Below are 61,599 nucleotides of genomic sequence, written 5' to 3'. Positions count from 1 at the left end.
AAATAAATTTTATTTTAGCCTACCAATGTAACTATCATACTTAACAAACGAGGTCCAAATTATTGGAACACAACAAGGTATCGATTGGAAAAAATAAAAAAATTACTCACAAAAATTTGATTTCCACTTGTCACATGTATCGACATGTATTGAATGGCATTTCTGATTTAAAAAAGTACCTTTGTATGCTTGGCGTGTCAAGCATTGAGGAGTGTATAAGCAAAAAAATGATTCGTATCGATAAGATATCCTAAATTAGTGCGTGTAATTGATTACATGATTCATGAAAGATGCTAACTACAATCACCTTAGATAAATAGGCATTCTAATATAAAAATTTAAGAGAGAAAGAGAAGTTCCTTAAGATTGAAAAAGTTATTAATAAAATTATAATAAAAATGTATTTAAAATTATAATGAGAGAGGTAAGCGAATTTAAGAACCAAGTTATGGCATCAACAACCCTTGAAAACTTTAACCAAAATAGCATTAGCAAATTAGGACCTTGACCTATTTTTGTGTATTTCATGTGCAAGCGCACATGCAACCCACTAGTCTTCTACTAACATACAAATCTAATTTAAGCATCAGAATTTGTTTGTCAGGTGCTAAGTTGATTCCCCCAAAAAAAAATGTCTAATGTGCCTGAGATGGAATTATGCCATTGTAGTTCACGCCAGCCCACGCTTTTACTAGCGACGTGTCCTTCTTCTTTGCCCTCTCGCACTTTATGCTTACGTGCTTATCCTAACTGGTTTTGTACACACGTGCCGTTGTTTTACTAACAGCTTTTTAGCCACGTGTGAACGTAGCGGATCCTTTTCCCTCATCCGTTTTTTTTTTCCACAAGTTTAGTTCGCCGCGGATTTGGAAGTTTTAAATTTGTTTTTTTTTTTTAATATAAAGCGCGAGGAATTGCTGGTTTAACGTATAAAAGAGATTAGGTACTTCATGTAGTATCGAACTTTAATGGTACGTCGTCAAGTACGAGCCTGACTGTCCTATCAGTGGCCCCATCGGTTAAAATTAAAAGACGTCAACTAGCGAAGTGGGGGACCACAGCACTACGAGTGGTTGACGTAAAACAAAAAATTATTTCATGATTAAATCTTTTGACTAAATAAGTGATTCCATAAGTGCAAAGTACCATATTAAACCTACATTTAAAAAAAAGAAAAGAAAATACACAAATTATATGCATCACAGTTATATAAATATATTTTCCTTGAGATCTACATCAAAAGTGTTGAATAAGATAAGAAGCTTGCGTGATGGAATTAAGACCACTAGTCTTAAGTAGGACTAAATATGGGAAAGACTAATGTAAGCATGAAATTGATGGAGAAATGATCAAAAGATAAGGATAAAATGAGATCAAGTAAAAAATAAAAAATTCGTGATAATTCGAAACCCCCATCACAAAATCATAGATCATTTGCCTTAAGATATATAAAAAATATATTTTATGATTTTATGTATTTCAATGCAAATGATCTAAGATTTTGTAATGGGGGGTGCAGTAGGGCGTTAGAAAATCATTATTCAAAAAATATGATAGTAGCGAAAATGAATGTGAAAGAGAAATCTTTTTACAAGATGAGAGATTTAAATTTTTATAAAGGGATAATTTTTCCTTGCATTCTAACGTGATTCTAGTTGAAAAATTGCATGTAAATTTGACTTATGCATTAGAGATTCATAAGTAGGTACTATACCATTGTTCAGAAATGAAGAATTGGATTGATCGTGATGATTGGTTTCGTACCTAGCAAAGCTAGACCTACACAACTACCTGACAAATAAATTGTGTCCTGAATGTAGTTGCTCAAAGATTACTATTGGAGATGTCCCATGATGTGGTCCCGAAATGTACTAAATACTACCGCATGATTCTGAAGAGATTTAGGTAAAAAAGATGTGAGAGTAATCGTCGATATTAGTAAACACCCCATTTAAGCATAAAGGAAACAATGTCACAATCATAAGTCAATGCACATCTGATACACTAAGTTAACATGGACTTCAAGGTGTAATCTACAATTATCCCAATAGAGCTCATAAGATGATTGCTTGTATTATTAATCTTGAGGTGCTTGAAGGAATTTTACCCTCCAACCTGACATGACCAATCATGCTAATTTTTATCGTGCAAGTTCATTCTGCTACATCAATGAATGTGATCTTGCTTTTTCATTTTATAATTTAAATCTCATAGTCTACTTTAACTCATTAGATTAGATTCAATTAACATTAATTGTTGAATTTAAGCAATTTGCGTTCCTTTGTTATCAAGGATTTAAACTCGGACAAGTTCTAATAAGTCTAGACCTTTTAGGGAATTAATTTATGTATCTAACATTTGGTATCAGAGCTGATCTTACATCTTAGGTTCAAACCACAAAAAATATTACAAAAGATGGGTATGAAAAAAATCTTGAGATAATTCCTAAGAAGGTACCTATTTAAGGTGATAGTTGCCATAAACATCGATTAAAGAGAACATAGTGATTTTCCACGTGTCTAAAAAATTTACAAAAGATAAAATGTAATGCATATTTAAATAATGAAAAATATTTTTTTATTGATAAACCTATTTTTAATGGTAACTTCTTAACGATGAGATTTGAACCTAGGCTCTTCTATTTACATCTAAAGACTTTATTAACTAAGTTAGCTCATATTTGGACTTGTCTAAGAAGTTAGAAGGGCTTTAAATTTGACCTTTTTGGGTACTCAAATCTGACGATCATAAATCATCAATCTGGTCCATCAAACTGTTTTATGCCAACTATGTGATTAAATCTGCGGGGTAGCTCAAAACACCTTCTTTCATTTACTGCACATCTTTATCCAAATCTTTATTTGAATGTATTTATCGAGATCGCTAAAAGCAACTACTCCAAATTTACCGGCTCCTCAGGTAAATTAGAGTCCTTTTACCTACCCCTAATTTCGAGCTCCATTTTCTCCAGCACCACCAACTTTATAAATCACTGACTTACGCGCTCTGCGAGTGTGCAAGTGAAAGAGAAAGAGAAAGCGAGAGAGATGGAGAGCCATGCCTCGTCGTTCTCAAGCTTCCGCGCCTACGGTCGAGCGCTTATTCAGACCCCAAAAAGATTCTCTCATAGGGCCGGTTCGATCTCAACAACGTTTGAGGAGATGAGTCGGGTTCGAACCCGGTCTGGACCGGACATGCAGAAAAGATTGAGATGGTTCGATTTAATTTGTTTTGGAGTTGGAGGAATGGTTGGAGCCGGTGTTTTCGTCACCACAGGTCGAGCCAGTAGACTCTATGCGGGTCCCGCTATTGTGCTATCGTACGCCATTGCGGGACTCTGCGCAATACTCTCTGCTTTCTGTTATACCGAATTCGCCGTTGACATGCCTGTCGCTGGTGGCGCTTTTAGTTACTTAAGAATTACCTTTGGTGCGCATTTTAGCATTCTCTTCAGACCTCCTTTTTTATTCCTGGTTTTCTGAAATTGGGATTTTGAGTTTTGTTGTTGTCTTTTTATGTAATTTTACTTCCAGGCGAATTTGCTGCTTTTTTAACTGGTGCGAATCTCGTGATGGAGTACGTGTTTTCTAATGCTGCGGTTGCGAGGAGTTTTACTGCGTATTTGGGTACGGCTCTTGGTGCTTCTGCAGCTGAGAAATGGAGGATAACCGTTTCGGGATTACCGAAAGGGTTCAATCAGATTGATTTCGTCGCTGTAGTTGTCGTTTTGGCCATCTCTCTTTGTATTTGTTACAGGTAAACTAAGCTAAATTGCTCTTTGCTCATCCCTAAAGTTCAACATTTTCTGTTCTGTTTTCATGGGTATCTCCTAAATCTGTTTTTTTCTTGGGTTTTCATATATTAAAGAAAAAAAAAAACAATTTTTTTTTTCTCTGTTTCTCAATTATCTTTGTTTTATCTGCTTTATTTTTTCCAGCACGAAAGAGAGCTCGGTTTTGAACATGGTCTTGACTTCAATTCACATACTCTTCATAGCTTTTATCATTGTGGTTGGATTTTGGAGAGGAGATTGGAAAAATTTCACAGAGCCTTCAAATCCAAAGAATGCGGATGGGTTCTTCCCATACGGTGTTTCAGGGGTTTTTTATGGATCAGCGATGGTTTATATGAGTTATATTGGATACGACGCGGTGTCGACCTTGGCAGAAGAAGTGAAAAACCCGACCAAAGACATCCCGATTGGTGTTTCTGGTTCAGTTGTGTTGGTCACGATTCTTTATTGTTTAATGGCCGCTTCAATGTCCAAACTCGTACCTTACGATGCGGTAAGAAAACCCTAATTTTTTTTAGAAAAATTTCTTTTCGTCGTTTTTCTAATTTGTTCGCCATTAATGGGTTTTTGAGCTTCCGTTTATTTGTCTTTGGCTTCGAGTTCTTGAAAATCGCCACATTGTAACCCAACTCCCACGAGTACAGAATCAGTTTACAGTGAAAGGACTATATTGTCCTTAATTTCGGGGTTTAATTCTTTCTTTTTGTTTTTTTGTTGGTTTATTAAATAATCGCAGATAGATACGGAAGCGCCCTTCTCATCCGCATTTCGAGGAGGATCAGACGGTTGGGGATGGGTATCGAACGTGATCGGTGCTGGAGCTGGCTTTGGGATTCTAACATCGTTGTTGGTGTCGATGATTGGTCAGGCTCGTTACGTTTGCGTAATCGGACGGTCTGGAGTCATCCCTGCTTGGTTCGCTAAGGTCCACCCTAAGACCTGTACACCTGTCAACGCCTCAGCTTTCCTTGGTAAGTTACAAACACTTTTTTGTCCTTTTTTTTTTTTTTTTGTTGCTAATATGCGCATATGATGGATTTATTCAGATTGGAGTTTGGCAGTTAAGCAGTTGGGGTATGGGCCCCACTGCGAACTGTTTTGGTTTTGGGTTTCACCAGTTGCTGTCAACCTGAGGTCATAGTCCTCCTTAGGGTATTCGTAACATCAATTTCATGTTCTTCATTGAATTATGCACGTAGAGTTATACATTTGAAATTAAATTACCATTTTTTTAAAAAAAATTTGGGAAAGTAAGAATAAGTTTAAAACAAAAAATTACAAATTTTTTTTTCATGATTTTGTAATTTTAAAATTGGGCGTTTTACGGTCTAGTATTTTGGAAAAAAACACAAAATCAGAAGTGGTTTTCAAATATTTTTTAAAAAGGTTATGTTTCTGATTTTGTAATTTTTTACTAAAACGAGTATATATTGTACTTTCACATTTGCTATTTACTTAATTACCCTTCTTGTAAACCAACATTTTCCTTTAAAGCAGCCTAAAGCTCAAGGGTGTTAAGGTAAAATTATCCGAGCATGACTGTACATCAGATAACCATTTTCGTACAATAAAATAATTATGAAATTGGTATATGGTTGTTTTCATAAATGTTAAAAACATAGTTGGGTAAGTAATTTTGGCAAAATACATGGTGGTTGTAATTATTTTCTCTTTATGTTTTGATAAAAGTATTTCCCTCAAAATGAAATTGTTTACTGTTTGGCATTTGGAGCACATGTGACACGACGAAGCAGTTGATTAAATAGGACGCACTAGAATAAAGTGTATATGAGACAAAGGTAGTGTTAAAAGCATCCCACCTGTATCAATCTTCCTCACAAAAAATCAGCTCATTCCAAGACTTTTAACCCATATAAGACCAAAAAAAAATTGTCTATGGTGCAAGGTGCCCTTGGTAATAATTGAGGTGCCTTTAACACTACCCATGAAACAATACTAGTTCATATAAAATTAGAAAAGGACGACTTTGGAAAAAAAAAATAGTGGATTTAGATGGTTTGGGCCTTTTTCAGTGAAGTCGGTTTACAGTCTTAACTAGGTGAAATATACAAGTTGAAGGTTCAAAACGAGCGAGATTGGAAAGCCCAAAAGAATTGTGAACGAGGATAAAAAAAACACACCTTTTCAATTTCAGAAAATGCGGTGGCTCTGGATAGAATTGAATGAAAGAACATGATTCGTTTAAATGACTCTGACTCCAAATCCTAGGGATAAGGCTTTCGTAATGATTGATACAAGTATACATGTGTGATTACATAACATAATATCATGTTTTGGATTAAAAACAAGGTTATTTAAAGAAAGTTATTATATGATGCCTATTTGATTCTTGTTGAAGCTCATAAATTTCTTGGTGTCCTGTATTTTCCTATTTCAGGAATTTTTACAGCAGCAATAGCGCTCTTCACCGATCTCAATGTCCTTCTCAACTTGGTATCTATCGGTACACTCTTCGTATTCTACATGGTAGCCAATGCAGTCATATACAGACGCTATGTCTGCATCGGGACAACGAACCCATGGCCTACATTATCGTTCCTCCTCTCATTTTCCCTTACTGCCATCTTTTTCACTCTTCTCTGGCAATTTGCACCAGCAGGCAAACCAAAAGTGTTCATGCTCGGTGTCTGTACTATGATCGCGGTCGCTATCCTACAAATATTCCATTTCTTTGTACCACAGGTTCGGAAGCCCGAATTCTGGGGGGTCCCCATGATGCCATGGATACCTTCGACATCCATCTTTCTCAATGTTTTCTTGTTGGGTTCTCTCGATGGGCCATCATACATCAGGTTTGGTTTTTTCTCGGCTCTTGCAGTGCTTGTTTATGTCCTATACAGCGTGCATGCCAGTTTTGATGCAGAAGGGAATGGATATTTGACCCAAAAAGATGGGGATATTCAGAAAAATCCCAGAAAATTTAATGATGATGATGACGATGCTAGCCTTGAAGTGTAAAAGTAGTAGTGTTTTTTGTTTAACTTTTTTTGTTTTTTCCCTTCTTTTTTGGTTGGGTTGATGGATCATTAGGAGGGGAGGAGGGAGAGACTGCTGAGTGAGGAAGAGAAGGTTTAATATATGTAAGATATAGATAGATGGTTTTGGGTTTTATGTAATTTTAGTGTGTCCCCTTGTCATATGTTGGGTAAGTTGATCCATCAAATTTTGAGTCTAATGTGACTTTAAAATATTTCATAGAAATCAAAGAAAGAAAGAAGAAAATTCTCTTTTCCTGTCTATAAAATTGCAATCCTCCTCTACCGAATTTGGCCACTCTTGAACTCCAAATCTTCTTCTATAATTCTCTTTAAAGAAGAAATCATGGTTCGGAGAGACGAAGGTTTCATCCACCGAGCATTCTCTTTGATAGAAGTTGAGGTTTAGAAATTGAAATGGTTAAGATAATGAATATAAAAAAAAAAAAATGTTCTCTAATCATAAAAACTTCCAAGTTTTGAAAGATCCCTAATGGATTCCACACAAATGGGTGAAGCTCTGATTGTTAGGGTGGGTCTGGATATCAGAGTACCTGACCCATAGACTTTCATCGGCCTCAAGGGACATAAAGATCAAAAAAAAAAATCAGAGACAGATGCAGGACCACACATTATCTTCCCTTTTAATGGAACCCTAAAAAAATATGGGGTCTAGGAATTATTATATCCTTCCTTTTTTCGGTCCCCATACTTTCCCCTTATCTTAATAGCATCCTTTTTGTCTTCGCTAGGAAACACCCTGTTTTAGCTGCAAAGGATTTCTCACTTAAGATTGGTTGCTCAATTTTATCCTATCGACTCGATACATTATGTGATTCTGAATTTCTGATACTTATTGGATTGGGCTGTTATTGGATCGAATCCAATTCAGAGACAAATGGATTGGATCAAATCCAATTTTATGTTCAAAGTATATTTAAATATATAACATCCCATTCTTATTGAAACCCAAATCCTCGATCCAAACCCAAAGTTATTTAATCAGAGCAGATTAGAATTTGGGTTTGATCCAATCAGTTGATAGCTATATATCATCACATGGTTTACAACTTGTGTGATCTCACCGTTCATCAACACTCCTTGCAAACCAATTGAAGATATTTAATATTCATTTATTTAACTCATTTAAAATTGACTTATAGATCGCCCAATTGATTCAAGTTTTAAAGTTATAAAACAAGACCCTTGTCCTAATCTTCATCAAATATAATTTGGCATATCAACCACATAAAATTCAAAAGTTAATGATTCAATTGGTCGTTCTAACTTTTTTTTTCTTTTAATCATTTGATTTTGATTGGACTTGGGTGGTTCCAGCACTTCCCTTTTAAAAGAAAATCTATTGAATGGATGCTTTTGATGGGGTTAGATGGGACCATTGGGCTCCAATTATATCTCTGCATTGTGCTTAAATATGGTCATCTTTTTTTCTGTCCATACATTTGATGGGATCTTGAGATGGTGAATATGTCACCTCAACACTATAATTAGTAGGAAAATCTGTTTTTCAAAGATTATAATATTTCATAAACTTTATAAAAATTTCTAATCAAGATTTTATAAATTACAACACACTTGCAAAACATGATTTTATATCCCATTGTACATATGTTACATTCAAAGTTCCAAATTATTGATAATAAAGTTGAAAATAAAGTAAATTTATATGAAAAGTCATTCGAATATAGTTCTAAATACAATTGAACACCGTAATCAGATTAATGTTGCTGATAACTAATCATTCAACTAAGGTATGAATGATAATCATATCATATCATCGAATCCATATCCCAAGGATTTGGAGCCGGTTGAAGGAATTAATCCTGACTCTCCATGTAATGTCATTATTTTAAAAAGATAACAGGGGAGGCCCATTATCCCTTAAAATTGTCATTATTTAAGCTTATTAACCTTTCCGGCCCATTACGTAGATAGTGTTTACACACACAAGCACAAAAATACAATAAAGTGGGCCCCCATACTACTCTTACCCTCAACTAATATTTTGTTTTGGAACCATGCACTCTTACCCTACCCCCCCACTTGATACTAAAGGTTATATTTCAGTTCTCTTTAGCGTTTCCGTAATCTCTCAGATTCTTAGCTAAAGTTGGGATAAGAGACAGAAAGGAAGAAATGTCCAAAACCCATGATATCCTTACCTCATCAACTATTGAACAAAGCTTGGCTTCTTCTCCTTTTTTTTTTTTTTCAACTATTGAACAAAGCTTGGCTTCTTCTCCTTTTTTTTTTTTTTTCTTTCTTTCTTTTGGGGAGTGTTTAAATGTTAATTACATAGCTATTCAGAAGTCAATGTGGAGTGTAACCACTGGGGGATAAGATTGGAATAATCTAAGTGATGGGTGGAGTTGGGACCCACCAAGCTTCATTTTTATGGGTCTTACTCACTAAAATCTTGTCCTAAAAAAGAAGAGCCCATCTGATTGGACCATCATTGTAGATTCTTCATTATCCATTGTCGATCGCCTTTGCTTTTTTTAAATAATGTGATTTTAATGGTGCTACGATACTTCATGTTGTCACGCTGCATTTTAATTTTTTTTAACAAAAGATATAGCTTTAAACATAATTGAATGATGTAATATGATTTGTTGTGCTAGTTATGACGCTTGATAAGGACTCAACACCCATTTGAGTGTAGGTTTATTGTCATCAGTTGACGACCCTTAGACGAGAGTCTCGCTAAAAGGAGGTCTTACTAACTCTATCGGGGGGGGGGGGGCACACTAACCAATCAAAGGTAGGAGGAAGGACACTTAGCAAGGTGGTTGGTTAGTTCTGAACATTCGGGCACGGCTATAAAAAGGGGACAACAAATGTACTGTGTAAAATCTCCTCTGATCCAAGTCAATTCTTTATGAAACTGAAAACTATCTATAATTTGTATGCATCACATTAAAAAATTTAAACGAACTTTAATATTCATGCCATGCATTAGGAGGCGTTAAGGATTTTCTCCCCTACTCCTAAATTTTGAGATAAGATTTTAGTGACGATGATCCCACCCTTGCATGGGCATGAGACAGCCCAACATGTTAACTTAAAAATGAGCTGGGCTAAGCGACATACCCTGGCCCATACCAACCTTCTCTGAACAAATAGCACAAAATCTTGTTTGATTTGGACAAGTCCAAGTCAAACTGGCCTCCATCAAGCTTTAAAACCACACCACCAATAGGGAAATTGGTCAAAATATATTTTCATTGATTAAATTAATTAGGTTTGTATGATATTATTGCTTATATTTCATCAAGATACTCAATGTTTCCTATATTATGCTCGCATTTTAGGCCCATGTATGTTGAGCATCAGTTATGTACATTCACACGCACATTGATATTCCTCGATGTGCGTGTGAATCAAGGCAGGTCCGAGTACGATTACTATCTTACAATACTGCAAACTTTAAAAAAAAAAAATAAATGAATAAAAGAAGAAATAACCGTTATGCCTTATGACATAATAGGACCATAATCAGGCCCAATATTGGCCTATTTCATCTCTTGGGAAGGATACTACGGGCTAATTTTGGCCCCTCAATAACATAATAGGACCTGAAGGGGCCCAATCTTGGGCATTGGAATGAATCCCAAACCCATGCTACCATAGGCTGATTCTCTGCCCATGGGCTGTATTCTGGTTAACATTCCTCAGTCCAGTACACTAGGCATCGATTTCTTTTGTTAGGATTTTTATAACGCTAATGATTTTCTGACTCAAAAATTTTTCACTCAGTTGTACTTGGCTGATGTGGCAAAGATACAAAACCATTGATCATTTTCTTGTGTATCTTGAAGAAAAAGATCTATGGTTTTGTGCCCTTGCCATGTCAGTTGAGTATAAACTGAGTGAAAATTTTCAAATCAGAAAATCACGGCTCTTTTTATGAGTGACGTTTGGTGCACAAGGAAGTTCTCTTTTCTGCCGAAAGAGAGGGGGGCGGGGGGGTGGAGTACTTGAACGACCTTGGTAGAGGAACTTTTTTCTAAATAGTCCCTAAATTTGGGGTGTTCTCTTAATAGTTAATTTAGGGTATGTTTGATTGCACGTGGAAAATAGGGTGGAAAATGACATTTTTCAAGTGTTTAATTGCACATGGAAATGAAAATTCATTTTCCACCCCAATCAAACAGTCTACCAAAACATGGATTTTACTTTCCCACCCATATGGGTGGAAAAGTGAAATCCATTCATATTTTTCATCCCCAATTCTTCCCCACTCATATCTTCTTCTTCCCTATCACCACCACCACCACCACGTTCTCCCCCCCCCCCATCTTCCTCATCATCTTCTTCCTTACTTACCTCCGCCACCGCCATCGTCGCCACCATCACCACCACGTTCTCCCTTCTTCTTCCTCACTTACCTCTACCGTCGTTGTCGCCACCACCGTCTCCGTCACCTCGGCCGCTACCGTCTCCGTCGCCGCCATCCTCGCCAACGCCACTGTCACCGCCGCCACATCCTCCCCTCTCACTCTTCCTCCTCATCTTCTTCTTCCACTCCCCCTCCTTCTCCTCTTTTTTTTTTTCTCATTTTTTCCCATGATTTTATCCAAGTAAAATTAAACAATTGAATTTGATTTTCCAATCCTACCTATTTTCCACAACTATTTTTCCATGGATTTCAAATTCCATGGAAAGTCACTTTCCATGCAATCAAACATACCGTTAGTAAAATTTTCTTTTCTTACTGTCCTGGAGATTTGGAACTCATCTCACGTGTATAATGTCTTTGAAATATCCAAACTACCATTTTCTCATCTTCTTCACTTGGTTATGTTTTCTAGTAGCGATTGTGATCATTTTCGATGATCTTTGATCATGAATGGTGAATGAAAAATGATATTCTCTTAATTTTGGACATTTAGACATATTTTTATTTATTCATTTCGATGATTTATTTTTTTTTTTTAAGTGAAGAACGAAGTTGAGACTCTAATTTTTTTAATGATTACGTTATAATTTTTTATTTGCAACTATGCATTTTGGGTATTCCGAGGAGAGTTACCTATTATCAAACTCAAAAAAAAAAAAAAAAAAAAGTGATGAGGCAACATTCACTAATTAAATGTTGAACTAGACAATAAAAAGTGATGAGCTCGACACTAAGCAATTAAATATTGAATTAGACAATAAAAATTAGTGAACTTGGCACTAATGTTATGTTTGGATTGACACAAATGGAGTTAAAACTCACAATTTTTTTCTCTTCTCTCCCCACTTAACAATCCAAAGAAGAGAAATGGAGAGAAACTCATTTATTTTCTCTTCTCTTCTCTCCATTTCTCTCAATCCAAAAACAACTTAAGTAGTGAGTTCGATAACAAAAGTGTTGAACTCGACATTGTAACGTGAACTAGATTTTTTCATTTTTTTTTTTTTTTACTTCGATACTTGGTAGATCTCCTCAAAATTCCCAAAATACATACATCATAGTTGCAAATCAAAAGTTCTATTGTAATCATTAAAAAAAAATTAATAGAATCTCAATTTCATTATTCATTTTTTTGATGATATATAAAAAAAAAAAAGTCTAAATGTTTAAAATTAAGAGAATGTCATTCTCCATTTGTCATTTATGGTCAAAGATCATCGAAATCATCATTGGAAAACCTAACTAAATGAAGAAGATGAGAAAATGGTACTTTAGGTATTTCAAATACATTATAAACGTGAGATGAGGTTGATGGACTATTATGAAAAGAAAAAATTACTAAATGGACTATTAAGAGATTGTCCAAACCGTCCCTCTACCTGAGTCCTTTAAGTAATTTTCTTCTTTTTTTTTTCTAACAAAAAAAAAATTCAAGATATCTTTTTCCATTTTTTTTTCTATAATCTCATTTTCATGTTCTTTATCTAAAACCTTAATTATTCTTCATCAATGAGTCATTTTTTTTCCTTTTATCTAGTGGTTTTATCTATTTTTATCGTTGTATTGTGTACTTAGAGTTTGGATTTTGAAGAATTGGAAAATCAAATTCCCCCCTCCTCCCCCCCCCCCCCCCCCCAAAAAAAAAAAAATAAAATAAAATAAAATAAAACAAGATTTTTAGGTGTGTTTTTCTTAATCTTTTAAGAGTCATGATAATTTGACGCCCACCTTTGTGACATACGCCCCATCATGGAATTGTAGATCATTTGCATCACGATACACAAGAAACAGATTCCTAGTTCTACATATCCTGAGCCAAATGATTTACGATTTATGTTAGGGGGCGTATGTTAGGGGCATCAAAAAATCATTATTCATCTTTTAATTTTTTTTTCTTCATCCAGTATGTTGGGACTTAGGAGTTCTCTTTATGTTCATTATTTTTTATATTTCTAAATTTTATATATTTAAATTTATTTAATAAATACAAATCGTCTTGAACCCGGTCCGATGAATTGAGCAAAATTTCGGTTTGATTAACATGGGGTAAAAAAAAAAACCCCTTTTGATTTGTCAAATTTTCCCTGGACATAGCAATTACTCTTGTTTGTAGCACTGCCCTTTGGGTTTTATCCCTTTTCCCACGTATTTCCCTCCATTTCCTCTCGAAAACCCTAAACCCTCCCTCCTCTCTCTCAATGCGTTCGCAACCTCCCAAGGTGAATAGGTATGCGATAAACCCTAATCTCCAGTTTATTAAGTATGAGTTTGATGATCTATGTTTAAGTGCTCTTGAATTTCTTCTATTTGAGAATTTCTTTAGGTTCACTGATTCTTCTACTTGAAAACAATCGTAGTTAAATCTGATCTCGATTTCATTCTCAAATATTAAATGAAACTTATTAGATTCCTTAGGTTTGCACTGAGATCTTAATCGAATGGACCTATTTACAGGATTGCTGAAATTCAAGACTAACAAAACATCATAATTTGGCCTGTGTATATTATATCCAACTCTCTCTCTCTCTTTTACTGTGAAATGGGGAATGTCGAGTTGTATTTTTATTTTTATGATTTGGTTTTTTGGGGTCTTCCGTACATGTTCAAGAAATCAATGTTGTAGTAGTGTCGGTTAACTGTTTGATTTTGAGAAACCCAAAGGGCGAGCTTACTAAATGTGATTCTTGTTTCATAGGTTTGTGTCTAGGAGATTTGCAAAGCAGAATGAAAGTGAAGGTAGTCTGGAGGAAAGTGTGTGATTATGTCCGCTATGATCTGAAGGAAATTGCATTTCCTTCATCTTTGCCTGATCCCCCTCACATACAAAAGCGAAGAAAATTGACTTGGAAAGAACGCTTTTATGTAAGTATTCTATTTTTATTTTAGAAAAAAAGTCCTTGTGGGAATCTAAACACTTATTATATTCCAAAGCATGTGTGTTGCTGATCCTGATAGCATCTTCGATCTGCCAGAGTACCAATAGTCATACCTCTATGATGATTCAACCATTCGATTGGTAGCTTGATTTCAAATGTTAGTTCTAGATGTGGTTCAAAACTTTGTTTCATTTAACACTGTTCCAGCCAATACATTCCAGAATTTGAGCATTTAAAATGAATTGAGGTGAAACTAGAAGAATTGACTCTAATTTTTTTTTTCCAATTTTTGCCTAGAGTCTTGAAGGAATCCCTCAAAAAGACGAAAAAATAACGCAATCCAATATGTTTATACAAATTAAAAAGCCAAAAAAAAAAAAAAAAGAAGAAGAAAAGAAAGAAAGAAGGGAAAATAACACATCAGCAATTGTCCTTAGAATATGTGATTAGTCCAGAGAAAACCTTCACTCAAAAATAAAGAAAAGAAATAGGAAAGATGAAGAGAGAAATTGATGATAAAAGCTTACCCTTTGCTAAAAGGAATATGTTGGAGAGATGTTGGGGCCACTTGATTCATGCTAGATCCGTCAAGTTAAAAGGGAAAGGTAAGTTTCTTACACTCTCCTGTCGTTATATATAAAAAAAGTAATTTGATTCTATCTTTAGATAGCTGGGTGGCTAAACAACTTAATGCAAAATATTGCACCCCTTTAATTGATTAATAGATCTATTAAACCAGCATAGGTAGGCCCAATTCAGCCCAGACCATGTCCAGGCTTACCCAATGTCACTAGGCCGACCAAGTCATGCCAAGCCATACTCCAAGTTCTGCCTAGACCTGTAGACCAATTATATTATTCCCAAGTTTTGTCCTTGATGGAAACATTATCTTGAGAAGAAATTCAGAAGGCCCCATGCAATGAATGTGTGAATTTTCCCCGATTTACATTTGCATTTCATGTATGCTGGTATTTGTTAGATTATTGAAACATTTAACATACTTTAGTGCAATATTAGTGTATGTTCAACATAGCTATATTTATTGTCACTATTAACATGAAAAAGTGTGGTATAATTAACATAAATTGTTGTAAAATTCCTTTTATAACCTAAAACATGTTGTTTAACAATATTTATTACTAAATATAGTGATTTTGATGAATGTTTCAAAAGTTTCAAATTTTTTGTAATGTCTTAGGGAATATTTCGATCTTTTCCTTATATGAAACATTCCCTTGGAAACAAAAAATTTGAATCGTGGTTGTAGATGTGCATAACAATTTAAAAAAGAAAAAACTAGGATCATCCAATTGATGCAACTTTGAGGCAATGCTCCATTCAAGAGGCAACCAATTTGTTGGGTAGTTTGGATTGGTGAAAAGCCAAAATCTTTGACAGCTAGTAGCTAGATAGACTATGCGATTCAATAAATAATGTTGTTGGGCGGTTTGGATTGGTGAAATACCTAAATCTTTGACAGCTAGTAGCAAGATAGACCATGCCATTCAATAAATAAAATTAGACTCTTGCATGATGCTTCTCTTTTATCTGATTTACATATATCTATTTGGTTATTCAAATGGCATTTACAAAATGATTTGTGCATCAAGTGATCAACCTTTTGTGTAGGATGTGCTCTACAAAAACAGTTTTCTGCATAACTTGGTGTTTGTATTAGAATATAATTATTTTTATTTGTTCTGCAGGTGTTGAAGAAGGCATCTAGGCTTTATGCAGCAAGCTGGGTACGGGATATTGGTCCCGATCTTCGACCAAATGACTACAAAGTAGACCAAGAGAATGGAGATAAACCTCATGGAGTAAATACAACAGCCAAAGAAAAAGAACCCTCCACGTTGGAGGATCTAGGTGAGTAGCTTTTCAATTATTTTATTTTTGCTGTTATATATGATTCCATGCTAGTAAACAATATGCACAACCTTTTATTTTGATGAGCTAAACAATTTTTCCAAACTTATGGATGGGTCTTTTAGATTTTTGGATGAGCACTATAATTGCCTTGTCTAATGGTCTGTCTTGTAAAGAAATTACTCATCTCTTGTATATTTTGATCTGGATGTCTTTGTCGAGAAATTATTTGAGACAGTTGGATCTATTCACAAATGCGTTCTATGCCAATTACCAATGTATGACTATTGTAAAACTTGGACCTTTGATATGGTTTGGTCATGTAATGAAGATTGATGATAGTGCCAATTTGAAGGAACGAGCAAGTTGAAGATTATAAAATATCGATATGAATACCAAACAAGATGTGGATTGAGATAGTGTCATCAGATTTGAAAACTCTTGAATTAACATAAAGCATGACTTTAGATACACCTAAATGATGAAAAAAGATTCATTAAGCTGACTCTATAGTTTTGGGATAAGACTTTGATGATAATGATCGACGATTTATTACATTAGTTGGCATAACTGTCAACAATTGTTCCTAGGGATAGCTTCTTCTGTCCACTCAACACCCTCCACAATTGCTTGAAGGTGCATGTGTGACATGAGAGAGGGCCTATGTGAAAATCCAAGGAAAAGGCAAGGTAGTATTATCGAAAAAAATGGAAGTTCATTTCATTCCTGTTAGAACAATCTAATGTGCTTTTGGGAGGTTATGACTTGGTTTTCAGTTTGTTTTGTTAAAATTGCTTTGTAAATAAAGATATATTTTTTCTTTTTGTTTTATCTAATTTTTTATTTTGAGTCGATCTTTTATTGGTTATATACATTTGATGTTGTGATTAAATAAACAGCGGTGGCTGCTAGAGGGGGAATGGAGACTCTAAGGCCTGCTTTGCAGCGGGTGTACATGACAAGAGCATCTGCCTACAGGGATGCTCTTAAGAGCTTCATACAAGGGTATCAAGAAGGCATACAACAAGTCATGAAAGAGAAGGAAGATCCTAAATCTCAACAACCGGAAAGTACTCCAAAAAAATTGAGTTGATTTTCTCTCGACAAAAGGAATTTTAGTTGCTTCAGGAAAGAGACTAAAGAAATGGAAAACGCTGTCGTGATAACTTTAGTTGTTAAGTTTTATGGTTCTCTATGAGCAATTTGTAATTAATATAACCAGTATGCTGCATTTGTTATCAATTTATGACTTTCTTGTGAATCAAAATATGAAAACTTCAATCTGGAAATTTAGGAAAGTGTGTAGTTATTTTGACTTCCAATACAGAGACATATCAGCTCTTATTGCTGCTGAATCTGAGACATTGTACTCAGGAAATCCGGTTTGGGTTCTTAAAGTACCAGATTTGCAGGATCTCTTGCAAAGATGTGCCAGGAACAAGGCAGACAGAGACGGAGAGAGTTGCCATGGGCTTTTGATTCGAGCTGGTTTACTACCAGATACTCTGATGTCAAACATCATTATAAACATGTACTCCAAATGTGGGTTGGTTGACTCCGCACGGCGAGTTTTTGATACAATGCCTGAACGAAGTATAGTTTCATGGAATACCATGATTGGTGCACTTACTCAGCATGGAGAGGAAGAAGGAGCCCTGAAGCTTTTTACACAGATGCAAAGAGAAGGAACTCCTCCAAGTGAGTTCACCCTTTCAAGTATTCTGTGTGCTTGTGCTGCAAAATCAGCAGTGTGTGAGAGCAAACAGTTACATGCATTTACTCTTAAGACTGCGATGGATTCCAATGTATTTGTAGGAACTGCATTGCTTGATGTCTATGCAAAGTGCAATTTGATTAAAGATGCTTGCTGGGTGTTTGATAGCATGCCTGAAAGAAGTCCTGTAACATGGAGTTCAATGGTGGCAGGCTATGTGCAGAACAACCTTCACGAGGAGGCTCTGATATTGTTTCATAGAGCCCACCAGATGGGTTTAGAACAGACCCAATTTACGCTTTCAGTGGCTCTGAGTGCTTGTGCCAGTCTGGCAGCTCTAATTGAAGGGCAACAGGTTCATGCAGTGTTAGTAAGAACTGGTTTTTGTTTGAATATTTTTGTGGCTGCTTCTCTCATAGATATGTATGCAAAGTGCGGAAGCATTGAGGAAGCCTACTTTGTGTTTTCAGGTGTGGAAGAGAAGAATGTCGTCTTATGGAATGCATTGATGTCAGGGTTCTCTAGACATGCTCGCTCTATGGAAGCCATGATTTTATTTGAGAAGATGCAGCAGATGGGTTTGTATCCTAATGAAATAACTTATGTTTCCGTGTTATCTGCGTGTAGTCACATGGGTTTGGTTGAGACAGGACAACACTATTTTGATCTGATGGTCCAAGATCACAATGTGTGCCCCAATGTCCAACACTATTCATGCATGGTTGATCTTCTTGGTCGGGCTGGAATGATAGGTGAAGCTCACAACTTGATTTTGAGAATGCCATTTGATGCCACTGCTTCAATGTGGGGATCACTATTGGGATCTTGCAGGATACATGGGAATCTTGAGTTAGCCGAGATTGCTGCAAAACATCTGTTTGAGATTGAACCTGAAAATGCAGGAAATCACGTCTTGCTTTCAAACATATATGCAGCAAATCGAAGGTGGGAAGAAGTTGCAAGGTCAAGGAAGCTTCTCAAGGACAGTGGGGCAAAGAAGGAGATGGGGAAGAGTTGGATTGAAGTTAAGGGAAGGGTTTACACATTCATAGTTGGCCAGGGAAATCATCCAAGAATGGCCGACGTTTATGCAAAATTGGATGATTTGGCAGAGGAGATGAAGAAGCTGAATTACAAGGCTGAGACTGAGCATGATCTACATGATTTGGAGGATGATCGAAAGGAGGTACTCTTGAGGCACCATAGTGAGAAGCTTGCACTTGCTTTTGGGCTCGTAAACTCACCTCCTGGCGCACCTCTCAGAATCAAGAAAAATCTCAGAATCTGTGGGGATTGCCACTCCTTTATCAAGCAGGTATCGAGGATTGTAGGGAGGGAAATCATTGTGAGGGATACTAACCGGTTTCACCATTTTAGGGATGGGTTATGTTCCTGTGGAGACTTTTGGTGATATATTGAATACTCCAGTTTGTGGTTCTTCCTGTTCTCATGCGCTTTTCTTGGTGGAAATCTTGGTCATACGGATTCAAGTTTCGTTATCAACACTGACAACCTGTATCTTTACCAAATAAGTGGTGGGGCCTTGGCCATGAGACATTGAGATTCATTCTCTGTATCTGATAATTGGAATGTTTGGCAAATAGGAGATGGGGCCTTGGCTTCACATGGAAGGTTGGCTTTTGGGTGGTTTGAGAGAGTACTTGTGATTACATTTACAAAACCCGTGGTAATGTAAGGTTCTTTTTCTCTGTTTTGCTAATAGGGCTTGTCTTCAATTACTGCTAATGCTCATTTCACCATCTGTTACTCTTTGTTTTCCACCATAGGAGATGGTTGACCCGAAGCCCAAAAAGCATACTAGTGAAGAGGAAAAGCGTAGTGGGGGATAAGATCTCACAACGAGTTGCCTAATTCGTACTGTACCAATGCACGGTTGGATCATCCTTACAGGACATACCCAATATTATACAAGCAGAGTGGCTTAAGTACGCGATTGGCGATTGGCCACTAACGTAGACCAATAATAGCAGCAGATGCAACATATCTAAGGATCCACCAAAGTGAACACTCAGAGAACCACTAAACATTGGATCCATTACTGCTAAGGTCAATGGGTATCTCTCAGCCTCTTAATCTTTCTACACATGTGATTGCATTATATGATGCATGACTATCAGGCCCACCACACCAATCTCACGTCAATTCATTTGCAACTTGTAAAGGAATGCACAACTTTCTGTATTGGTTAAAGCTTTTCAGTTCTTTGTGTTCATCAAATTGAGTGTTTAACAATCATTTTATTTTATAATTTGAAAGCTCGTTGTGGGAATTAGAAACAATAATCTGAAATCTAGGATGTCACAGGTCAGATTCATGACAATTACACCAGTATATCTAAGCTGCAAACCAAATCAATTAGATGTGTTAGATCAGGCATGGGTATCAACTGTGAGGGCCGCCTGATGAATCACCACTCACAGGTTTGGAGCTGATAGGTAATTTGGATATTCATCGCTCTACAATCCATCCAGGTTTCAATAAAGAAGACTTGGTTTTAGACCAAGCGGAACAAATCGTGATATTATCTGCTATTGTTTTCTTGTTTAGCTCTACAACCTGATTCAATATGATAAGCCAATCCAACCCTTTTATATTTCTATATTTAACCACATGACTAATCTTTGACCTAGGAATCTGAATTGCCTATTGGAGTTTGAGATTAATAATGTCAGCTGTATCGAATATTGACATGTATCATGCTATGCATATTTAAGTTTGCCCAGCAAGTTATTTCTGATTTGTTTTTTTTTTTTTTTTTAAATTTATTTATTGTTATAAACTCTAAATCTTAATAAAGCAATTATTTTCATAGATGTGGTCAAGTAAATGCTCAAGTCATAGTTTCTTGGATCTCAAAAGTCAAATTTTCTTCAAATCTGAAAAGAAAAAAAATAAAAGAGAAACCTCTTACATCTGACACAATACATTATACTCTCGTCTCTCCTTCTACCAACTCTTCAGAGCATCCAAGTGATTTGGTACATAAAAAAAAAAAATATGATGATGATGGCTGTCATCCATCCAGTCATCCCCACTAACAATCTTTGTTATTATGAGGAGAAATCTTCCGGGAGAATCACTACAGTAACTAGAGATTCTTTGATCCACATCATGCAACATCTCAAGAGTGTATGCTGATGTCATCCTTTCTTTGTGCCCCCACACATTTTACAACTTTTTTTTTTTTTTCAACTTTTCACTTACCCCACATCCCCAACTTTTTTTTTTTTTCCCCATCTCTCTTCCTTTGGACTCTCGCCACTCTTGACTGCTTGCAAGATTGGGAGTTCCCTTAAAATCAGGGATTTTTTTTTTTTTTTTTCGAGTGCTCTATTTATGTCAATCACCAACGTCACATCGACAGATCTCCTGGGCTGTTTATCATTTGGTTGTCATCTCGCGAGAAATTGAAGCTCTGTAACAAAAATATTTGAAAAAATCATCAATATATTATTCTTATGGAGGAAATAATACAAGCAGCAAAGCATTCATAAATATCTACACCCCCATTGATCAGAACCGTCCATCAAATAATCTGACTATTCTGATCAGATGGAGATTAATAATTGCACCAACCACAACCACATGATCCATATTTGTTTTATCTCCAAAGTTAGGCACCGTTATCAGACAGTTATGATCATTGGTTGGTGCAACTTTTAGTCAAAATGGCCCATCTATTACCCCAAACAAATTTGGCAGCTCGCAAGTCACCATATTAATTTGTCATAATGTGGGTCCAGAAGGCAGTTGACGTTGAAATTCATCTGGCACATTTGGATAGCCAGGACAGGTGTCCACCATATGAACTAAATGTGAGTGATTTAATAATGTAGCTTGGAGTCACCCTATCAGGTTTTTATTTTGGGGTGTAAATGTGTAATAGAAAAACTGGGCAACCAGTAATTAATGGTTTTCATAGGGATGTAATTTGGGTGAGTTGCCCGAATTTTAAAGTACTCTATCTAAATCCAATCCAATAAATTCCGTTATGTAATCTATATAATTTAATTGTTAATAGAATATAATCCTTTCCAATCATTTTCAAAATCTTCATCTGATGTTAAAAAGTAAGGGTCACTTCAAAATAAGTATAAAAATAAAATAAAATTGGAGATTAGATCTTTTTAGTCACAAATGATTGATTTTGAGGCAGAGCACCAAATGTACATATGAGCTGGAAAGGACAAAAATACAATTTTTTTCAGTGATCAGTAAAGATTTCCTAGGGATTCCAACATTTTAGATTATAATTTTCTGTTGAAATTATAAATGATGAAACTGGTATAAAATTCGTATTATATAAATTTTTTAATACATAGTGAATGGGTTCGGATTTGATTTGATTCGATCGGTAAAATTAATTCTTAATCCCCCCCCCCCCCCCCAAATTTAAAAAAAAAATTATTAATACAACCCAATCCAAACCCGATCTGAAATCGGATTTGAGACCGCCCAAGTAGTAACTTGGCTATTTCTTGCGTACCTCACTGGTATCATGGCTCGAACCATGAGCTTGTGAATATAAGAAGTGGGCTCGACCATCCTGGCTGGGTAAAGATGAACTATCGGGTCTAACTGGGTCGGATCCATCGAGCTGGCAATCAAGGTTCACCCCAAACAGCCTCAGCCGCTTCGAGTTCCCTGGCGTTATCATTGGATTTTGAACAATAGTCTCTACTTCGACATATGCATGCACAGTAACAAGTCAAATTCTCTTCTCTTCTCAACAAAAATAAAATAAATAAACAAATCAAAAGGTTATTTTTATGGAAAATTGAGTACTAAATTAAAATAATTGAAGGAAAAGAAAAAAAAAAAAGGGAAAAGATATTAGTATACCTGCTGCATGGAGACAGTCAGGTTGATTTAATGGTGGCCCATAAGGGTGCGAAGGATAAGGATGCGCAGGATAGAATAGATGGGTCCACGCGGTGGTAGAAGGAGGAGCTGTCACCACCGGCTGCGCCACTACACTATCTTGCACCGGAACGGCACGACGCCTCCACCGAATAAATAGACGTTGACCGTTAACTCTGCAACGGTCAAACGAAACAACATCACCGGCATCGAGGCGTTTCTCCTTAACGAAACGGCTCCATCCTTTAGTCAACACGTAGCTTTGACTACTGTTCCAATAAGAGTAACGAAACCTCCAAGACTTTCCTAACTCGTCTTCGAAACTCAGTAACAAACCTTTCTCCACCGAATCAGACTCAGAACCACCACCACCACCACCGAGTGGGAAGTACTTCTCTGCGTGTTGTTTGGGTATAACGAGACGGTTCAACTTACCCACATCGCTAGGCGTCAATGGCTTCTCGAACATGTGTTCCATCTCTTCTTCTTCTTCTTCTTCTTGTAGTTCTTCGTAATTGAGGGTTTCGTTTGGTGAGCGGAACATGGAAGCGGAGCGGTCGTAGGAAGCAGAAGCGGCTTCTGGAGATTGGAAGTTGTGGAATCGGTGATGGTTGTGTTCTTGAGAGTCGTCTAGGCCTTTGTATTTGGAGGATGGGGTTTTTGAAGTTGTTTCCATCATGGGTGTGTCCACCAAAACACTTGTGAACGGTCTGAAGAGCAATCGTTTATGGACATTTTAGAGAGAGAGAGAGAGAGAGAGACTTGTTGCAAGTACGATAGTACTTTAAGGTTTTGCGTGATGGAAATATCAATCATTTTTTTGGGGTCTAATCTCACTATGTATAATTGGTTTAAAAAAATAATGTTATAAAGGGAAAAAAATTGTAATTGGAAGAAAGATTTCTCTTGGTAAAAAGAAATACATTGAATATATGAATGACCCAAATATTAGATTTTTAAAAAAAGTTAAAAGAAGAATGGCCATGATATTATGAGAAAAGTAGGATAGTAATTTTATGGACGGTTATGGCATTTGAGTAATTTTTTAGAAAAAGTTAGTAAAAAAAAATAAAAAAAACCTGTTGGTAAAACATTTGAGAACATGGTGAGTGTGAAAAAGATAGAGAAAACATTTGAAAAAGGAAAAGATAATGGAAAATGAAAGTCTAGACAGGTTAGTGTGGAAGATATTTTTAGTATGGCTATAAATACTAACACGTGACAGTTATGAGAAGATTCCACTGAGCTCCTATGTATAAGAGGTAAGGAAGATTTGACTGATCCAATAAAGATCAAAGTAAGGGAGATCAGACGTTTAGGAAATGAGATTTCGAGGGTCTAGATCGATCACGTTGTATTCTTGTAAAGTAAAGAATTCGATCATATTCGTGAGGATCAAGGGAAGTCCTTAAAGGGGTGGAACCATTAAAACGGAAATAACGAAAATCAAGGAGGATGTAAGGAGGGAAGCCTTTATAAATACATAAAAACAAGGCACTAAAAGATATGTAATTTTCTCCCATAAAAATTTTATACTACTTTTTGTACTAAGATTCTGACTTGGGCTTTGGAGGAGTGTTGTTGTAGGCACACCAATGAGTATAGAAAGAGGAGAGCCTTGATCCAATGGGAATCTCGAGGTAGTGCAAATTTTTTGTATTAATAGTAAGTATAGAAAATCAATAAAATTGAAAGTTAAATGTTTGAAATGTGGTAAAAAATGATTGTTAAATTTCTAAATACAAGCAATGCAAGAGTAATATAGAGAGCACTCCAAGGGAAAAACTAATGACATGGGTTCCACTATGTGCAAAGCCTATATTCAATGGCCTAAGACCGTCAAAATTTTCAACGTCAATTTTTTTTTTCGACAGTTGAAATCGTCAAATTATTGGAGGATGGTAGAAATTTGATGGCTCTAAGCCGTCAAATCCGGGGAACATAAAATTTTCAACGGCACTTGACTGTCAAAATTCAATTTTAAAAATTCGTTAGTCTTGGCCCATCGAATTTTCCAATTTTCATGTAGTGTTTGCTCTCTCTCACCGTGTTAGAAATTGGGTGACTTATTGATTTATCTTGTTGTATGTTTGAGAAACTTCCGTGGGCTTGGGGTGTGCAACTATAGAGACTAGTCCCATTAAGAAGGGTGTGGGGAAATCCCACAACATAAAAAAATAAATAGTATGAGTAATCTAGAGAAAGATCTTGCTATGAGTATTTGGGTTGAAACCATTCAATATGCCTTAGTTTTTTTATACTATAATTCTAAATCACGGTATATAGATTTTAGTGGATCTTTCTAAGCTACTTTGACAGGATATTCTTATGAATTATGTGTGTATAATGATTTTGGAAAAGTTTGTTTAGGAAACACCAAAACTTATGATATAAACATTTTTATGTGTGGGGTCTAGCTCATGTATTGTCGCTTGGTAATTCCTCCTATTCTATAACTTTAATAGATGATGCAACTAACAATTCGTGGACTTATTTATGAAAAGATAAATTGAATATATTTGATGTATTCAAAAGGTTGAAACTTTGGGTTGAAAATGAAATCCGACTAAAGTTGAAAATATGTTATCAGATAATAAGGGAGAGTATAAAGATAATATGTTTGAGGGATGTTGTTTAATAATTTAATCGTATTAGGATAGAGAAGATGATTGTCTGCATGCATGACATGATAAAATAATGCAACTGAGCACACAAATAAAATCATTATGTAGAATGTTAAAAGCATGTGATTTTATATTTGAATGTGATGAAAAATTAATGTTGTGTGCTAGCTTATTAATCTTGGAACCTCAATTCTTTCTGATGGTAGATTGTTAGAGAAAGCATAAATTCCAGTAAAAAGGAAAACAAATCTCACTTGATATAACTTTTGTGAAAATAATAAAACAGCAAAGAGAAAAAAGATTTTACAAAAACACATAGATTTTCGTGGTTCAACGATATGTCTATGTCCATGGATCAGAGCAAGAACAACCACTATTTTCTTTCAAGTTTTGCAATCCTAGAGATCTTTGTTTAAAGAAATGGGATTTGCTAAATGCGTCTATCTCCCCAAAAGTAGAAAACCCTTAAGAAAATAATACACATTTACCCTTTTCGTAACTTTAAAATGTTTCGGGGATAAAAGGCACTGCTCTTGCACCCTTGCAATTCTACGTAATACCAACAGAATACAAGACACTTATGTCCATATTGACAAAGAAAATATGACTGATGTAGCAACATGATTTTCAACTATGGAAAACCTCATTACAACAATGATTTGAAGTCACCACCATTTATTTTTTTGGAAATTGATAATCGAGATAGTTTTTTGGAAGATTGATTTTTATGGTATTGTGATAATTCTCGTTCATAGAAAGGGATTGGTCTACCTTAGTTTAAGTAAAGAGGCTCAATTAGAAAGTTAGAAAAGGTGTTAGACTATCTATTTTCTCCACCCTAAGGTGGTTATCTTTTAATTTCATCATTTTGAAAGTAAATAGTAATTTGTGAATGAGATGCATGAGGAGGTAGGTGTGTGTAATAAGTGAGCAATGTACCCCTTTTAGGAAAGGGAGTTAATGTTGGCGAGAGACATAAATGGTTATCCCATTGAGAAGGACACCATTATGCAAGTCTTAACCTCGAGAACATGTATGAAGTTGGAATGTTAGCTTATGTGTCTTAGGGACATTTCATGATTGGAACTGCCCTCATACATTGGTCTTAAAATGTCTGCATGCTATGGTTAAAAATTTAGTGTTTCTCAACCTTAAGAGAGGGGGACACTTGTCTTCATCATTGCCATGCATGTCTTGGTGTATGTATTATGTATATTATAATGCATGATAATAAGGATTAATTGGATTTCAACCCCCACCTTTTTCGATTAAATCATTTTGCACATTCTATGCACAAGTTTAAAGTTTAACCTATTGGAGATAAATGAGGGGTCTCCATTATATCTTATAACATTCTAAATAGAAAATAGAGAGAAGAAATAAAAGAAGATGGAGAGGGGAACGCAATACTTAAACTTAAACTTAAATATACCCAAACCCACATTGTATACTTGTCCTTTTTAGCTACTTTCTTCAAGGTCTTCAATGAACGACTTTAGAAGAGAAAGAAAATAGTTTAAGAATTTTAGAATGGGTGAAGACTTAGAGGGTGTTGTAGGATTTTTGATAGAGGATTGCTTGGATAGAAGTGTAGAAATTTTTGAGAGATGAGAGTTTTGAAAGTGGTGGAGGAAATTTTGTATAAGTGTGAGGTTCAATATATTGTATTTTTTAACTCTAGGGAAAAATCCTTTTTATAGAGTTTTGAGATAATTTTTTGGAGTAAAATGTCCAACCTTAAAAATAAAGAGAAATGACATGAGATTTGTTTTATTTGTTTTTAGATTTTTCAATTTTATGATAATAAATATGGAATTAGTAAGATGACCCCTAAAAACACATTTCATCTTTGATTTTTTGGTAAATATTTTTAAAATTAGAGAAAGAGATATGAAAGATAAAAGGTATTTTTGAGTAGATGAATAAGGATTGACATGTTTAAAGATGATGTGATAGGTAAAAAGTAGACCTTAATTCATTTGTAAATAATACAGAAAGTAAGGATAAATGAGAATAAGTGAAAAAAATACTTTTAGGAACATGAATGAGAAGGTGGTATGTTTAAAGTAAATCTTGGTTCTCATGTAAATAACTCCAAAAGAAAGGGAAAAGAGATTAATTTAAAATTGGCTTTCTTAGAGTATGACATGTATCCTCTTTTGGAATAGGTGTGGGACCATGGACTGTGGGCTTTTGCATTGGATATATATGGGCTAAGATTTGAATTTGGGGTTTGAACATGTGTCTAGGTTAGGAATGGACTTATAATGAACTTTTTCAAATAATCAATGGACATACTTAGAATGAACATGGGTGTAGTACTCATCATGGACACACTTAGATCAAATAATTAATTATCATCCATGGTCTTTGAGGGATGACCAAGACTTGAATCCACTTGCCTACTAAAAAAAATATAATTTTAATTATAAATGAGCTTTTATCATTTTTATTAGTTGTCTAGGTAAATTTTTTAAGATTAATAATAAAATGACTCGATAAAACATTCGCGGTCTGTACGTGGTTGATGTGGTAAGTGCATACAACCATAAATCTTTTTTCTTGTTTATCCTGAAGAAAAAGATCTATGATTTTGTGTTATTTCCATATCAACCGCGTGCTTAGCAAGTATGTTTTCTCGAGCCAGATTATCATGACTCCACATTTAAGGGAAAAAGGTTGGGATTGGAATTGTGGAGATGACAATTATGTCACGTGTGTCACAAATTATTGGGTTTTGGTCTTTTAGCTTTAGGTGATCTTTCATAATCATAATTTTTAAAAAAAGAATTTACCAAAAAAGTAATATATCGATGGTCTGATCATCGATTTTCAAGTTGAAGAAAATACCCTACCGCCATTTTCTAGTTGATGAACATATCCCCTTGAAAATTGATGGTCCAATCGTTGCTTTTTGCAAAAATTTAAAATATTTAATTTTTTATAAAATTTTAATTTTTAATAGTTATAAATTTTAAAATAATTATTATTCTATTAAAGTTTTAATAATATTATTATAGTACCTATATTTTATATTATTTTAAAATAATAGTTATAATTTTTTATTTTTATATTATAATAATAATAATTTATATTATAATGATTTTATTTTTATATTTTATGAACCAAGGTAATTATGAGAGCTGTTATTGCACCCCGACTTAATTATTACTTCCCAATTTTTTAAATTATTTATCATAAAGCACCCCCAACTTTTACAAAGATTCTTACCAAACAGAACTGCTATTGGCACTCCATGTTTTACTTATCAAACCCCAACTAAAATAAAGAAAATGAGAATAATAAAAGTTGGAGTGCCAATAAAAGTTCTCTCATTTTTATTGTTAGATTTCTATTTGTTGGGTTTAGGATTTTATGTATGATTCTAATCATAATTTTAAACGACTACTAAAATTGTGTTGAACATGTGTTAGAATTATAAATTATTTTATAAAAACAAATGATAATATTTACAAAATATTCTAATAATATTTTATAATTAAAAATTATAAAATCATTTGTAATTACCATTTTTTTAATTTGTAATATTTTTATAAAAATTTGTTATAAATTATAATTATTTTGTAATTATTAGATAAAATATTTTAAATATTATGACATTAATAAAATATTAGAGTCGTGCTGGAGTGACCTCAAGCTGGAATCTCATATCGCAGTTCATAACGTGAAAGTGGATAGGACCCATAGATATTTTTTCACTTGTATCTTGATGAAAAGCATCTATGGTTCCTATCCACTTTCACATCATGCAATGTGATATGAGTTTTCAGCTTGAGGTCACTTCAGCATTATTCAAAATATTGTAATAAAAACAAATAATAATTTTTAAAAAATATTATTATTTTATAATTATAAAATAATAATTTATAACAAGTATTTATTTGTTACAAGATTTTTTTACTTTATTTATTTGTAATAACATTATACTGAAACAAAATAAAAGATTTAATTTTTAACAATATTACAGAAAAATTAAAAACATAATTTTTTTACTTGATTATGCTGAAAATATGTAGGAATTGACTAATGGAAGTAAGTGAGTGAGTGGGGAGGGAGTTTGTGGCTATGTATAGAATGAAAACTGACGGTCAAGCCAAACTATCGGGTTTCAACGGTTAAAAGGGTATTTTAGTCAAATCAAGAATTCACATTGAAAATTTGACATTCTAACCGTTGATTTTTGAAAATGGCAATCGGACCACTGATTTAATATTATTTTTTGATAATTTTTTAAAATAATATATTATTATTTTTTAAATAATTTTCTCTTCGTATAAATATAGTTTTAAATGAAGGAAAGCAATTGGGTCTGCAAAAATCCAGAGATCTCCCCCATTTCCAATAGGCAGAAAGAGATGAGATAAGATAATACCTTCAGACACTTTTATAGCTCTCGTGTTTCAACTCTGTCCTCACCTCTCTCTCTCTCTCCATATTATAATCTATATGATTGTTTTTTTCTTTCTTTCTTGATTTGTATTCTTTAAAGTTTAAGACAAATGTCACCTCTATCTTCAGGTCTATTCAGAGATCCTTTTGTTGGGCAAAAGGGTGAGATTAGTTTTTATATCAAGAACATGTTGGGAGCATATTATAAGGATTACATTGGACTCTTGTGTAAATCGATGGAAATAAGATATTTGTATCACGCCAACATCAACCGTAAGATTTCTTGATTAGGTACACCATCCATATGTTTCTTGTCTGCATTGGTGCATTTTCTATGGATCATTAGATTTGAAATTGGTCCCACTGATCTTTAAATATTTGGCACATCAATAGTGGACCTACCAACCAAAATAATCTTGATTGGTGACTCATAGCCATTGAATTCAAGCATCATTTACAATATGGTCTTGTAATCCACTCATGGGTTCATACATAAAACCCATTATGAAAAATGTCCAAATCCATCAGGTTGAAATCATCAATCAGGCTGATTCTTGGTGGGACAAACATAGATGGGCCCATGGGAGCAAAGGAGAGTACCCAGAGCACAGGATCTCCACTCTAAATCTAGTATGTGTCACAGTCCACAGAAAGAGTTTTTTAATTTATATGCTTAGGAGCATCCCCTACTGCATTCCTGAGATTATATTCCCATGGAAGATGCGGTCTTTCATCAGATGGTCAAGATCTGTCGCCGTACATTTATGCAAATATGATGCATTCAGGACTTTTTGCCAGGAACATTGTATCAGTCTGCATGGTTATCATAAATTGCTATATATATATATATATATTTTATATCACAGCAAATATCTGCACAGGTTTTGATTTGTTGGAATTTTTAATACAAAAATATGAAATTTTCTATAATTTTCTCGAGATGCTGCTGGTTTAGGAATTGGATTCCTTGGGACTGAAATTACAAGAACACCCCTACTAGATGTAGGCTGTCTGTAGTGTAGTTGGAGGATTGTTTGGTAATTTAAACGTTTTTTATTTTACTTAAATAAAAGTTGTGGACAACCTGATGAGAAATACACTTAAAAATTAGCATATCTTATCTAGGGTTCTCCGATTCACAAGCAAAATTATCTGGCATGTTCGACCAATTCGTGAGGTTTCTCAGCTACAGGATTCATCTCTCTCTCTCTCTTCTTCTTCGGGTTTTTTTTTTTTTTTTTTTCTTTTTTTTTCTTTTTTCAACTATAAATAGATATATTAATCTCTCGTCTATCATCTCAATTGGAAAAAAAAAAAAAAAAAAGAGTAAAGTGGAATAGTTGTCAATATGTCCTCCTTGTTGAGCCATGCCCGTCCTCATCATCTCTGTCTTATTTAAAATAGGAAAAATCCATGGGGAACTTTGTTTTTCACTGTGATTCTCATTGCTTTGATGTGATGGACATAGACCTGTTTTCTTGAGATACAAGTAAAAAATATCTATGGTTATGTGTATACTTCCATGTCAGAAATGCGAGAATGGCAATAAATCCCAATGTCACCCCAACATTACTCTTTAAAATAATAAGAATATTTCATATGAGTATCTAAAGATCATCAATAAAATGTCTAATTGCAAGATTGAGAATGTCATTAGTCCTGAGCAAGCATTCCTTTGCTTCCAACCCATCTCTAGGAATATGGAAGACGGAAAAGTATGAGTTTTAAGAAAGATTAATGCTGGAGTAACCTCAGTGGGGACACAAAGGGACATCTTGATGTGGTGGCGTGTGTATGTCCGTAGATACGTTTTCTCCAAGGTACAAGTATAACGCATCTACAGACATACATGCCCCACCATGTCAATGTATCCCCCATGTGTCCTTCGTTGAGTTCACTCAGCGCAACTCTTTAAAACATGATCATAACATCTATGTGAGAAGTCAAGAATGAATGCGATAAATGTGGGCGTAACTATAGGAAAGTGAAAAGTTTCTAGAAAAACAAAATGGAGATATTTATGAAAATGTGATTAACTTTTGACGAATTTACGATTCCTGCTCATTGTTCATTTTAATTACCAAAACGTGAACAATAATGAATTCAAACATTTTAAAAGTGACTATTTTGCAAGTTTAAACAGACTAATTGGAACTAGTCACTTTAACCCAACGAAATATGTGCTTTAAAATAGTCGAATTTGTTATCGTTCTGTTATTGTTATTATTATTATTATTTTGAGCGAAAATATGATCGATTACGTTTTGATAATTAAAATAAATAGTTAAAAAAAAATTGTAAATAACTCATATTTAGCTCACGAAATAGTAATTCATCCAAAAACTAAGGTGTTGAGTGTATATTTTCCTTTACTCTTAGATTTGTCATGCCCCAATTAAGTTTCTTGACCCTTTTATATTCATTGTTCTCCCCCTCTCTAACATATCAATCTTTTGGAGTGTTTGATTGGTTAACATGGTATCAGAGTGTTAAGATCATATACGTCACAAGTTTAATTCTTTCCATTCTTATAGATAAGGGGGAGTGTTGTGTGCATACTTTTCTCCATTATTAGGTTTGTTATAAATTAAGTCTCATGATCGTTTTATACTCATAATTCTCCCCCTCTTCAATAGCTCAATCTTGTGGAGTAGTTGGTTGGTTAAGATGAGATAATCATATATCAATGTCTTTCGCCACGTGCCACATTGATGCTTAAGAGCAAGCAATCAATATAGGATAAGTATTATAATATATCTCGAGGTGCGTGATTAATGGATTGAACCCTTAATCTGTAGGTGAGTTAATGTTTTGTTACATTGGATGGAATGGAGGCTTATTAAAATCCCAATTCCCAATAAGAATAAATATGCACGTTAAAGATATAGAAAAAAAAGTAAAAAAAATAGAATTGATTGAAAGGACATGAATAGTTAAACAGATCCTTAGATTTTTTTGATAAAATTTTCATAATAATAATACAATTTTACATTATGTGTCGGTAAGAGTTACTCTTATATTCCGATTTGAGAATGACAAAGCAAGCATAAAGCTAAACTTTAATTAAATCTTGTTATTTGATATTTCACCTAACTAAAGTATTGGTTATCTTATTAATTTGATTATTAAAATGGACACATAGGATTGTGTTGGATAAGTTTAGGAAAATATCTTGTCCGAAAGCTAGTTAAAAATAATTCTATTTTTTTTTTTTTTTTTTTGTTCAATATGTGCTAGGTAGGCCAGGAACAACATGCCACCATACATACCTCATCTACCAATATACTTTACCCTTAAAACGGACAAGAATTGTTTTATTTTATTTAATTTTTCAAATAATTCATGATTATTATTATAGGCAAATAATAGAATATTTGATTACATCATCATGAAAGTCTTATTCCATAAACTTGGGATCAACTTAATAAGGAACCGTGTTCTTCGATTAATTTCTTTTTCTAAAATCATTTATTCTGTTAATAATTCAAATATGATTTTTATTTTAAAGCTTTTGTAGAGATAAGGCAAATGTCTTTATCAACATAGTCGAAAGATCTATGATTAGATGAATATATAGCTAAGCTTGAATAGTTCAACCTCCCTCGAGTGAAGACAACATGCAAGATTTTTCTTGAACTTCCGTGCATTTTTTTTCATGTGGTTTGGACAAAAATTGACAAAAAATCAATAAGTTGTAAAATATTTATATTTTCCACACTTAGAAAGTGGACCCTATATGAAAATTACGCACCATGACATGGACCATACAACAAGATAGGAATTTGATACACATGTGATGAGTGGGGCTCAATCTACAGCACTTGTGCCTGACTTTAAATACCATCTTTGCAGGAAAATTTGTATTTTATTGGAGAAAAAAAATAAAAAAATAAAAAATCATTCTGAAAAATAATAAAAATAACCCAATTTCCAAAACATGGTCTGGACCATAAATTCAGAAGCTCTGTCTCATACTTTTCAAAGAAAAAAATTAATCTTAAATCTATTTAATTAAGGGTAGAAGGGTTTAGGAGAAAGTCACGTCTCTCTACTTGCAAGCTGTCGGTCGGTCCCTAAATGGGTTTGAAATAATTTCTGATAGCAGGAGGCGTGCGTCCTTACACCACATGTGGGGCCCACTTGCATGCCTACCAATCTGATGGATGTAAAAGAATTTTGTGTGAATCAAGTGGTGTATTTAGGGTAATAGGGTCAGAGGTGTGGGACCATCTCAACCATTAGAACACGCCTACTAACGTGGTCCCACCACAATTTTATTTCCTTTAAAGGAAGAAAGGACAATGAAGGGGAGTGGGGGTTGAGTTATATAGTGTGAGAGACGCATCGTATGAAATGAAATAATGTGGGTGTGGGTGTGGGTGTGGGTGTGGGTGGGGGTGGCAAAGGACTTGTTGTTTCAAAACTGTAGAGTGGGACGTACTTTGTCTTTTGGGGAGTTTTAGATGAAAGCAAGTGGAAATGATGAAGTAAGGTATCTTTTGCATTTATTTGCTTCTTTTTATTTCTTTGAGTTAGATTTTTTTTTTTAAATTTATATTTTAGTGAGGGATTTGATGGATGTGAATAGAGAACTTTTGACAAGTCTACTATTCTTGGTTGTTTCTGTTTTATGGAAATCGATAAATACATGTTTGTAGCAAAAGCATTTATGATTCCTACACACTTTCACATTAGGATGTGTGATGTGAGGTACAATCTTGAGGTCATTCAAATATGACTTATCAAAACTTTCAGTTTTTGATGATGTGTGAGTTGATCGTGAGTGTTTTGATTTGATTACATTTCAACCCTATTAGCTTAAAAGGTCTTAGTGGTGGTGGTGGTGGAGGTGGTGATAGTAGTGGTGATGATGGGCAAAGGTATCTAGATAAAGAATTTTTTTTTCCAGGATATAAATCAAGTAAATCATTATTCATAAAGGGTCAATATTTGCTGCTACCTAATCAATCTAAGTAACTATCAAGTGTGCCATTGAAGGTACAACTGTAGTCATTGAAATTGCAGTCACAAAAAGCTCCTAAAAATCATAAATGTGTGCCGTACACATTGACATCGAATCCATCGATTCAAAATGGACTTCTTATGATTTAGGCCTAGATTTTGTGGATGAAAAACATGTATGAATATGTCCAAGTGATTTATACCAGGCATTAGACCCAAACTTCCAATAGGATGAGTTACTCAATAAATGATCCAAAATACCTATTAAAATGGATCGATCCAGGTGTGTTTGGTAATATTTCTGAAGTTTGAATGGAGGTGGTCCACTTTTAAAATTTAGTTTTCAGAAATTTTATTTTGATTGATTTCGTTTCAAATTTCAGACTTTAAAATCAAAATTCAAAATTTTTGAACTAATGATAAAGGGGCGTTAGATAAAACTTCTGAAGTCTGATTTCTAGACAAACATAACCTAAGGATTAAATAATCTAGTTATGGAACCTATAACCGCAGAGATGGGTGAACCCACCAAAAACCCATAAACATGTTGAATTGGAATATAGATTGATTTGACCTTTAAACCTATTACCTAAAACTCATCAAAGTCAAGTTACAATTAAGAAGTTATTTCCACTTTAGGTCTATCAAAACTAAAGTTAAGACATCTCTCTCAAGAGTATTTGAATTCCATCCACCGAACAGGATCAAGCTTATGAGTCCAAAAATAAAACATCATGATTTCCAATCCATCAAGTGCAAAGTTTGATAATAAAAAAAAAAGAAAAGAAAAGAATTACAAAAACTATTTCTAGTAGATCAAACTCTACAAGCCCTTTTGAGGAGAAAGTGAAGTTTTATTCTCAGTAGGTTATAACAACAAAGCATGTAAAAAAATCTACACCAACCCTCCAAAGAAGAATAAGCAGCACAAGTCATTTTTCAGAAGTAAACTTCAGATCTTCTCAATTGATTTAAACACAAAGCCCAGATAAAAGAAATAACCCATTTTTCCCTTACGAACGATAGTAAATGGATCCATTAACTTTATCCTCGTCATTTCGAGAAAATCATCTGGAATATTATTGCAGTTGTAAAAGAATCAACGAACTTGTTCCTCGCCTTTTCTTAGATGGACTTAAACCACCCATTTTGATATTAAGCATAGTGATAGAGTCTGGATTCCAAAAAAATGCAAATATACTATTACTTATGGATGAAATAAAAATGTATATATATCATATATTAAATAAAATTATAAAATTTTATATTAAATATAATATAAAAATATATGTTTCAAAGCTTTGTGAATAAGTCGGGATTAAATATCTGATTGAAAGAATCGTGAATTAATCGCAACTTAAAAAAAAATCAGAGAATTTTGTTACTGTGGTAGTAAGTACTTAATCCATGATCACTCGCATGGGGTGGTTTAGATAGATTAGTCCAAAGGGTCCACAAAAATGTTTGCGTTGAACTTTGAAAGATTGCTATTTGGTGCTCCATATATGCACTTAGATTTAGGGTTTATCAGTGTCAGCATAAACCATAAATGATGAGTGAATAGACAACTATATCATACTACTCTTCATTGGTTAGCATGTCACTGCCAGTATAATTTGGCATTCCTAATAAGGTTTTCTTCTACGTGGACATTGTTGCTCTATGAATAATCAATGAATTATGCTAATCTTCTAATCAAAATTAACCTCTATCATGGCAACAATGTCCACTATAACAGGTTGGCCACCTCATCCCTCTCCTCACCCAAGAATACGAGTATTTGATTCAAAAATTCGTGCCGTTTCAGCCTATTGGGGAACATATTCCCATCTTGACTGAGATCAGATCAAAATATCAACCCCTCGAAATGTGACTTCCAACTTTTCACAACTCAGTTCAGAATTTTATATGGCTCCCTCCTCTAATTACATTAGTATTTACTATGCATACCACATTCTAAGGCTTACCATGCATTATCCATGTTCTAAAATGCATTCTTTCACACATTTACATTTTAGAATTGTTTTTTTCTTTCACATCTCAAAGAGCGTTAATTTACCATGCTCTCCTAAAACCCCTTAAACCGAAGTACCAAACACTTGCTTCAGGTGGAAGTTTTATGAGGCAATTAATTAACAATGCTCAAGATCATTGTTTAATTTACTTAATAATGGTGGTTAGATTTGTTCCTGTGCAGATGTGGTTGGGTCATGGGTGTTTCTGTTGTCTAAGCTTTGAGAGAATGTGGCTTCACAAGGACCTGAATGTGATTGGGTTAGGGTTGATCGCAGAATCGAGCATATCATTAATCAACAGTAGCGATTAGATGATCCAGGCGGCGTTCACATCTCTTTAATTACTTTATTCTTCAAAATAAGAGCACGGAAAATGTGACCCAACCAATTAATAATGGCAACCTATTGCCAATAGAAGGGACAAGACAACCTGTGCAAATCCAGTATAAAGTTCCAAGTACAAAATTTTCAACTTCTGCAACTTAAATATGTACTAATGGAATTGGAGCTACTGCGAATGCTGGCACCAAACTTAACCTTCTAACCTGACGCACTAGATATTGTTATTAAGATTAGGTAATTTGATTTTTTTTATTTATTAATTGGCACAGAATTATGTTTTTGTTTTGGATAGGTTGTACATGATTAAGTGTCAACTGGGGCTGTTCCTTAGCCTTATATTCAAACAAACTGATTTCAATAGGAGGAATGAGTCATAGTTACGTTCTTTGGCTTTGCTTGGTCTGTAACATTTGCTTATTTTTTAAACGATTTTCCTTTTCTCTGCAATAGTAAATGGACTGTCTAAGCTAAGAAAAACTTTAAAATATCATTTGATTAGGGATATATCCACTTCTATATTACATTTATTGGATCAAACCCCATCTACAGTACTGAGTGGGCCTAAAAAACATGAAACCAAGAACAATCTGCAGAGCTAAGCTCATGCCCAATACCAAACAGGAAAAAAAAAAAAAAACAGTGTCTGTTAATGGAGTGTGTGGGGAAAATAGAACTTTTTATATAATGGAGTGAGAGAAATAATGGATCCTTGGGCTTAGACCCATAGCTCAGTTGGTTAGAAACATTGCAAATTGAGGTCATGGGTTCAAGTCCATCTTACCCAACAAAAAAAAGAAGAAATAATGGATCATTAAAACCAATCAATACATGTGCTTCTTAGGAGTCATGAGCAAAGCCAGCCAGATCCCAATCAATATAATTCATTCAAGAGAGAAATCCATGTTATGAGAGCAAGTAGTCCTATCATCATTATCAAAGCCTTATCCCAAAAATTTGGGGTCAGCCAAATGAATGATGTTTCCTCTATCCAAAACAGTTGCAAAATAATACATAAAAATCACATCTAAGAACACCTTTTGAGCCACACCTAACAAATTGCCCACCTAGACTTTGGTTCAGACTGAATAATTGAACCACCATCAGATGTGCCATACATCAACCTTACTTGTGGACCCATCAAAGAAACTCTGCTTAATACTCCAACTGTCTGAATTTAAATGCGTGCATCATTAAAAGCAACAAAGACAAAATCAACAAACAAGCAAAAGTACTAAAACCGACAAACAAACCTTAACACCAATTTCAATTGGAAAGCATGGATTGAAAGAGACCGTAACGATGGCTTAACAGTAGGCAAGAGTTACGACTATTTTACCACAGGTATTCTAATGTAAAAAAAATGTAACAGTTTATGGAGTTATTGTTGTAATGTATTCCAATGTAATAGTTTTTTTAAACTACGCCTATAAGCATCGGTGCCAAAGCGTTGTCCTCTAATATTTGATAATTGTTGGCAGACCACTGTCACTCAATTTCCAATCTAAGAGACTGACAATGAGGTGATGAAGGTGGTCCCTAGAATTACTGTTCACGCAACGTAAAAGGCTCTTAGTGCTTTTATGAGCCTTCAGTCTTTGCTGCAGATGTAAGAGTAACTGAACCTGTTTGATGGCCACTCATAGTCAGGCTCAGCACATCAGGTCTTCTGTAGTGTCCAACCACATCAAACTCGAACTTTGCACGCACTATTCCTCCAAAATCTACACACCATCTGAACATCAATTTAAAGAGTTCTAAGATCAGAACCACAGAAAATAATAAGGTTTTTCAAGAGGGAGAATGCTTGCTTATCAAAAGAAGTTGGGGATGCCGGGAAAGCACTCCCTTTTTGTGCTTAACAAATGGCTTATAGGTCATCACCTAGAAAATCTGATTGGATGGGACACACCAAAATGTTTATCCAGATCCCATCCACAACAACCTCAAAGTCAGAGAGAATAGCTCTTCCATATCCTTATGAGGGTACTCATTGAGAAAGCATTGACATGTTGAATGTGTATCCTTTAATCTCAGGTTTGTTTCTGGTTTTTGCCATTTATGTCTCACAGATATTGATGAAAAAGAAATTTCTAAGGATCGGAATTGCTTTACAAAATTTAAGAATTATAATTATTTGTGAAGAAATTTGTATGTCATCTAGATCTGCTGAGAGAGGGCGTCGCCATCCTAATTGGGTATTCAGGTGGAAATGGGTAATCTTTTCTTGGGCAGAACTGGTTTGCTGACAGAAGGAAACACCCACCCCTCAAGAGGAACATGCGTCATTGATGCCTGCCACACATCCCTTGCATCAGCTGTAGGAGCAATATTTATTTCAATTCTACAATCATAGAGGGATTTCATGAGATATATTGGGTATTGAAAGATAAAATTAAATAAATGCTGAAAAGTTCACCTTTAGCATACATTGTTGTTCTTAGCAGAGGAATTGTATTGGATTTATTCTCCCAGCAAATGATGACACCTACATTTGCGATTGGGGTCTCATAAACTGGAATTGTTGATCCATCACCAGAACTCCACATTAAATGTTCAAGTAACGTAGGTGTGAGTTTGCAGTGCTTTCCAAAATGATTTCCCTGGGAATCGAAAAAAACAGAACTCTACGATAGAGTGTGTATCCATCTCCCTCTATCTATCATACCCATCACTAAATAGATATTGTGTATTCCAGCCACTGCTGCAATCGGTTAACTTTTTTTTTTTTTTTTTTGATTAGTGTAAAAATTTTATTAAAAAAGAAAGCAAAAAAAAACAAAAGAAGGTGGTTGAGATAGCCCCCAAACAAGAGAACCAAAAGAAAGGAAAAACAGAAGGAACAACAAAGAGCAACACTACAAGTTACAAAGAGAATCTCATATGAACACAAAATCCTCAAAAGAAAATCCCCAAGAAATTCTTATCCAACTTTGACCAAAGTAACAATAAGACGAGAATCACCATATGCACAGCTTGCGATGTACTCTCCTTGCCCTAGAATACCCGGTAGTTTCTCTCTTTCCAAATGGCTGAAGGAAGAATAACCCAATGGTGTCTTTTTCTAAGAGAAGATATTATATGCCCACTCTTCTAGCAGCATGAAGAAAGTTTTAAGTAAGTATAGAAATAAAGACCAAATACCTTAGGAAAAAGAGCATTGGATTAAAGTGTGATCAACAGATTCCCCATCTCTTATGAAAAGAGAACAAAAGTTTGAATTAACCCAACCATGGTAGATCAAATGATCCAAAGTGAGAATCCTCCCTAAGGAGGAAAGCCAAACAAAGAATGATACCTTAGAAGGAACAAGATCGGACCAAATAAGAGATTCGGGGTAGGAGATTTCAAACGTTGGAAGAAGTGATTTGTAGAAGGAGCGTACTGAGAATCTCTTATCCTTAGCCTTGACCCATTCCTATCATAATCGTTCTCCTTGAATTGGGAATTCATCTAGAAAAGATGTTATCTTGGTTATCTCCTAGACAATGAAATTCCTCTTGAACCCCAGATCCCAAGAATTGGTGATCCTGTTACAAACCACACAATGCTGTATTGAGCAATTCCTTCTCAGTAAACAAGCTTACAAAGATGGGTATTGAGTCGACAGAGCTGAATTACCACATCACCTATCTTCCCAAAACCTTACTCTGTCCTCTAAACCCACTCTAAAACTAATACAACAAGCATAATATTACATCAACAACCAATACAACATGATGTAAATATTTCATCAAGGTTGACATATCCTCAAAGAATACACCTAGAAATTCCTTGTGCCTTTTTGATCAAACAATACAAGTGCTTTGATACAAATGATGATTTCCAATTTTGAATTCTACTTTTTATCGAAACTCTACTATTTCTTTATTTTGATAGACCCAACAAACTGCAAATGGTTAGTGCCCACAAAAACATTATGGGTGAGGGGGCGTGTTGGGTGTATATTTTCCTCCACTCTCGGGTTTGTCATACCACAGTTAAGCCTCGTGACCCTCTTATATTCATAGTTCTCCACCCGCTCCAACAGATCGGTCTTTGGGTGTAATTGGTTGGTTGACACAGCATATATATATATATCGAAGACATAAATACAGTGTGATCAGATTTCTGATCCTACTTTGCAATATGGTATGAACATGAAATGATGCTATCAAATGCCAAATGAAGGACGCAGGATATTTAGGGTACTTTGAATGATCAAACATAAGGCAGAATGATCTGAATAAAATCAAGTCATAACTATGATTCTTCAACACTCATCTCTGGTTGGGTGAGAGAAATTCTAAATATATCTCATGAGTTTTGTCTATGAATCTCACTTCCCAATTATTGACAATTTTTTTTTTTCTTTCTAAATTATGATTATAAGATATCTCATCCTCTGACTAAATCACAAAATTCAGAATCCATACTCTTTTTTAGTTTTTTAGTTTTTTTTTTCAGAGGAGTACAACAAATCAATGAATTGGAGACATCAATGTAGAAATAGAGAGTCAATAAATAAATTGGTAGAAAAATTGAAGAGAGTGAGTGATACTGATACCATGTTGACATCAGCGATCGAATTTGTCCTTGAGGAATTGTTTGATGAAATCGTTACGGGCTTTGATTCGAGCTTGTTGAGGGGCGATGTTGACCAACGATAGGTGCGCACCAACACCGAAAAGGGTGGCACCAGTGATGAAGCATCCAACGGTCACGGCCAGACTCTTGGGTGTGGGAGGGAAACTCCACAGTGACCACACCATCTCTCCTTTCCTTTCTTGCAGGTGCCTACTAGTAATATACTCTATCTGCACGCACCAAACTTCTTTTTTTCTTCGTCTTTCATCTTTATCTGTATCTTTATCTTTGTAAGAGGGATCAGTGGAGAAGTCAAGGTAAAAAACAGATGTACCATCATAACTTATTGTGAGCTTCATGTCGTTGATGCAATTTCTTCTACTACCTCGAGATACTCCTGAACTGCTTGATGTCTATAGATTTCTAACTACGAGGTATGCCTTCGAAACAAACTCTCCAACACCCAAATCAAATTTAGTGTAAAAAGTAGCGGAATAACAATAAGTGAAATAAGATTGTACCTTTTGATACATTTGGGCTTGTATTTATTAGGATAAACTCTTAGGACATCATTGACCATGATACCAACTTCATCCTCATTTTGATTAGGAGGTAGAATTTTATTTGGAATATATGCAATCAAGATTATGTCCTTTTTCATTCTTTAGATTTTGGAATTTTTTGTTATTCTTAATTTTTTGGGTTATTAGAATATGATATCTTCTCCCAAATCCTCTTGATTTCTAAGGATTTAAATTGTCTACCACACGTAGGTTTCTTCCTGGGATGATCATCCGAATTTTGAGTTTGGATTTGACCATCCCTGATTCTTCAAGGGAACCTAATACATTGTGGCTTTAGATTATTCCCTCGGAATTGGTGAATTTGGTCCAACCTCACGGTGCCAAGTGTTGTCATCTAGTACTTTATGAAAAATGTTCTCCGTTGTTGGTAAGTAAGGTCGTTTGGGGTACATGGGTGGAAGGAATCATTTACAAAATTATTGTAATAATTCTCGAGTTTCTATAAGAGACATACATGGTAAAATTATCAACAACCTGTGAGCTTCTACAAAATTCACCTTTTTCAAATTTATTTTCATGGATGCCCAAAAGTCTAAAGAAATGTTCATGAATCTCTCATCATCTTGAGCTTTTGGTTCTCAAATCAATAAGAACCAAATCCTTTGCATATATCTTCATAAAATATCCAATATATATTAAAAAAAAGATAGGAACAAAATACAAGAAGAGAAAGCCGAGGTAACCCCTCAAAGAAAAGCGTTTTAAAATACTCAAAATATATCTTCACTATCATATTGAAAGAGGGCGGAGTTCGACACCAAAACTTTGATCCCACAAATGACTCTACTTTCACATTTCAACTTAATATCATAAGGGTCATTTTAGTCAAAAATCAAGAAAATTGCAATCCACAATAAGTTGCTTAATTTTAAAATTAAAAACAAATATATATTCTTTTTTACTATATCGTATATGAAAATCTTTTATCAATATTTTAAATTACAAATAAGCACTTTTAATACATGTGTGTTTGCACATGCCATCTTCCAATTTATAATAATGACACAAACATACAACGAAAGCAACATATTTGAAATGATGAATATGTCATTCATTTTCATAAAAAAAAAAAAATACAAAACATTGAAATGTATCATAATAGAAAACCTTAGATAAGACAAAAGAAATGAGAGAGTATTTTTAGTATCTTAACATTTTTTCATCACTAAAATGTTAAGTGTAATAAAAAAAAATGGCGAAGTCAATATTAGTACCATGAGTATAAAAAAAAATTCATGAGTATGCGATTGCTGACTCGCTCTGTGAGCCTCGTCCACCAACAAGATGGATAGACAAGTCAATTGTATCAGACGAGATTTGAAACCATAGTTCATTTGTCTCATTGTTGAATTTGATGACTCAAACGTATAGGAAAATTTGTCTGAGATGACTTGATGACTTGGTGTTATTCATGGACAAGATGAGACGAGACGTCAAAATGAGTTTAAAAACCATGTATAGGAGGAGTCCACTTTGACCGCAATATACATAGTGAGCCTTTGAAGGCGATGGTAATATATGTAACCAACCCTTTGTCCTTTTTTTCTCCCTACGAAGTAAATTAGTCAGACTTTAAGGATTCAATCTGACTAGTCCTTGAACAAGACAATGGTCTATGGACTGGGAAAATCTCAGATACGAGTCCGATCTGTTGTCTATAAGATAGCCTGTAATAAAAATAAAATAAAATAAAGATTCAATCCAACCACAGGTTTCGTACAACTAACCTTTTCCAGCTTCACCCCAATTGAACTTACGACCATCGAAGGGTGGATCTATAATCTTTAGGCCTAAATTGGTTATGCTGGAACCCGGCCTCTATACTCTTCGAGCCCTAATGAGCTCCGGTTGGGTTAATTTTTGAATTCTATTAAATAAATTCGTGCATTTTTTAAATCAATTGAAGTTGATTGATATTGTCAAAATAATATCGAATCTATATCATAATTGAAAAAATTGATTACAAATGGAAATAATTTTTTTATTTATTTATAATTTGTTTCAGTTATCTTTTGTTAGAAAAATCATACATCTATCAAGACATATAAAATATACTAGCAGGTTGGGCCTATCCCGTTCGGGATTTAATGGATTGAGTTTTCTTAAGCCCGATCCAAACTTTTGGGCCTAAGGAAACCCTAACCCTTCTTTCTTGGTCTGGGCTGGGTCAGGTCATGTTAGAAGGCCAATATGGGCTTAATTGACACCCCTAGCTGACTGTTGAAGTAGAGAACCGATTTGCTACGCCTTTCCCTAGTGTCCGTCAAAGAACACAAAGGCGCGAGAGAAATTTTAAGCGAAGCTAGCAATGTCACACTCCCTTTCGCCCTATGAACTTTATCGGCCGGTCTTCTTCCCTTCCTTCGCCCGATAAAATACCGAAACGCAGAAACTCCGATACGTCTTTCTCAATCTCAACCCTCTTAAAGGCATGTAAAACCATCCGAAACCTCGAACAAATCCATGCGCAAATCATCCAAAAGGGTGTAGAACAAGATAATTTCTTCATAACCCAGTTCGTTTGTCTCTGCAACTCCTTTTCTAACATCCGATACGCGACAAGCGTTTTCAATCGCGTCTCTCAACCAAACATCTATCTCTGGAACTCAATCCTCAAAGGGCATTGCGATAACTCTACTGTTGTTAAAACTATTACGATATTTAATCGTTTAAAACGGTCCGAAACTGTTCCTGATAAGTTCACTTTTCCTTCTTTGATCAAGGTTTGTTCGAACGAATCTGCTATTAGAGTAGGCAAGGCGATTCATGGTTCGATTGTGAGATATGGAGCTGAAAATGATATTTTTGTGACAACCAGTTTGATTGATTTGTATGGGAAGTGTCGAGAGATCGAATGTGCTCGGAAGATCTTTGATGGTATGTCTGACAGAAATGAGGTTTCTTGGACGGCTATGATTGTTGGGTATTTGAATTTGGGTGATTTGGAGGCATCTCGGAGTCTATTTGATGAAATGCCGTGTCGGAATATCGCATCATGGAATGCTATAATTAGTGGATATGCTAAATTTAGTGATTTGAAAAGTGCCCGTAAACTTTTTGATGAAATGCCTGAGAGAAATGTGGTTTCTTTCACGTCATTGATTGATGGGTATGCAAAGTCTGGCGACATGGCCTCTGCAAGATTTCTGTTCGATCAATCTCCGAATAGAGATATTGTTGCGTGGTCGGCATTGATATCAGGATATGTGCAGAACGGACAGCCTAACGAGGCTGTGAAGATCTTCATCGAGATGCGTTCTGAGAATGTTAGACCCGATGAATTCATCATGGTGAGCTTGATGTCGGCATGTTCTCAAGTCGGTAGTCAACAATTGGCCAAATGGGTAGATTCCTATGTGTCGCAAAGCTCAATTGATCTCAGTCGAGTTCATGTTGTTGCGGCTCGTATAGACATGAATGCAAAGTGTGGGAACATGGAAAAGGCCACTAATTTATTTGCGGTGATGCCAAAGCGAGACTTGATCTCATATTGTTCTATGATACAAGGGTTGTCGATTCACGCTTGTGCCGCTCAAGCGGTTCGCCTCTTTGCTCAGATGCTAGACGAAGGGCTGACTCCTGATGACGTGGCTTTCACAGTTGTGCTTACAGCTTGTAGTCATGCGGGCCTTGTAGAAGAGGGGTGCCATTACTTCTACACCATGAAGAGTGACTACTCCATAGTTCCCACTCCGGACCATTATGCTTGTATGGTTGATCTTCTTGGTCGAGCTGGGCGGCTGGAAGATGCTTATGACCTCATCAAATGTATGCCTGTGGAGCCGCATGCGGGTGCATGGGGTGCATTGCTTGGGGCATGTAGGTTACATTGCAATATCGAGCTTGGGGAAATTGTAGCGGGCAGACTGTTTGAACTTGAGCCTCTCAATGCCGGTAACTATGTGTTGTTGTCAAACATTTATGCGGCCTCAGATAGATGGGCTGATGTTTCGGAGGTGAGGAGCAGGATGAGAGTGACAGGAGTTCGAAAGATACCAGGTTGTAGTTGGATATAGTTTCCAAGTCTTCGAGTTTTTGGTATCTTCTTCCATCAAACAGAACATTTGGAGAGATTGGCTTCAAGTTGACATTTTAGGTATTGAAATTTCATGGAGATTTGTTATAAGGCCAGGAAGATTCAAACTCTTTAATGGTGTGACTGCTTCAATTTGAGCTATGTTGGCGATACATTTTTGGAGCTTTTGAAGTCTACATGACATTGGAGCTGAGGAGTCTCAAATTTGGAAATGGAAATTGTGACTGGGATCATAGTAACCGAGTTTGGATTTTGCGGGGTACAGTTCATTCATTCGGATAATTTGGAGAAAAAAAATGGAGAAAATGTTGGGTAGATTATAGGCCAAAAATAAAATCGGGCAGTGGGATAAATAGAAAACATTACCGAAATTTCAAAAATCGGACCAAATGATTAAATAGCACATTATTTGGCAGACCACCTTTTCTGAAGATTTTTTTTCCCCCAGTTTTTCGCAAAAATTTGACAAATTTTTGTGACTACGGCAGGGATCACTACTGATGTGGGGCTATTGAAGCTTTCGAGGAATTTTGTGATGATTGCTGGGATCACCACTGATGTGGGGTTCTTAAAGCTTTCACTGTGTATTATATCATCAACTCTTTGCTCCATTGATGTTTCTATTTTATGATGGCACCATAGTAGTTGTAGTTTTCTTGAACTTAAACTACAAGGCGATGTAGGATATCTCTGTAACTGGTCAGAGTTTTGCAAATGCAAAATGTCTTTTTAAGTATATTTCCTCTTCATAATAGTTAATAGGGAGTTTCTTGTTTAAAATTAGATCTGAGATATTTCGGGCACTAATGGCACACTGGTACGTGAAGGTTTGAAAGTTGGAATAAGCAATACATCATGTGGTGTAGGCTTCTAAGTAGTAGTTTGTCAACCTCATTGAATGGTCCTAACCATCTGTCCATCATATTCTTTTTTATACTCGTTATTGTGATGAATCATCCCATTTGTTCAATATAAATGTTGAAGATCTCCATTGTGCGTGCCTTTGACATTTTGGTATATTTCATTGCTTGCGTCAAATTTCTCAGTATATACATTTGGAGTAGCTATTTGTTTGGGTTGATTATTGGTATCTATGATTCCTAAGAATCATATTTGTCAACAACACTGGCAGAATAAAAACAACGGAAGTACCTATGGAATTACTCAGGGGGTTCTTAATATGGATTGGATTACTGCGACACTCATTGATTGTGATTTTTGAGCAGATGACTTCTTTGAGCTCACCAAACCTTCTACTTCACTTGTGCTTAGTAAGGTGTAGTGCACGTTATCGAAAATAAAGTGGTAATGCAGGAATATCACACAACATTCTGGGGATTTGGACTTTCATTGATGGTTTCTGTCAAATAATTTTTCAAGTGCTATATTTCTCAAAACTGAAAACCCGAGTTACTAATGTCCCTAAACAACATGGTTGTCCAAGTAAGTGATTGCAATGGCAGCATGGAGAGCTGCCCCTATGGGAAGAACCTCTTCATCGACAAAGAAATATGGCGAGTGCAGTGGCTTATCTAATTTCACAGTCTCATTATTGATCCCGATAAAGAAAAATGCAGTAGCCATTTTCTGCGAATAGAAGCTGAAATCCTCAGCACCCATGGACATCGGGCTTAGTAGCACATTGGGTTCCCCAAGTAGTCCCTCCCCAACTTTCTTAGCATGCTCGTAGATGGCTTCATCGTTCACAGTTGCCGGATACGGTATTAGCTTCTCCTCCATGAAGTCCACGACAGCGGTGCACTGATGCACGGCTACTTGCGCCTCTATGACCTGTGAAGATACCATATTGTATTTTCATCAGTAGTCTAGTTTTACTAAAGCATAAAGAGAATAATACAATAAGGGTTCTTTCTCTACATAAAATATGGATTACCTCTCTGATTCTTTGTTTAAGGAAAGAAAGACCTTCAGAGGTCATACTCCTAAAAGTGCCGCCGAATCTCACAAACTCTGGGATTACATTTTCTGCTTGGCCACCTTGAATGAGTCCAACTGTAACCACCTGTGTAATTGGGAATTAAACACAGGAGTGGGTTGCAATTTCTTAATGAACCTAAGAAATTATTCATCGCAAGAAAGACCTTGGAACCAAACAGTCCCCTAAATATCTCGAACCCAAAAGAACCACAGTACAGTATATGGACTTTTATAAATAAGGGAAGTAGAAATTTACTCTGCCTTCAAGAGGATCTGTCTCTCGAGCTACAATCTGTTGCAGTGCAAGGATCGCGAATGATGCAGCAAGTATCGGATCTTTAGTACTTTGAGGCCTTGCAGCATGCCCACCTTTTCCTTGAATTATTGCTAAAAACCGTCCAGACCCAGCAAGAATAGGACCAGGCCTTGAAGCAATGGTACCAGTCGGCAATGAAGGCAGAACATGCAATCCAAAAATGGCAGGAATGTTATCTAGTGCTCCCTCTTGTAGCATATGGTATGCTCCAGCGTGACCCTCCTCCCCTGGTTGGAAAACAAGCTTTACGGTGCCCTTTAAGGTAGACGTAAAGTAGCTCATGAATTCAGTACCAAATGAATGAAATAAGTTAGCTTTCTCATGGAAATACCATTGCTAAGATAAGATGATGTGGTGGTTGATTTACCTTCAGTTCATGTTTTCGACGTTGAAGCAGCTTGGCTGCCCCAAGAAGCATTGTTGTGTGAACATCATGACCACAGGCATGCATCTTACCATTGTACTTGCTCTTATACTCCCAATCTAGCAATTCCTACCCATGTTTGATTTCAAGAGATCAGAGCAAGGAAGGATGATACTAACCCAACAAATCCTACCAAATGATCCATGTGTGGTTTCAAGAGATTAGAGAGCAAGGAAGAATTAATTTTAATCCAAACAATTCCTAGAGGCATGGTTAACAGTGAAAAATGTATGAAAAATTAAGCAGATAAGAACATGTAAATGATGACCTATAATCTTGAGCAATGTTTTCATGGGTATTGGAGGCTTGCATCTCTTAAAAAAATCCTTGAGACTTTGTGTAAAGACTCTTTTTGTGACTCTATTACATATTTTCTTTTAGTCCTGTTCTTTACATTCCCCCAATGACTTTGAAACTTGAGCAAGTTTTGGCTCTTTTTCTTGTTCCACTATTTCAATTTCTGTCTGTTGTGTGGAAGTGTTACAAGAGTAAACATAACATAATAAAATGAACACGCAAGATTTACGTGGTTCGGCAAGTTGCCTACGTCCACGGAAGAGAGAGAGAGAGAGAAAAAATCCAGTATCAATGATAAAGACTACAGACTCTCTGTCCACAGCCGCAAGGAACCTCACACAGTAACCTAACTTGAGACCTTTCCCGATGTGGAGTGGGCTCGGCTTCTTATTATAGTCTCATAGTTGAAGTTAATTGTTGTTCTACAACTATTGTTTTATGCTTTGGATTAAAACTTGGAAAGTTGAAAATTTATATGGATGTGGTACAATTTTAATTTGAGTTTGGAATTTGGATATTAAAGTTTGGAATGTGAAATATAAATTGGTTACATATTGATTATGAAAATTTTCTTACTATTCTTTTTTTATATGTATTATTATTTATGTATAAGGAGAAAGCATACCTCCCAAGATGAGTTGATAGATTAAGAAAAAATATGTCAAGGGGATAGACAAGTCCCGAGGGCTCATCGATAATGTACTGAAACAGCTCAGGACCAACTCAAGAAGGCATGATCGTTCACTTACTAGAGAATACGCATTGACAAAGATGATTGACATATTGACATTGTTCTAGCAGAGAGAGAGAGAGAGAGAGAGAGAGGAGTTGGATTGACAATATATATAACTATCCAAAGTAGGTAATCTAAGAAAGACAAGTGGATTGACAAGAAGTTATTCTCCCAAGTCATCGACATGAGAGACGGATAGACACGATAAGATACTGACACCTGCCTATCCAGCCACGTGTCATCTCCTACAAGCAATATACAGGCAAACAAATCAATGACATGTCCAAATATTTCAAACTCTATGAATAGAAGGTGATTTGAAGGCAAAAATATGCAATTCCTCAATCTTGACACCTAAACTCCATTGAAAATCCTATTAACTTAATCATCAAAGTGCGTTAGTAGGTATTATACAAGAGGATTAGACACTAGACCCACTACTAGGGGTGTCAATGGGTACCCATTTAATTGAAAGCGAACCGGAACTGGAATTGAAAACCATGATTCCGATTCCCTTTTATTGGATCCGACTAGAGTCAAGTGTAAAATGGAGCCGGACCGACATGAATCGGAACCATTAGGTTCTATTTGATGGGTAATACCCCGAACCGATTTATTTTGTCATTTTTTTTACGGTATAGATGATTCAAGCTGTCTTTTGTTTTAAAATTAATACATGTTATATAAAACTCTTCAAATTTTCTTATGAGCTATGCATGGGAGCTTAAATGAAACATCTCTTCTAAAAATTTACTACTTCTAAGGAAGATTAATTTCAATTTTTGAAAAGAAAAAACCATTAACTTAAAATTTTAGTACAACAAATAATTACTAAGTTGATAATTTCATCAATAATATGTTAATTTTTTGAAAGGAAAAAGACTTTATAATGATTTGATATATTTTTTTCTCATTTGATTCTTGAGAACCAAAATCAATGGATACCCGTGTTTCTTGGTGGTTCCGGTTCCATTTATTTTAGAATTGGACCTGGAACCGACAAGAACCAGAACCGAAAAAATATAATGGTTTCTGTTATAAATTCCTTTTGAATTGAACCATTAACATCCTTAGGTCTAGGGGTGCAACTTGGTTCGGTTTGGGGCAAAATTGGAACCAACTCGACATAGGTCGGTTCCACTAAATAAAAACCAAAACTTAATCGAAATGCCAATGGAATTGAATCAACCCAAACCAAATTAAGGTTGTTTTGAGTCTATGGGTTGCCAATGTTCTATAGAATAATGCTGAAGTGACTTCAGTCGGAACCTCATATCACACTTCTTGAAATGAAAGTGTATGGGAACCATAGATGCTTTTCGTCGAGATACGAGTGAAAAAGTATCTATGGTTCCTATTCACTTTCACGTCAAGAAGTGCAATATGAGGTTCTAGCTTGGTCATTCAAGCACAACTTTATTCTATAAACTTCCTTGGAAATAACATATTTTTAATGAAAATAAACAAATAAATATAAAATTTCATATAATAAATTATTAATCTATCCATAAAAAGTCATTATTTTATCTATAAAAAAGGCATTAATCTATGTCCTAAATCCTAAAATAATTCATAGTAAATTAATATATATATGTGTGTGTGTGTAGCATTCGACAACCAAACCTTAAGAAGCCAAAGTTTTGTCCTATAAGGTTAAAAGTTTCTGAATGGGCTGATTTTTTGTGAGGATGATCTCCTCACCATAGAGATCATCTTCTAAAAATCAGCTCATTCTAAAACTTCTAGGCCATATAAGACAAAACACGTCGTTATCTTGTTGGCTTTTGAACCCGTTTGACAACCAATGTTAGAGAGGCAAAATTTGTCTCATATGACTTAAAAGTTTTGGATTAGGCTGAATTTTTTTTTTTTTTTTGTGAGGATGATCTCTATGGTGAGGAAATCATCCTCACAAAAAATCAGCTTAGGCTGAAACTTCTAATCCCATCAAAAGTAATTTACAAATTAATGATAAAAATCGACAATCCACAATTCTAAACTGCTTTTGATGTGGTTAGAAGTTTGTGATTGGGCTGCTTTTTTTTCTAAGGATGATCCCCCCACCATAGTGATCATCTTAAAAAATTGAATCTATCCAACCCAAAAAATTTAACCATATAGGATAAAGACATTGGCAATCGAACATGAGCTATGTATATAAGAGTTTGGTTCGGTTTTATACAAGCCTTGAACCGAGAATCGAACCAAAGTGATCCGTTTTCCATTTTCTTAACCCAGAATCGTGCCAGAACTTGTTCCAAACAACCCAAAGCTATCGGTTTGGTTCGATTCTCGATTTGAACCGGACCAAGTTGCACCGCTACCTAGGGCTACTACTAATGGTTATTATTTAGCTTCTACATCAGAAGTCAGTTTGATTGTTGATTAGTAAGACCTCTCCTGGTACCTTTGATCTGTTCTTTTGCATTAATCAGAAAAAGCATATCAAAATAGTAAGTATTGCACCATCATCTTTTTAGGTTGACCTTTGACCTTAGAAAATTGCAAGGACTGGCAGCCGCTAAGTTAAGACCAAATACTCTCCACCTAAGTTAATAAATTACATCACGAACTATCTAATCACATGGTTTTGTGTCCGACACAAGAGACACGGAAAGAAAGTACCTGTAGAGGGAGAGCATCCATGTCGGCTCTGAGAGAGAACCAAGGGTGCCCACCTGACCCAATTGAACCCACCACCCCAGTTTTAGCGAAAGGCCACGAGTACCCGATTCCAAGTGAGTCGAGTTCCGATCTGATGAGTTCACTCGTCTTGTATTCTTCGAAAGCCAGTTCTGGGTACTGGTGGATTCTTCTTCGAACCATCTTCATCCAATTGAAGAACTCGGGCTCTCTTGCAGATTCCAGCAGGTTTTGAGTCAGAATCCGGATATCGGGACCCGATTCGTTCTCCAGAGCCCATGATTTGAAGAACAAGGTTGATAACAACAGGTAACAAAGAAAATCCTCCATGCGAAGAGTTACTGAAAGTTCGGCAAAGCCAAAACCTGAGTTTTCTTTTCGGAGATATTGAGAGAAGAGTTACAAACTTACAAAACCAAGGAGACTGCTTTGACCAATTGCATACCGTTAGATTCTCCTCGAGATTAGTACTGGAATCCGTCGTCCTCAGGATGACTTCTTGGAGTTTCTATTTTATGGAGGAATCTCATTCTATAATGCGTATTTCCAAGGTGTGTTCAATCTCATATGTTTTTTTTTTTTTTTTTACAATTAGGGTGTACAGTTTCGTTGAGGACAACGTCCGCACGAAATCTTGAAACGAGGTTGGTAGTAGGGGTGCACATGGTTCGGATTTTGACAAAATTGGAACCGAACCAAACATGATCGATTCTACAAATTTGAAATCGAACCAATCCAATTACCCTATAGAACCGAACCAATCCAATCCAATCTTGGTTCGGATCGGTTCTCGGTTCTCATACTTATTGAAGATAGATACCTTCTTCCTCAATCCAAGTATTCTATCTCCTCCAATCTTCAAACCTTAAAAATAAGGAGGACTTTTTTAAACGTGGACTTTGGGATAATAAAAAATTAAAAGGAAGAAGAAGAAAGAAATAAAAAACCGAAACTTTTATTTTTTAAATAATTATATATATATATATATATATATATAATTGGTTCGATTTTCGGATTGGTTCGGTTCTATTATATCCTAATCCGGAACCGAACCAAATTAATCGAATTTTTTTTCTTCGATCCGTACCCGAACCGTGTGTGTGTTTAATCCGAACCAATCCAATCTAAAAGCTTCGGATTGGTTCGGATCTCGGATTTACCCAATCCGATGTGCACCCCTAGTTGGTAGGCTGTTGTAACTCCCTCTCTCCAAAGATGTCACGTGTCATATTATTTGGGAATCCTTGGTGAGGGGATTGAAACCCTCCTCCCACACCTTAATACATGCCACCTGAGTCAAAGTCCAAAGAATGATGCCTAAAATTTCCCATTTTTAAAATTTTCTTGTGTTATGACTTACGTGGTATGTGTTCAGATGCAGGAGGAGGGTCTCAATCCTCCAACTGGTTGCATACGATCTAGGTTCATCATTTGGGTCAATTTTTATTTATTTATTTATTATTATTTTTATCGTTTACAACAGCCATTAATTCCAAAAGTACAACTAGTCTTATTAACTTGTAATATTTCAACTCTTACAAAGGTCATTGACCTCGCTTGTTGGCGTCCCAAAACATGATCCCATCTCATAGGGTTTTTGAGCACAAAATTATATAAAGTTTGAAAAAAAAAAATACTTTTTATAGTTGAATTTCAATTTTAAATTTGAGAGTTCCATGGAAGTTCAATACCCGTCCATTTTCAAAACCTAGAGCTCACAATTTTTTATTTTTTATTTTGGGATTTGAATTTTTTCATAAAATCTAGAAGACTAAGGTGTTGGATTGTTGTAGATGCAATTTTTCGCTCTACGTTAAGATCTCCCTTGAGGGCTCTTAGTTCGATAAGTGACCTACAACATGACCACTCCGACGATCAAGTTAGAATTAGTACCAAGTTAATAAATAGTTTTCAGGAAAGATTTCGAGGTAAAATGAAAAATCGCATCTACAATTTGACGCTGTTTGTAGGAAGATTTTTTTTAACCTTTGATATGAATTGCAATCTGGTATTTATAGAAGTCCTGATTGATGGATTTTCCAAGATATTCTCAGTGATCTCCCTTAGAGTGATTAATCTGCTCTCTGACCTGATAGTTGCAGGAGTTGCTATAACTGTCCTGATAGATTTGAGGTAGTTGCAACCAATCTGTTAGGTTATGGATTGTCCCATCTATCTCATCAGTGATAATGTTGTCACTTCTTCCACATCAACCCTAAGTAGTCTGAGGTAGTTGTGACTGATCTGTCAAGCTCGGTAGGTCTTCACATAACTCAGTGGGTTGGTAATTATTTTACTTGAAAGCCACGTGTCAATAGCTCTGAGAATTACCCTCCACAGTTGTCAATGTGATATTTCATGCATAGGGATTTAAAGGTGTTTTTTATCCTCAAAAATATATTGAAAACTTAGAATAAGTATCTAATGTAATTACATTTTTTATTTATAAATTTAATATATTTTGTAATTTTTATATTTGTCGTTTCCCCCTCTTTTTGTTCTTATTTTTTTTCCCATTTTTTTTTATTTTTTTCGTTTTTTCCAAAGTTTTCCTTGTCATTTTAAACTTGTATTTCAACTTGGTGACTATGGATAAGTATAGGATTGGTTTAAAGTATAGTCCACTCTTTAATGAAGGGAAAAGTTGTCTGTCTCTTTAGCATTGGATTATGGCTCAACCAAGCCCGACTTGGATCCACATTGACAACCCTATTTTTTCCTCCTTTCTCAATCGTATCTTTGATTCTGTTCATCAAATGTCGTTTGACCTATTTTCCTCTTAAAAGGTTTTTTATTTTATTTTTTATGATCGGTAAGCTAGGGTTGGAAGGAACACCCCCCCTTCTTATATTATTGACTTAACGAGAATATTACAAGATAGATCATCGTACATAATTCCCAAGATCGTGAGGAATGGAAAGAACATCCTCAAACAAAATAAAATATCTACCCATCACATTCAAATGGGTCCTCTTAAAAGGTTTCGTGCTGGGCTTGCAGGAATCGGGTTTGGACATAGTCAACTTAGGTTCTATAGGAGTATTAGGGTGGTCTAAGGAATGACTTGCCTCTTTAGGGTCCGCTTTGGGCTCGACCAAGTATGGGCTGAACCCCTCCATTGAGAGCCCCAATTTTCCACCCATCTCAGTAGTAGTTCCTCAAATCCGGCAGAGTCGATTCAACATATCTCCATGAAATTTCAAGGTAAAACGGTATGCAAATTGGGAAAGAGTGGATTTGCCTAGTGGGAGTTAAGCAAATAGTCTTGATTGGATGTTAGTCTTGTGTCAATGAAGGTAAGACACATGGGAGTTGGGACCTTGCACTGTTTGACTCGATAGGTAGGACGAATGGGCCGATCCCAACTCTACCAAGACTTGCTTACTCCTAATAAAAAGATAATGGGGTGGACCACATCTGAACTTCTTTTTAACATCAACTGAGGCCCATATAAAACCCAGGCACACTAAGTTGTTACTGCTACTACTACTCACATGTAGCCTAAGCTGCGCGCATACCATGTTCACATATGGCATTTAAATTTTTTGTTTTTCTTTTTTTTGAACTGTGATAATATGACACTCCCCTCTGACAAACGCCCCCATCACAGAACCTTAGATCAAATGCCTTGGGATAGATCAGAGAAAGATTTATGGTCTGTGTATCCTGAGGCAAATGATCTACGGTTATGTGATGGGGGCGTTTGTCAGAAGGGCATCATATAATCTTGACTCTTTTTTTTTGCAAAGATCTTTTCAATTGCTTGTTCAGGCTCCGTTTGGTATCTAGTTTGTGACTTTTGAATAAAAAAAAGTAGCAAAAATTGTAAAAGTGTATTTGATCATAGTAATCGGACATAGGAAATTCCATTATAGCATAGATTAGCTATAGAGTGAATACAATTTTGTGTACCAATGTTTATACCAATAAACCAGCTTGATTTCCTGTGCCTACGTGGCATGTTTTGTAAACACATTGGCCATTAGAAAACAGTTTGATTTGGAGCCTGATGTGTTTTAAACTCAAACCAAAATGTGCTACGTGGACAGCATATGTTGCTATAGGAACGGGATACCATTCTCCATCACAACTCAAGAACCAAATCATGCTTAGGATGCATTGTAATAAGGTACATATTAATGCATTAGAACGCGAACGTGAAGGTTAGGGTAAATCCAGAAATAGTAGAATTCAATTCTTTTTATGGAATTTCTTGTTAGAGCATTTCCAACCCAAGTCTTCAAATTAGTCCCATATTTAAATCACTATTCATTCTTTAAAATACTATTCACTCACTTGAAAAAAATGAAAGAATAATAAGTAGGGAATAAAAGTGATATTTATAAAAAAGAGAGATATAATAGATAATTAAAAAAGTAAACCGAGATAGTGACAAAAAAATCTCGATAAATAATGTCAAAGCACATGTGCATCGAAGAGGAATGATAATTTTTGGAATCCAAATGATTTGAATAGGGAATCTGATAACTATAAATACGACTCCAATGCATGAAAGAAGGTACAAAATCTTCATCTCTCAAGTCTAAATTTTATCAAAATTCTTACTTATTTGATCTTTGAAGTGTTTTTAGATGTAAGACTGTCAAAAAATTCAATGGAGTTAAAGTGATTTTGTTGTTTACATTTGGGGTGAAGAAGTTTTACCCCCACAAAGTTATTATGAAACATAATAATTAAAATCACGACTCTTATATTTATTGTCACACCTAAATTCGTTCTTATAATTTATACGTAAACAGTTTGAGGTTCTTTAGAAACTGTCTTGGTGGTGTACTTGATTTGATGGTTCATACACAAACATTTAATTCAATAAGTGATTTGTAATTGTTTTTTATATACATAACACCATTTCCCAGACAAAGGCTGAAGCATCTTAATTAGGAGTAGGTGGTGCGTGGCCTCACAAAATATTTTATATACAAAATGATTGGATAAAATACTCTTCCCACATACTTGCAGGTTGAACTACATGTGGACATGTGTGCCCCCACAAAACATTTTTAGAGAGATTATCGAATAGACCTATCTCTTGTAGTTTATCAAGTTTGTTACTAAACCGACCTTAACTTATAATATCTACTAGCTTGACTAATTTAATAAGATTCCTAATCTTATTTGGCCCACATGGATTACTGTATTTGCAATCCAACACCGCATGCTTCTAACTTTTAGTGAAAACTCAAATTCAGGGAAGTAGAATTAAAAAAACGATCTCTTTTAATCTTAATCCATGATGAAATTCGTAAGTTGAAAAGTCTATCCAACTATTTGAAAAAATTTGGAGTAAAAAAAATGAAGTAGTTGCACAAGCCTTCTATTTTGGAGTTTGAAAACTTGAAATTTTACAATGGAAGAGACTTTGGAAGATTGTGTTGGAGACCACTCCAAAAGGACAGTTGAAGAAAATTGAAGAGATCTTGGAAGACGTGTGGGAGTTGCTCTAAGTGGTAAGGTTTTAAAAATGGACGACTACTTAACTCCCAAAATTAAAATTAAAATTTAATGGTGAACAACAATCTTTTTTTTTTTTTTTTAAAGTTTTTTTTCAAAGCTCATAAAATTTTGTCCACTACACCTTGTGGCATCGGATCATATTTTAGGATGTCACAAGTTGAAATCTTACTAAATTAATTAGTAGGGTTATACGTAATCTTTTACATATAAAATATTGGGAAAGAAAAATACTTTCATTGTTTAATCATTCTGGTGTAGGCTTCAACAAATCTTAATTTTAAAACTTATCGAGTAAAGACAACTTTACTCGAAAATTTTGAGGGCTTTTTCAGAATAAATGTTATTTTTGTCATAATGGAATGAGACTAATTGTTAGGATTTGTATTCAGTTTGTCTTATCCACTTCTTCAATCCGAGAGTTTGAGTTGCAAGGAGCAAATAAATCATTCTTTCTCCAATTTTTTTTTTTTTTTTTTGAAAATTTTTTCTTCTAAATCATCTTATTTTATATAGAAATTAATCTTCTAAAATCCGCTCATTATTTATAATTTTCCCATTTCATTCTCATACAATTAATTCGACCCCTACACATGAAATTCTTTGCATCCGCTCCTGCCCATGTGACATACTCAATCGCCTCCCCTGACATGACATGTGTTAGAACTGAAGATCTATATTCCTTCTGATATACAATTGTACATCCCCATAAATATGTGTGGTTAAGTATCTCGAGGAGTACATATTTACGATTCTAGCACATAACGTCAAGGGAGTCGATTGAGTATGCCATGTGGGGGAATCGATTTATCGCGACTCTTATTAAATTTGATAATTTTTCATTTATTTGAAGAAAAAAAAATCAACAATGAAATATATCAATCAAAATAATAATAATAATAGTAATAAATAATAATCATATTTTTGAAATCTAATAAGAAAATGTCAAACACCACGATGTTAATGTTATTGTGTACATTGACTATATCACCATAAATTTTTAAATGAAGTGTAAATCTTTTAGGAAAATGCTGACGTAACATTTAAATTGACATCGTTTCAGACATTCCTGGTGTGGATGTATCTATAGAACCATAACTATCTTTCATCAAGATATGAGTGAGAAGCATCAATGATTCTGTGCACAACAATGTCCCAATCGATGTCAATCTCAATGTTACTCCAGCACCACTCAATCTTTTATATTAATTAAGATAGCAAATGGTCCATTTACTTAATAATACATTTAAAAGTGCTCGTTTTTACTACAGAGGTCAGAGAGAGCAAAAGTGCAACTTGTTATCAGCTTAAATAAGATTATATAAAAAAGAAGTCCAACTTCATCTAGTGGCCAATTAAGAGGTGGGCCCAATGGAGAATTAGGTTGAGAAAATGACTCTTTCTGAAACACAGCAATCCGATTATTGATGCCTTAGCCAAATAAGAGGTGGGTCCCAACAAAAATAGGACGATTTGGACTAGATTAGGGATCAGAACGTGTACCTAACCAACGTCATGTGACGCCTCATTTTATGCCACGTGGTACTTTTGGTGACCCATTAACCATATGAATATCTGATCCATTCATAGATGAATCTACATAAATAAATAAATAATAAATAAATAAATAAAAGTTTGATCGATGATGTGCATCCATTGATGGTAACATGTTCACAAGGGATGGATCACATATCCATACAGTGTGGATCCCCAAAAATTTCATGTAAAATAAAATGGGATGTCACCTGACATTGGGTAGGTACGGGACACCTACTCTTTGGTTTATTTGATAAATTGATTTAAAAGAATGTGCCCAGTCACGTGGAAAATAAGTGCAGTTGTATTTATTACCAAAAAATTTTGGTAGGGGTGTAACTTGATTTGGTTTGATTCGATTTGAGATCAAATTAGAATCATACTAACATGAGTCGATTCTACTTAATAAGAATCAGAACAGAACTAAATCAAATTTCATTGGAACCGAACCAATCCAAATCAAACTAAAGTCAGTTTGGTTCAGTTAAATTCTATGGGTTGCCAATATTCTATAAATTATAGGTTATATTTTTAATAAAAAAATAAATATAAATTTTCATGGAATAAATCATTAATCTATTCATAAAAAGTCATTAGCTCATCAATAAAAGATCATTAATCTATGTCCTAACTCTTAAAATAATAAATAATAATTATTATAAACATATATATTTATTTATTTCATAAGGGTTCGATTATCGATTTGAATGGGATCAAGTTGCACCCCTAGAATTCATGGTAGAAAAATTACTTGATGCACCCTTCGGTAAGGACATCTTTTGCACCATATAAAATGGGTACTCATTTAAGGGCATAAAAATATGAGTATTTAGTCATTAAAATTAAAAATAATACAAATTATAGTAAATCTCAAAAAGTTTGTCTTAGCTTAACAACTCAAATTAGTGAAATCTTTCTTTCTTAGAGTAACTCCCACTAAGAGTTTTAAAAAATATTTTCAAATTGGCATCTACTTCAAAATAAAGGCTCCAAACCACTTTTCTACTACAACAAGTTCCACCATTAAATCACTAGTCATTATTTTAATATACTATTCAATTATATTTAAAAATTAAAAAAAAAATATAATTTTTACTTATCATATTTCATATTTAAATCATGTTACATGAAAAGAGGAGGTTAAAATTGATATTTATAAATAATAATTAAAAAAAGGTTATAATAAGATTTATTGAAAAAGATGAATAATGATAAAAATGAGGTTTAAATCTTCTCTCTCCACTTCAAATTTGGAACAATAAATAGTGATTTAGGCTATGTTTGGATTAAGAGAAGTGGAGAGAAGAGTAACTCATTAAGAGAAGAGAAACTTAATATCTCTCCACCATATTTGGATTGAGTGGAGAGAACTTGGGATACCTTTGAAATTTTAAGATATCATAAAAGAGATTTAAGGACAGAGTTGAAATTGTAAAAATATTTTATAAGGATTTCTCTATATTTTTGTCATCTTCTCTCCACTTTTAGAGAGAAAGAAAACTATCATTTTTCTTTTTAATTCTTTTCTTTTCTCTTCTCTCCTCACTTAACAATCCAACAAGGGAAATGGAGAGAAATTCATTTATTTTCTCTTCTTTTCTCTCCATTTCTCTCAATCCAAACATAGCATTAAAATCACTTTCTTTAAATTAAAGCATGGGTGGAATGTTATTTGGTTGGTGTAACCTCTACATTTAAAATTTTAGAATATGGTTGGAGCTCTTAATGCCTCTTATCTATATCAAATGAAACTTAATAGAGTATTTAGTGATTCGAGAAAGAGAGCGCGATTGTCCCCATCATCCTTCAATTATCCTCATTAATAATGGGAGTAAATCATTGAATTCGATTTTGAACGGGTAGCATGCTTCAAATTTTTGAAGAAACCCTCCACATAGTGTTTATCATTTATTTCACGCCCTTACATTTCCACCAAAATTTAAAACACTTCCTTGGCAATGCCATATGTAATTCCCCCCAATCCTCGTAACACTTTTTTCCTATTCCTATAGTTCCTTGTAAATTTTTTGCTACAATGGGATAAATCACTTTCAAAAAGAAGTACACCTCTAATTATGAGAGCATAGATTAACTTTAAAAAATGGGTAGGGATCCAATCCTAACTAAGGTCAGGGTGCACCTCATTTTATGTCAC

General features: G+C 35.0%; 7 protein-coding genes across 40 annotated transcripts; 4 read left to right on the top strand and 3 right to left on the bottom strand.

Annotated features, from left to right (window-relative positions):
- Window positions 1–2,876: 2,876 nt before the first annotated feature.
- LOC147385489 (cationic amino acid transporter 7, chloroplastic-like) lies at window positions 2,877–7,067 on the top strand. Of its 2 annotated transcripts, XM_086424101.1 has the most exons (6): window positions 2,882–3,294; window positions 3,340–3,429; window positions 3,534–3,756; window positions 3,938–4,286; window positions 4,530–4,764; window positions 6,192–7,063. In XM_086424101.1, the coding sequence occupies exons 1-6, from the start codon at window positions 3,048–3,050 to the stop codon at window positions 6,770–6,772; spliced, it is 1,725 nt and encodes a 574-aa protein (XP_086280227.1). In that variant the 5' UTR covers window positions 2,882–3,047; the 3' UTR covers window positions 6,773–7,063. The 2 variants fall into 2 exon arrangements, with proteins under 2 accessions (XP_086280226.1, XP_086280227.1); XM_086424100.1 differs by having other exon boundaries at window positions 2,877–3,429; window positions 6,192–7,067.
- A 6,211-nt stretch (window positions 7,068–13,278) lies between these two features.
- Window positions 13,279–17,252, top strand: EMB2735 (embryo defective 2735). 2 transcript variants are annotated; one of them, XM_086422587.1, is made up of 4 exons: window positions 13,279–13,436; window positions 13,905–14,071; window positions 15,792–15,954; window positions 16,854–17,252. In XM_086422587.1, the coding sequence occupies exons 2-4, from the start codon at window positions 13,934–13,936 to the stop codon at window positions 17,045–17,047; spliced, it is 495 nt and encodes a 164-aa protein (XP_086278713.1). In that variant the 5' UTR covers window positions 13,279–13,436; window positions 13,905–13,933; the 3' UTR covers window positions 17,048–17,252. The 2 variants fall into 2 exon arrangements, with proteins under 2 accessions (XP_086278713.1, XP_086278714.1); XM_086422588.1 differs by having other exon boundaries at window positions 13,314–13,428.
- Window positions 17,139–19,106, top strand: LOC147385487 (Pentatricopeptide repeat (PPR) superfamily protein). Of its 2 annotated transcripts, none has more exons than XM_086422583.1 (2): window positions 17,139–17,652; window positions 17,881–19,106. In XM_086422583.1, exons 1-2 carry the CDS (start codon window positions 17,139–17,141, stop codon window positions 19,077–19,079), a joined length of 1,713 nt encoding a protein of 570 aa, XP_086278709.1. In that variant the 3' UTR covers window positions 19,080–19,106. The 2 variants fall into 2 exon arrangements, with proteins under 2 accessions (XP_086278709.1, XP_086278708.1); XM_086422582.1 differs by having other exon boundaries at window positions 17,770–19,106.
- A 1,435-nt stretch (window positions 19,107–20,541) lies between these two features.
- Window positions 20,542–23,367, bottom strand: LOC147385486 (B3 domain-containing protein At2g36080-like). Of its 2 annotated transcripts, none has more exons than XM_086422584.1 (3): window positions 22,532–23,367; window positions 22,176–22,369; window positions 20,542–21,104 (listed from the first exon to the last, which is right to left on the bottom strand). In XM_086422584.1, the coding sequence occupies exons 1-3, from the start codon at window positions 23,226–23,228 to the stop codon at window positions 21,042–21,044; spliced, it is 954 nt and encodes a 317-aa protein (XP_086278710.1). In that variant the 5' UTR covers window positions 23,229–23,367; the 3' UTR covers window positions 20,542–21,041. The 2 variants fall into 2 exon arrangements, with proteins under 2 accessions (XP_086278710.1, XP_086278711.1); XM_086422585.1 differs by having other exon boundaries at window positions 22,176–22,366; window positions 22,532–23,363.
- Window positions 23,368–35,459: 12,092 nt separating this feature from the next.
- Window positions 35,460–41,872, bottom strand: LOC147385485 (bifunctional nitrilase/nitrile hydratase NIT4A-like). Of its 30 annotated transcripts, none has more exons than XR_015171814.1 (3): window positions 41,446–41,872; window positions 39,319–39,992; window positions 37,766–39,217 (listed from the first exon to the last, which is right to left on the bottom strand). XR_015171814.1 is itself a non-coding variant. In XM_086422800.1 (3 exons), exon 1 carries the CDS (start codon window positions 41,822–41,824, stop codon window positions 41,456–41,458), a length of 369 nt encoding a protein of 122 aa, XP_086278926.1. In that variant the 5' UTR covers window positions 41,825–41,872; the 3' UTR covers window positions 37,766–38,634; window positions 39,166–39,194; window positions 41,446–41,455. The 30 variants fall into 30 exon arrangements, 8 of the variants coding, with proteins under 8 accessions (XP_086278929.1, XP_086278931.1, XP_086278926.1 ...); XR_015171817.1 differs by having other exon boundaries at window positions 39,319–39,502; window positions 41,446–41,870; XR_015171806.1 differs by having other exon boundaries at window positions 39,319–40,429; window positions 41,446–41,868.
- A 2,414-nt stretch (window positions 41,873–44,286) lies between these two features.
- LOC147385484 (Pentatricopeptide repeat (PPR-like) superfamily protein) lies at window positions 44,287–46,721 on the top strand. Its single transcript, XM_086422791.1, has one exon. It carries the CDS (start codon window positions 44,380–44,382, stop codon window positions 46,063–46,065), a length of 1,686 nt encoding a protein of 561 aa, XP_086278917.1. The 5' UTR covers window positions 44,287–44,379; the 3' UTR covers window positions 46,066–46,721.
- Window positions 46,722–47,404: 683 nt separating this feature from the next.
- Window positions 47,405–52,983, bottom strand: ILR1 (Peptidase M20/M25/M40 family protein). Its single transcript, XM_086422792.1, has 5 exons — window positions 52,419–52,983; window positions 48,707–48,832; window positions 48,280–48,594; window positions 47,980–48,108; window positions 47,405–47,876 (listed from the first exon to the last, which is right to left on the bottom strand). Exons 1-5 carry the CDS (start codon window positions 52,764–52,766, stop codon window positions 47,508–47,510), a joined length of 1,287 nt encoding a protein of 428 aa, XP_086278918.1. The 5' UTR covers window positions 52,767–52,983; the 3' UTR covers window positions 47,405–47,507.
- Window positions 52,984–61,599: the final 8,616 nt, after the last annotated feature.

The sequence above is a fragment of the Akebia trifoliata genome, chromosome 14 (genome assembly GCF_017979445.1).
Source record: "Akebia trifoliata isolate Shusen 1 chromosome 14, ASM1797944v1, whole genome shotgun sequence".
Classification (NCBI taxonomy): Eukaryota; Viridiplantae; Streptophyta; class Magnoliopsida; order Ranunculales; family Lardizabalaceae; genus Akebia; species Akebia trifoliata.
The sequence above is the reverse complement of the archived record's forward strand: the minus strand, read 5'-3'. Positions and strand labels throughout refer to the sequence as shown.

Excerpts from the sequence above, each read along its gene's own strand:
- LOC147385489 (XM_086424100.1), top strand. The coding sequence starts at position 3,048 with ATGGAGAGCCATGCCTCGTCGTTCTCAAGCTTCCGCGCCTACGGTCGA. Across the intron at positions 3,430-3,533 it reads TTACTTAAGAATTACCTTTG|GCGAATTTGCTGCTTTTTTA; the intron begins GTGCGCATTTTA and ends TTTTACTTCCAG. Across the intron at positions 3,757-3,937 it reads TCTCTTTGTATTTGTTACAG|CACGAAAGAGAGCTCGGTTT; the intron begins GTAAACTAAGCT and ends TATTTTTTCCAG.
- EMB2735 (XM_086422587.1), top strand. The coding sequence starts at position 13,934 with ATGAAAGTGAAGGTAGTCTGGAGGAAAGTGTGTGATTATGTCCGCTAT. Across the intron at positions 14,072-15,791 it reads CTTGGAAAGAACGCTTTTAT|GTGTTGAAGAAGGCATCTAG; the intron begins GTAAGTATTCTA and ends TTTGTTCTGCAG. Across the intron at positions 15,955-16,853 it reads CTCCACGTTGGAGGATCTAG|CGGTGGCTGCTAGAGGGGGA; the intron begins GTGAGTAGCTTT and ends TTAAATAAACAG.
- LOC147385487 (XM_086422582.1), top strand. The coding sequence starts at position 17,139 with ATGGTTCTCTATGAGCAATTTGTAATTAATATAACCAGTATGCTGCAT. Across the intron at positions 17,653-17,769 it reads AAGAGAAGGAACTCCTCCAA|GAACTGCATTGCTTGATGTC; the intron begins GTGAGTTCACCC and ends ATGTATTTGTAG.
- LOC147385486 (XM_086422584.1), bottom strand. The coding sequence starts at position 23,228 with ATGATGGAAACAACTTCAAAAACCCCATCCTCCAAATACAAAGGCCTA. Across the intron at positions 22,370-22,531 it reads TGACTGTCTCCATGCAGCAG|TAGAGACTATTGTTCAAAAT; the intron begins GTATACTAATAT and ends CATATGTCGAAG. Across the intron at positions 21,105-22,175 it reads CGAGCCATGATACCAGTGAG|AGCTTCAATTTCTCGCGAGA; the intron begins GTACGCAAGAAA and ends TTTTTGTTACAG.
- LOC147385485 (XM_086422805.1), bottom strand. The coding sequence starts at position 41,824 with ATGAAGCTCACAATAAGTTATGATGGTACATCTGTTTTTTACCTTGAC.
- LOC147385484 (XM_086422791.1), top strand. The coding sequence starts at position 44,380 with ATGAACTTTATCGGCCGGTCTTCTTCCCTTCCTTCGCCCGATAAAATA.
- ILR1 (XM_086422792.1), bottom strand. The coding sequence starts at position 52,766 with ATGGAGGATTTTCTTTGTTACCTGTTGTTATCAACCTTGTTCTTCAAA. Across the intron at positions 48,595-48,706 it reads GTCGAAAACATGAACTGAAG|GGCACCGTAAAGCTTGTTTT; the intron begins GTAAATCAACCA and ends TCTACCTTAAAG. Across the intron at positions 47,877-47,979 it reads TTAAACAAAGAATCAGAGAG|GTCATAGAGGCGCAAGTAGC; the intron begins GTAATCCATATT and ends GTATCTTCACAG.